Raw genomic sequence first — 71152 nt, 5'->3', positions numbered from 1 at the left:
GATTACACAAAAGTCTGCATGTACCAGTTTATCCTGCATGGGAAACCATTGTTGAAGGGATAGTTCAGGATTTCTGAAATAGGGCTTTGTAAATAGCCTATAAGCAGTTCTTATCATACTGTACTCCCGGTGTCGTCTTTAGTATAAATCCAGATTAGTTGGTTGTAGGAACTGAAGTTACTGTGAAGTCCAAGAGGGGACTGTATACATTTGCTGTCTTAAAACAACTCAAAAACATCATAGTGCTTTTTTCCAACCCTATTTTACAAAGCTTTAAACCATTGTTTTTACATTGGGCAATTATTTGTACTAGTAATGAAGCCATGAAGTGGCACACCACCAATGATCCTCCTGTGTGAAGCATGCACTAAGATTTCAAGTCAGAATAACTCAGTAAAGCAGAGTAAAATGTTGTAATGCTTTAATTCCTTAAATTCTCCAAAGAATTTGCCTTTAATGGTGTCAAATCTAATGCAGCTGAGGTGCCTGTTGATTGGTTATTCCACACACAATGGCGCATTTTTTGCATTGCATTGCTGCCATCATGCAGTCGGTTAACAACCAACATCTGGTTGCGAATTTGCATCATTACAATTAATTAAAAATAATATGATGGAACAACAGTGATGGTACAGAACCATGCTGTAGTTCAGTTTAGTCCTGCTCCAGCAACAGCAGCATATATAAAATAATCCACATACCTAAAACTGAAAAATTTGTATAGTTACCATTATGCCCATTTGTGCCTAATTTCATTGATTTGCTCCATACCTAAATGTAAATATATATCCTGTGGTCTATTTTTAAACAATTTCTTCTGAATTTTGCATCTGCTTGACCGCTAAAACATAATGAATTATTTGTTGTATAATGCTGTAAATAAATTAACGTAGTAAGGAGTTAATTAAAGCTTTCTTTGTTGATGTTTACCAATTATTGGTTGTGACTGCCTCTTGCTTCCATTTCCCTTAAATTTCCCTTAAATAATAATCGGTTTCCATGTGAGTTAAATGAACAATAAAAGCAGAAACAGGGAAGTAACTGATAAGCATGGGGAAAAAAAACTAAAAGTAAATTAAGGGGGAAATACAGAATAACACAAACTCAAAGTCCAGGGACCAGGACAAACTGTGTAAAAGAACAAGCATTTGTAGCGCTTCAGGTAAAATTAATGGTTTTTGAGTTTTCTACAGAATTACTTTCAGATTACTAACCAGATAACGTTGGCATGATAAACTAAACCAATATACTACACAAGTTTTGGGTGTCGTGAGAACCATGGTATTTTACTCAACGCTATCCTACCATAAGAATCTCATACCAGCTCTTTTTTAGGTAACTATAAGAGTCCTTTACAATTTGCTCTTTTCACATGAACAAAGCAACAAATCACAACTCTTCATGCCTTCGTTAGCTCTGTATCAACACATTTTTGAATGAAAAAATTCTTTCTGACTACCCTTCAGCTGCTACATGACATAGACTAGAGATGCTTTTTCATTCCACTAGATGTAGGGAAAATAAGTAGACAAGGACGTGGGAAAGTAGGATGTTGTATGCATTCTGTAGGCTAGGAAGTCCTTGTCTACATTGTTTTAAGGGAAATCCCAAAACCAATTCTGGTTATAAACGAAGGTAAAGAAGGAGCTCAGGGCTAAATCTATGATGCTCAAACTATGCCCTTTTAGGTTTGATGCTATTTACTATTAATAAGGTGTTTCATTAAATGTTACATTTAGAGGTAGAGTTGATTTACATGACTGTAAATATATGAAACCTCCTGACTTACCAGCTACAAGTGCTAAAGTCACATATTCTTTTTCTTCTGTTCCCCTGAGTTGGCCAGAAATGTCATATTACTTGTCAGTCTTGTCACCAATATTTAACATTTAGCACCCAGCCAATCACTGTGTGATTAAGAAGCCGACAAACCTTAGTGTCCACAGAGGAGTCAGAAGCTGTGAAGGCCTCAGTATGAGTCAAAGGAAGTGCTTGCCTGGTCAGAATGACACTTCGCAGCAGTACAATATGGAGGCTTTAGCCAACACAGTCATACAACCAGGTGTGCGCAAGCAAGATTAAAACAACAGGATTTTATTATTTCCAGCCTTCCTGCAACTACTTCAGTCACCTCTTATGTATTCAATTTGGTATAACACTATGAATCAACAATGGACAGTGAAATGAATCAGTCAATTGTAGTAGACACTTGGCTTGTTTGTGGGGGTCTTTGGAACTGGTAATTACACGTCTGCGGTAATACACAGCCAGACCACATCTACAACCACAATCCTGTATATGAAGCAACAGTTGTCAGACTGCAGTAGTGGGGAATTGTCACACATTTACTGCCTTACTGACAAACTCCTCAGAGAGAAACAAAAGAGCTTGGCATGTTTATCCTATCTAATCACATGTGAAATATGTAACATGTGAAAAGCATCTTTTCTTAATGTGGGAACTTTTTCACATGTAAAAGGTTTTCTCGCATGTATTTCACATGTTGCGACACATTACTGTTTCCACATATGAAATATGTGGCCTAACATTTCATATGTGGAAGGGTTTGCCATGTTTGTTTCACATGTTGAAGGTTTTCCCACATGTGTTCGAATGTTATTACACAATATAATTTGCACATATGAAACACATGAAGAAAAGCTTTACGTGTGAAAGGGTTTAAGACATTGTTTCACATGTTACAGCATATTAAATCTTCCAGATGTCAAACACATGTGTTTACATGTTACAACACAATATAAACTTCACGTGTGAAGTGCCTTAAGACAACATGTGTTTTGAATTGGCGCTATATAAATAAAACTGAATTGAATTTAAATGTCAAGCACGTTTTTTTACACATGTAACCTGTTAAGGCACAATATGATTTGCTTAAGTGCAACACGTCCGGGAAAAGGTGCAAGAGTTGCCCCCGTGTTTTCTCTTTCCTATATACAAGCACATATGGTTTATCATTTACGCCTCTGATCGCACATTCTCACATTATGGTTTTGCACATGTGAGAATATGTGTTGTTTTCCCATGAGAGAACTAACTTTTGAAAAAGATCCCAGAGTAAAGATCTCATCTCCTACACAGCCAGCATTTTTAAAAGTCACAGTAGGAAGGGATGAAAATGTTCCCTTATAATGATCAAAATTCATGGAGGGGCCAAAACCTTTTTACTTGCTACCTGATGTTGATTGATAACTATTTGTAAGCAGCTTAGATGAAGCATAATTAGTTTTTACTAGCTAATGAATTTGAATCAATAATATCTTATTACTTAACTTAATGAGAGGTTAGTCATGACTTAATTGTTTGCTGTTACTGGAGAAAGACACCCACATGTGTTGTAAAAGTGAATGATGTGTTTCAAAATAAATAAGAAAAAACTATTGCCACCTCACCAGCCTGATCTTATCTTTGACAGAGCTGAACTGAAGTAGAAAACTGGCATTTTCTAGTTGAGATTCATTCATCTAATTACTAAATCATGTATTGAGTAAGAGTGATACATAACTGTCTCACATATTTGGACCAAAAAGGAATATCAGACATCTGAGACACACTTTCCATAGTGTTCAAAGAGTTTTCAAACACTAAACACATCTTTTCTCAGTTTTGTCATTATCTTATTTTTACTTTTAGTACTTTGTTGTGTTTATAGTTCCATGAATCATTAGTGTTTTACCCCTCTGTCACCATGTATGTTCTTGTCATTTTCCCTCGGTGCCATATATTAATTAACACTTTTAAACATTCACTGCAAATATCTTAAGGTTGGTAAGCAAACAATATTATTAAAACAAGACCTGGAAAAAAACTGGCTTTAACACTCAGAATTCACTTTTTGCCTTTTTTTACATTGTGGAGACTGATTTGATGGTACACCAGTTTAGCCATAGGGTCCATGGCCTTTTAACCTACAACCTGCGCACTGCACAGTGGTGGGAAAGGAGTCGTGCAGAGAGGATGTGCGTATGCAAATATCACTTCTTGTGCTTTTTTGCAACAGTCTGCATAGGATAAATGTTGCATATTAAAAATTTCTACACATATTTCATATCAATATTTCAGACTTCTAGTTTTCAGTTCCTTTTAGACCACTTAAATGCAATTTACCCAGTGGTCAGGATTTAACTATTGAACCTGCAGAAACCAGACTATAAAGAGGGTGGGTGGATGGATGGATGGATGGATGATGGGCAAACACATGGACAGAGGGAAATAAATTCTGGCATGATAGGGAATGAAGTCCAGAAATGCAAATCATTTTCCATACTCTATGGATACAGTGGTGCAAAGAGAACATACTTACACAGCATCAAAAGTGTTAGTGTTGTATAATAAAGACAGACACGGATGGAATTTTTTTTTTTCATTTATTAGCAAGAAGGGTTTAAATATGGAATGATATAAACAAAAACATCAATCTTTCAAAGATAACTGAATGTAGAGGCTTTAAAATGTTTATATTAATTGCCTCCAAATAAAATATTGTTAAAGATTACATCTTAAAATCTTTCTTTACCTTAATGAATGTTAAAGGTTTCAACAAATCTTGAGTGAAGTTTTGTTAAATAGTTCCAAATTTAACAAGACACCTTTCAACAGGTTGAAGATCAATAGAAATGTATGATTTCACACCAAATGACAATTGATTTTAAGTTATTACACCACAAAGTATTTATTAAATGTTGATGGCTATAATCCTATAAGCAGAATAAATACCATGACGCCTCACTCTAGCACAAATGTAACTTAAATCTCATAATCAAAAAATAAGACAGAAAACCATGCAATTTTTCAATACAATAAGTGAAAAATGAGTGCAAAGTCAGAACCTGACTTATTGAGGATACAGCTGTAAAATCTCTTCAATACTTCAGAGGTAAAACATTTCGAGGTATGATGGTCATATATACATTTCTATAGTTTGGACTGAAATATGTAAACAACCTGTCTGATACATATTTAACTATGTTCCAGTTAAGTGAGAAGTACTGTTGCTAGAGCTCATATACAAAACACAAACACCAATGAAATTACAGCCTTTACAAGATTTAACGTCTGTAAGACAGTGAAGGCACAGAGGAGAGGCATTCATCTTCAGGTTTAGTTGAGCAAGTATTTGGTGCAACATTTAATCAGCACTGCATCCTTTATTATAATGATTGAACAATGGTTAGCCTTATCTAGTTTTATGAATATGACCATCCAATCATAAACATCTGTTTTCTCACTATATGAAACAGGCATTCCATCATTAGCCTTTTAAAAACCTTCATTTCTTTAGAAAGACATTAAAATGTTGGAATTAAATTTAAATCCACAGTTTGTCTAAGAAGGCCTTTTAGCAAGATAACCATTATTGAGAAAAAACAAAATGTATTATTTACTACATAAAAACATTAATAAACATATAAGAATAACAGTCACAATTGGTTGAAAGATATGTAACTTTAAAAAAATATATAAAACATACAGGGTGGCATTTCTTCTGTTTCTGTGATATCCTTTGTTGTGAGAAGTTTGATATAAATGAAAAAACAGCAACTCTAATACAACTCATCCTTTTGTACACAGCATATTCACATACATTTACACAGCAGCTCGGGACAAGGAGGAATCTACCATGTATAATCCAAGAAAATGATTATAGAAATACCTTCATACAGAATGTAAATGCTGAGGTGATTTCAGATATTCTGCTCCTGCTTGGCTGTTTCAAAAAAAAGGTTCTGCTGCTGGTAACTGGCTTTCCAAAGACTCGCGAATTTGTTGTTTCCCTCAATGAAGGTTGTAAAGTATCTGCAACAGGGGGTTCTAAATAATATTAACAATATTCCCCTATCCAGTGCATGTGCTTCCATAGTATGGGTAGTCCATGTCCCCACTTTACACTTGGGTCATGGCAAAAGCATCATTGAGCCGGTCGTCAACTTCCTGCAGGCTCTGATTAGAATAAACCTCCACCTCATCTGTTAAACACCACTTACCCCCATACCTGCCTTGCTTTTAAATGGCTCACAAATAAGAACACTCAAGCTTTACCCTTCTCTGCTACTGTTAGTGTAAAATATGTAATTTGATTTCCAGCTATGTCAAAAAGTGTGTGGCCACAGCTTTGAGATGCTTTGAGATGCCACATATGTTGCAGGAAATAATAACGTTACCTCTCTGCACATCTGGATACTTAACATTTTTAGATGTACAGCTAAATTCCACCATCATCTATTGGTCAATCATATCCAGAAAGATTTTATTTAGAATAACATTTTCAAGTCCTTTTGATGAAACCTTAAATTCTGCACTTTTGTTTCCTGTATTTGCTTCAAAGTCCCTGTAGTTCTTATTACTGGACAAACAACTGCTGAACAGATCACTCTAAATCAGTGTTGCTCAGATTGAAAACAAATCATTCATTTTATGAAGATGACTTATATGGCCAGGTGATTTCTTCAGACTTTTTGTATTTAACAGTGTAAAAATAAACTATATCTGTTTTCATTTTTAACTAATATTTGTACATAAGACTTATTTCTTGGCTTATGCAGGGATGTCTTCCAAATAGTTCTGCAATGATCTATGGTAAATGGTAAATGGCCTGAACCTGAATAGTGCTTTATCAAGTCCCCAGAGACCCCAAAGCGCTTGACACTACAATCGGTCATTCACCCATTCATACACACATTCACACACTGACAGTGGTAAGCTACATCTACAATAGAGACATGCTTTTCATAGTCATTTTGTGTAGAAAATTATGATTTTTTTTATTTACACATTTCTCTTGTGTGCTGCCAACCAAGATGGAGCTAATTCCACCTCCTTCTCTTCCTCTTAAGCATCCTAACCTGACACCCAGCTGTGCGTGGTGTTCTTTACCCTCTGGGGAAACCCATGAGGTCCAGCTGCGGGGTCAAAATTGAAGTCTAGAGCCCCACCGTCCATCAGGGTGTCATGGAGGACCGTCTCCAGGTCACATTCCAACTTCTCGATGGACATGTTGTCTAGGTCACTTGGCAACCGTTCCTGATGATGGCTGTGAGGTTGAACTGAGTTTAGTTCCATGTAGCTGTTGGTGTAGCTTGCTGAAAAGTCATTAGTGTGTGCTGGATGTCCTTGAGGAGGCTGCATACATGTCCTCAGCCTGTTCAGTCGTTGAGGGGCCCCTGAGAGACTAGTCAGACTAGTCAGGGGTATCATATTACAAGTATTCAAGTCTCTTGAGGGAGCAGGACCATGGCTTTGTATAGTTTGTGGGTTTACATGTAGTCCTGTGTGACTCTGAGGGGGGATTATCATTTTAATACCAGTATGACCCCCTATGTGGTTGTGACTGCTGTAAGCGGACATGAGACCACTTACCCTGCCAGTGTCAGACATTCTTCTGTCACTGCAAGGCACTATGTCCCTACTGGTGCCTGCATCAGCGGTCAGTAGCTCTTTGAGGAGCCCTGCTGGAGAGATATACTGGTTCTCATAAACTCCGAAGCCAGGCTTGTTCTCTGGAAGTGTTTGCATGGGAACAGGGGACAGGGAGTTCAGCCTAACCTGGCTGTACATTGACTTATTGAAGTCCTGGCTCAAGCCAGAAGAGCTATATGAGGTGCACTGAAGCCTGGCAGTGTTTGAGGAATGTGGAGAGTCCGAGCCTAGCTGGGGGGCTTTGGGAGACAGCAGGTGGAGGTTATCCAGCAAACTCTCCATGACCCGCTCTGACCCATGCTGGCACATGGATCCAGACACCTCTGACAGGCTGGGAAGGGCGGAGGTTATCTTGGTCCCGGACGCTGCGGGAAACAACATGTGTCCGTCAGCCTCCACAAGATCCTCCTGCTCCAAAGGGAATGGTGAACGGCGTCCACTTAGAGTGCTGGCGTCGGAGCTGGTACGTGTTCTGAAGGAGCTCCAGGCTTCAAAGTCCTCATTGTTGTGGGAGTTTGGGCTTCCCAGCCAGTTAGAGTACTGAGAGCCAGGGCTGCTTCCTTCCCCCTCGATGGCTTCCTGTAAAGACATCTAAGGACAGAAAAAGGCATGAAAAGCTCCCACAGGCTGTTATTACTACCAAGGTGTTGTAAACAGGGATACAAGCTGACATGGCACATGGAGTTATATTGTTCTTCGAAGACCTTCTACCTTTTTCTTAGTGGCTCTTCCTCTGCTCTTGACAAACTTGTTGTTGTTGTCCATGGAGACAGCTCTGCGTCGAGGTGACTTTCCATTCTTTCCTCCTTCGGGATTAAGCATCCACCAGGAGCTTTTTCCTGTCCCCTCGTTCTGTAAGCGCACGAAGCGGCTGTGCAGGGACAGGTTGTGCCTGATGGAGTTCTGAATAGAAAAGAAAACAAAGTTTATAGTTTTTTAGAGAAAAATACATGTTAAAGTAAGCTTGGCAGAGTTTGGTATTTAACGTTTGGTCAGAGATTTCTTAAATGCATGGAAAACATGACATTCTTTCTTTTTCTTGTGCTTAAGAACCACAGATTCTTTCAAAAAGAATTCAAAGTTCTCTAGATGCAGTAAAATGGTCCTTCAAAAAATGTTGTACTACTGCATATATTCAACATTAGTACTACTTCATGCCACCATGCTCTTTTTGAAGGAAAGTACCTTGTGGTAATCATTCCAAACAGGCCATGCTTGTTAAATCTTTTTCACTGTACCGCCATGAACTTTAAAATTTTGCATGTTAAATGAAAAGTCTCTGATGTAGCTCTTGGGGATTTTGCACTTGTTCTGACCCTGTGCTGAACTTTGTGTGATAAGGCCGTTGGTGAACATTATGACTGGTTCAACCAAAGTAAGTAGAAGTGCCAAAAAACCTCATTGGCTTTGTAGATACTTATGAAATGCATGATTCCATCTACTGTAAAACAACATATTGCTTGGCACTGGTGCTATAGACTTAAAAAATTTTACCTTCAGGAAAAGGGCTTCATTATTTATGTGTTTATTGAATATTTTGTCTTCCTTCATTTTCTTGTTTTAACTTACCTTTGTTTTGTTTTTTTATAAACCTAGTTTGTTGTTTGTAAAGTACTTATTGCATGTGATAATACTGTTTGTAATACTTGTTTGGTCCAGTCAGATATATAGAACCGTACAAAATATTCTCGCACACCTTTTCACATTTTGTCACACCACAACTGCAAACTTCAGTATATTTTATTGCGATTCTATTGCCTTGCCACAGGTTCTCATTTAGGTTTAGGTCTGGACTGTGACTGAGCCATTCTATATCTAACATGTGAATATGCTTTGATCTAAATCATTCTGTTGTCGCTCTGGATGCAGGTTTAAGCTCGCTGAATCCTGATCCTAGTCTCTAATGTCCAGCCCACAATGTGCAAATTCAAATTGTGCAGGACTTAAAAGACGCCATACTACGCAAGCTCGATATGATAGTAACTACTGTCTCAAAGGAAGATGCCAGACTGCTCAACTTGTGGCTGCAGTAGAATCCCATCAGAAAGGTCAGACACTGATGAGAAGGAGTGGAGGCTGAGGGAAAGGAGACATACTGTAGGTAGAAGCGGCTGGGGAAAAGAGGACCAAAATCAATGTCACACTGCATGACTTTCCCACAGAAATATTAAACATTGGTTGATATTTGTCTTTGGTTGTCAGAGAACTGAAGGATGGGGTGTCTGTGACCACTGACCTCTGATTCAAGGCCACAACCAAAGGTTACCTATCACAACAAACGTTTTAGTCTAAGAGGGCTGATAGCACAGCGTGAACATGGCATTGCAGGTTGTCTATCAGAATCACCCAGTATTTAGCTCCATCCATCTTCCCATCACCTCTGACCAGCTTCCCTGTCCCTGCTAAAGAAAACCCTCCCCTCTGCATGATGCTACCACTTCCATGTTTTATCATGGGAATGGTGTGTTCATACTGTTCTGCTTGTGGGTTTTTATTATTATCTAACTTCAGTATTATTTGACCAAGGCACTTGCTGTGCCTCCTAGTTGGCTTGTGGCAAATTGCAAAAGACACGTCTTAAGACTTGCATTCGACAGTAACTTTCTTCCTATATGACTATGACTAATTAATTTTTAGGAATTCTGAAGGCAATCGGTTGAACTGGATTTTTATTTGGTAGTAAATCGGTTTAATACAAATGCACACCACACACTTCCGATTTTTGATAACAAAACTATTGTTATTTTTCTTCCACTTCACAATTATAAGCTACTTTGGATGGTTTAATCATTTGTTTTATTTGCACAGACATATCACACCTCTCACTTCTATCTTCTGCTATAAACTGCAAGTTTTAGGTTTAAAATACAGAAGACAATGGATCATTTTCATGACAACTGCTGGATAAACTCATAAAGATCATATGTTATATGTGTCAAACTCGTACTCGTCGTCTTCCGCTTATCTGGGACCGGGTCACGAGGGCAGCAGACTCAGCAGAGACGCCCAGACGTCCCTCTCCCCAGACACCTCTTCCAGCTCCTGCGGGTGGAGCCCAAGGCGTTCCCAGGCCAGCCGAGAGACATAGTCCCTCCAGCGTGTCCTGGGCCGTCCCCTGGGCCTCCTCCCGGTGGGACGTGCCTGGAACACCTCCCGAGGAAGGCGTCCAGGAGGCATCCAGTATAGATGCCTGAGCCACCTCAACTGGCTCCTCCCTGCGGAGGAAGCTCATTTCAGCCGCTTGTATCCGGGATCTCGTTCTTTCGGTCATGACCCAAAGTTCATGGCCATAAGTGAGGGTAGGAACGTAGACCGACCGGTAAATTGAGAGCTTTGCTTGTGTCAAACTTTTACAGGTAAAGCAATAATTCAGACTAGTCTGGACCAGCTTAGTCAGTTTCTTTGTATGCGGCCACATTTGTTCTTGTCAAAGCATGTGCACCACGAAAACCAACATTCAAATCATTTCCTTTAATGCTATGTTGTGAGCCCTAAAAATGACCCAGATGATTCTCCTGTGGGAAAACTTTGTCAGGAAGACAAACAGCATGAGTTGAATGAGTGAAAGCCATGCAGCACAGCTCTCTCTAGACAAAATCTGGTCCCGATATGACGCTCTGGACGGTGGGTGTAATGAAAGACTTACATGCAACACAACATGCACCAGCAGGGAATTTCCCCTAAATAACTATGTGAGCTTTTACTAAAGCCAGATGTCCTGAACCACAGGATTCAACAGGGATGCAGAAAGAATTGAGATAAAGGCATTCATAGTTAAACGTATAGGTGGATTATCTGAATCTTGGTCCTACATAATGTTTTAGTCAGCTTAATGACCCACGTCCACTGATTTAATTTAAACAAATTGAATTATGCATTTAGAAAATAGTGAAGCTTTCTTTAAAAATTGCTAGATCCAGACTAATATGGCCACTCCTATAGGAAGGTGTTCAGCCTCAACCTACACATACATGAAAATAGGATTAGGCCCACTGGGAATTTTTACAGAGCAAGGAGAGGTTACCAGGTTCACAGCGAAGATGGGGAGGGTGAGAAACACAGAGTATGTTTTCAGCCTGCAGAGGTGGGGTCACTGAGTTCGCCGTGTGCTAAACTTGAGCTGCTCAACCGTGCGCTGACTGAGACATGCAAACAGGTTGCATCGAAAAGGCGATGAAAGGAGGAGAATAGTCCGATGTGGCAAAGTTAAGGGTTTTGACCTGTTTGGTGACTCACCATAACAGCCCGACGACCCCACTCCTTCTCTTCCACAGACTCCTTTTTAAAAAAAATAAGGCTTCCTGTGTCAGAGGACATCCTGCACATGGAGGCTGAACACACTAAAGGTGGAGTTATCGCTTTCTGCACGGCCACAAAGTGCAGCGTTCATTCTGACATTTATTCATTCTATCTGTGACCTTTTCTCTATTTTTCTCCGTTTTCAGATTATCTCAATCTGTAACTGAAGACAGGAAATGAGTCATTATTGGAGGACCTGAGGTCTCAGCAGTTTGCAGCACAGACTCAATATGAACACCAATTTTTATTCCATCAACCAAGAGACATGCCTTGGGCGGAGATCTGCATCCACAATAGAGGGGCTTTCTCCCCTTGGCCTGAGATAATCCTTGTCCTTGACAGATCTCACCTCAGACCTTTGAGAACAAAAGACATCCTCACTGCTCCACTAATTTAGGAGCTTTACACACATTATTACAGCCTGACCCAAGGTGGCCTGTTTTATTGTTGCTAAATATCTTTCTAATCCTGTGGGCCTCATTTTTAATGGACTTTGAAATATGTGCTCTCAGGATATGGTAATTTTTCTGACTGTAAGCCAAGATTCCCGCACAATTTGTCACAGAATTACCTTACATTCCAACCTGATTTGTTGAGATTTTATGTGATAAACCAACAGGAAGTGAAGGCTAAAAGACTATCTGGTTTAAATATTTTTCTAACAAATACAACTCGGAAAAGTGTGGCCGTCATTTGTATTCTAACCTCCTTTATTCTGTTTACCCCTAAATAAAATCCAGTGCAACAATTCCCTTCAAGGTAAGGAGAGCATTAATCAAATAAGCAGATAAGATGTGTGAGAACTCTGGAGGAGCTGCATAGATCCACTGCTCAGTTGCACTTCCCAACCACAACACATCCTGTTTTCAGTTGGTTTTAAACCATGACAGAGACACAGCTGGAAGGAAGAAGTGGCCATGGTCAGGTGAAACCAAAATCAAAGTTTTTGGCCTTCAAATGCTATGTGAGCCGAAAAAATTGAACCACACATCAGCCTGAAAACCTCAGTCCAACAATGAAACTTGGTGGTGACAGGATCATGCTGTGGGGATGATTTCATTTGGAAGGGACAAGGGAGATGGTCAGAGTTGTTATGAAGATGGATGGAGTCCTGGTTGACAACAATCCTAAACATACTTCCAGAGATACAATGAAATGGTTTGGATCACAGCATTTTCATGTGTTAAAACGGACCAGTCAAAGTCCAGATCTAATTCCAACTGAGTCTCTGTGTCAAGAATTAAAAATGTATGTTATCACATCCTCTCTTTAAAAACTGGCAGAAGCTGAGCTATTATAGCTAAGAATCAGAATCAGAATCAGCTTTATTGCCAAGTTCGTACATACACACAAGGAATTTGCCTCCGGTACACTTTGCTCTTTTGTTCTGTTTTTGCATTACGGAATATACAAATTTACAATTTACAATTTACAATGTACAATATACAATGTACAATGCAATATTCTGCATTACAGAATATACAGAAGGAAGGACAAAAATGTAAATTTCTGGTTGTGCAAAGCTTGTGCATACCTCAAAAGAGTTGCAGTTGTAGCTGCAGCTGCAGCAAAAGATGGATAGAAAATTTTAACCTAGAGGAAAGAAATACTAATTGATTCCACATTTTCATATTTTTATTGGTATAATGTTTTTTAAATTATTTATTATTTTTCTTTCAGTTTCAAATTATGCACTACCTTGTGTTGGTCTATCACATACAGTTCATTGGGGGGGTTCATTGGCTAGTAAACAAAATATTTTCAAGTGCTGCATCTGATGCAAAATGGCAGCGAAATGAACAATACGTAACTACTTGCAGCTACTTAGCTCAGGTTCTTAGTAGAACCTGAGCTTCTTTGCCTCAAAATGACCCGGTGACCTCTGCGTCATCTGTGTCCAGATATCAGCACGAGGAGCTGCGGCTGCTGCTGCATTAAAGGAGTCCTCACGCTGGACTTCAAAACAATGGAAGTGACACAGCTGCTGTTTCTTGTGTAGCGAAGCATGAGGCTTGCTGTAACGGTCGCAGGATAAATACACAAACAAGGCCCAGTTGCAGCAACAGGTGCAACCACAGTGCAAGTGGCCTCACTTGCAATTAATCCAAACATGCTAAACTAAGCACAAGACCCAAACCACAGACAGGACAGCAGAACTCCCAGGAGACACACTGCTGAGGGCTGCAGCCTCTTACATTAAGAAGTTGGCATTGTGTTTATGATTTGGGCTTTTATTTAATTAATCATAACAACAGGAGGATAGATAGATAGATAGATAGATAGATAGATAGATAGATAGATAGATAGATAGATAGATAGATAGATAGATAGATAGATAGATAGATAGATAGATAGATAGATAGATAGATAGATAGATAGATAGATAGATAGATAGATAGATAGATAGATAGATAGATAGATAGATAGATAGATAGATAGATAGATAGATAGATAGATAGATAGATAGATAGATAGATAGATAGATAGATAGATAGATAGATAGATAGATAGATAGATAGATAGATAGATAGATAGATAGATAGATAGATAGATAGATAGATAGATAGATAGATAGATAGATAGATAGATAGATAGATAAATTATTAATCTACATGTAGTTGTCACTTCCTTTTTATTTAAAGTTCTTGTAGCTAATTACCTGTCAAGCCTTCTCTTTAAATACTTCATTGTTTTATGTCAATGATGCATGCCTCATGTGGGTTGCTGCTTTTGTCCAAAAGGCTTTCACCTATCAATTGTAGAAAATGAGGAAATACTGACTAATTATGCATGTTTCAAATACACATTACTGGTCAAATAATGAAGAAGAGAAGCCTGTTTCCTGACATTGTATTTACTTCTCATTTGTTTGCAAAGATGAGAAGAAAATACCATCTATGACTGTTTTCAGAATTATGAGGGGGTAGCGAAAATTGTTATTAAGATGTTATTGATACTGTATGAATTACCCATAGAACCAGTGAAGCTTGATTGAATCTTTATTTTTGCTGAAGGAATCAAGAAATCGCCTAAACAGGACCTGTCTGACAACATGAAGCAGGCCAAACAATCTCAAAAAGCAACACAGAATGCTTATACTTTTGCGACACTCAAAAATGGTGATAGTAGTGTGATGGTCTGGGGCTGCTTTGTAGGGTTCAATACCTGGAACATTTGCTGTAACTGATGGAACCATGAATTCTGCTCTCTACCATCAAAACCCAAGTGAGCCATCAGTTGCTGGCCTGTGCACTTGGGTTATGCAGCAGGAGACTGGTCCAAAGAACACCACAAAGTCCACCTATGAATGGCTAAAATAATGCAAAATAAAGGTTTGGGAGTGGCCTAGTCAAAGTCCCAACTTAAATTTAGAATGAGATGCTGTGGCATGAGCCCTCCTCACTGCATTTTGTATTTACTCAGGTTATCTTTGATATTAAAATTAGTTTATCTGAATATTCAATACTTGTTTTTAGTTGTTGTATAAACAAACTAATTTGTTGTATAAACAAACTAATTTGTTGTATAAGCAAAAGAAAATCAAATTTGCAAAGAATTGAAGTTTGGAGCAAATGATTCTGAGTCAGAACCTTCTTGTATCATGGACCTGCCACTACAAAGCTGTCAGAAATCTAATGTAAATAAAAGGAATAGAAAAGTACAAAACACTTGCTGAGATTACAGAGAAAGGACAAGCCACTTCCTGACAGTGTCTTCCTGTGCACACACACCCCCCCCCCCTCTCCCTCTGACCCCGGATGTGTAAGCGTGGGACCTCAGCTGCCTGTTGCAGGGCGGTAAAATAAAAAAGGCCCGCTGAAGCGAGAGAGCACTGCAGCGTGGTGTGGAGAGCCTGTTCCCTTCTGACGACTCCACAGACAAAGGCAGGCTGCTTTATTAACACCGAGCATTAAAGGAGTGACCTACTTCCAAAGTCGAGTGGCATAAAGGAACGGGTAGCTTGTGTTATGGGTTCAACTTCAGATAAACAAAGAAGAGTCACACGTAGCAGATATTCTGACTTGAGACAACCACAAGCTTAGCAACAGTAGGGAAAAAACAACAACAACTTAGTTATATTTTCATTTCTAAACTTGATTTCCTGGCCTTCTGTTGACCCCTGTTTTTTTCTGCCCAGTATATTTAGGGTCAAGTTTGTTTGGATGAAGAATAAAAAATACAGTAGGGGATTATTATCCCATGTAAGCTGGAGGACAATGCAGAGATCCACATACCACAGATTCCTCTGACTCGCATGTGTAGACAACAGACTGTACACAGACTGCTGCCCCCTAACCAACCAGTCAGCTGACTGTTCTTTTCTTTATCTCAAGCCAAATTCACACCTCCTTAAGTCCCTGTCCCAAACTCCCAATTCTCTGGGTGAGTACTAGAAGTGTTTGGTGCCCCTCTTAAAATCAGACACTAGGCAAGGTTTAGATAGGATACCAGCTTGCAGCTCTTCTTTTCTTTAATCATACTTAGTTGATTTGCTCCTCAGCATTAAGTTAAAATGGAAAGAGTAAGGCTAGCCTACCAAAACATGGCTGTCCAATTAAACTGGCAAAGAGAGCACTAATCAGGGCAGCAGCCAAAAGACCATTGTTTGCCCTGGAGGAGCAGCAGAGAGCCACCGCTCAGGTGGGAGAATCTGTTGACTGGACAACTATTTGTCATGCAGGGGCAAGAAGCAGGCCATTATTGAAAGAAAACTATAAGAAGTCGTGTTTCCAGTTTTCCTTGAGCCATGTAGGGGAAAGAGCAACCATGTGGACAAAGGTGCTCTGGTCAGATGAGACCAAAAACAATATGTGTAGCAGCAACCAGCACTGCACATCACCCAACTACAACATTACTTCTTATAATGGCAGCATCATGCTGTGGGGATGCATTTTTCAACAGGGACGGGGAAGCTGGTCAGAGTTAATTGAACGCCGGAGGGGCAATCCTAAAAGAAAATCTGTTAATCACAAGTATTACTGTTTCTGTTTTTTTAATGGATTGAACAGTGCTCCATGAAAGTTTAGGATATTATTTTATAACCTAACCCTACTTTAAACCTTCCTGGCTTTTCTGTTGTGTTCCTTGGTTAGTTAACCAATGTTTTCTAACAAACCTCAGAGTTCTTGGAGGAACTGCTGTTTACTAGCTTTACTTACTAGCTGACTGCTTAATATTTCTAGATATCAGACAAAAAGGTGCTGAATCCAAACATACACAATTGTCAGGTTTTTATTTGTAAAACATTTGTCACCCGCTATCATTGTCCTTCCACTTCATGTCTATCATATAAAATCCAAATAAAACAAATTGAAGCCTGTGGTTGTAACAGGATTAAAAAGGCACAAAAGTTGAAGGCAGATAAATATTATTTAAATGTATTGTATATTCATAGAGTATACTTGATATGAAGGGGAAATTAAATATACAAATATTTACCATTCAAGCCCTCCATTAGCTTTTCCTAAAACTGAAAGTGCAGTTTGGGTTTTGCTAACTTCACAGAGCCAGTAATGGCTGCTTTCATCAGTTGCTGTTTGTTGATCTGAGGGGTGTTGTTAAAAAGAGGAGCTTTTCCAATGGGCAACTCGCCCCTGCCTGAATAAATACTTTCAGCCTTATCTGCCATTAGTTTCCACAGCGAGTGTACGCAAATATTTGGCACCAGACAGTGCAGAACTGTACCACAGGGGCCCTCTTGACGCCCATGCTAGATGATAGATAAAACCATTTCACAGCAAAACTGCCACCAGATCCATGAAGGGATGCATCCTCATAGCACTGCTACTGATCCAAGATGGCATACAAAAGTAGAAAAATATGCTTAGAAAAAAACCAAAAAACAAAAGCCTGCAAGATGAGCTCAAGGGTTCCACTTCCCTTTCCATCAACGTCACAGTTCGTTGAGAAAAACAGTAGCAGTAAAACACTCAACGTCTGATGCATGCTGAACCCAGGCGCTTTACAAAGCCACCGATATCCCAGGGGAAGCAACCCCCCGCCCCCAGCTCCCTGGGGTCGTCTCTTGTGGCAAAGGTATCACGATCTGTGAGCTGCTCTGACAATTTTTAGAAGGAAAACAAAGAAATCTCCATGATATGGGGGTAGCAGGAAGCTCTAAAGGCACCGGCATCGCCCTCGTCCTGTGCTCCACCCATCACCAGTTTGGAGTGGGTTAATCACAGAGGCTAAAAGTCGACGCCCTCCACCCACCCTGAGGTCAATGGCTTTTCTTCATCTGCCACCACAGGGATTCATGAGGAGACTTACCAGTCCAGACATTTCTTTCAGTATGTGTAAAGAAATGGGACAGGGAATAAGTTAAGGTAAAATAATAGCACATATGTTGTATAAATACATGTACAAAAGTATTCACACCCCTTCAAGTCCAATTTATATAAAATTTCAAATGGATTTCAGCTGCGTTTAATATAATCTCTAGATAAAGATCAAGGAACACAGCAGACAGATAAGGGATAAAGTTGTGGAGAAGTTTAAAGCAGAATTTGGTTATAAAACAATATGGAGGTCCACCTAAACTAAAAGGGAGACCAAGCGCATTAATCAGAGAAGCAAAAAGAGGGACCCATATTAACTTTGATAGAGCTGCAGAGCTCTTTTAAAGATTCCCACCTGATCCACAGCTCAGGTGGGAGAATCCATCAACTGGACAACTACTAACCACGGAAAGAACAGGAAGAAGTTAGCCATTATTAGAAGAAAACCCATAAGATGTCCTATTTTCTGTTTGCAACAAGTCATACAGAGGGCACAGCAAACATTTAGAAGAAGATACTATTGTCAGATGACACCAAAAATGAAATTTCTGGCCAACATGCAAAATGCTGTGTTGCAGCAATAAACATAAAATCCCAATAAAATACATGGAAGCTTATGGATGTAATGTGGCAATGCGTGAAAAACTTTAACGCGTATAGGGCACTATACACTCCCTCTGATCCCTCCAGTTTTTTCCAGCACCACCGCTCATTTTTTGCCGGCTTGGAGATGTTAACACATGGCCCTGTTTTCCATCCACTTGCCAGGAAATGCATCACAGTTCATTGTGGGGGGACTTTAGTGTTTTTTTAACAGGGAAGTGCAAAAATAACTATCAGCCTGTGGTTCCTAAGCCTGGCAGGAGTACCAAGAGTCAGGAATGCAGAGACTGAAGGAAAGATGTGCTGATTTGATATATAACAGACGGTCAGGAGCTTTTGTTCTTGACAAATATCTTTTTTTAGATTTCTTTTTTAATTGGTTCTTCATGGAAGAACTAATTCTTTGTGGTTCTCCATGGAAGAACCATTTTAAGAACAAAATTTTGTGAAAAGTTTAGAAGAGTACATTTTCTGATTCTCTGATGAAAATTGTTAGTTGTTAGACAAAAGTAAAAAAAAAAAAAAAACATGCGTTGGGTGTTAAAGAATTATTAAGAAGCCCTAACTTTGTCCTTACTATAGAGAGTCAACAACACCTCCAAAAGGCCAGAGAAAGGAAACAAAAGGAAGTGATGGGATTAAGAGCAGGGATTCCTTTTTCCAAGCTTTAACATCCGCTGAGGAAACTCTAGAAGACACGGACACAGAGATATGAGCACACAACTCAGGAATGGAGGATGTTTGACGTCGTTCCAGCATCCCCCCATTTTCCCTGCCCCTTCCCCTCCGACACACTCCACAACTCTGATTGAGCTGTTTGCATCGCCTCCAGTTATTGCCGAGGGAGCTTCTACAAAACAACAAAAGAAAAGAAACGAGTGCACAGCGAGTGCACCTTTACATGTACAAAGGTGTGGATTAAGAAAACGAGGGGAAAGGAGTTGTAAGAGAGCCATAAGTCATAGCATGAGATGTGATCAAGCTTTTCACATGAGTGTGTTAAACAATGGGGACTATATTTGCTTGAGGTTCCCCAAAGGCATTTCCTGGCAGCTTTGAAATTACATCTCACGAGAATGCAAGAAGGTTGCAGAAAGCGCAGTGAGGCCAAAATGTACATTTGACTCACGCTTTCTTTGCAAGCTTTAACTTGCCTCATCTTTTTGCCCACTTTTGACTTTTGTCTGCTGGTTAATTTCTATCATTGCTGAGTAATTTCCTCGCCAGGTGGGACAATATAAAACAATGGATGTTTGTGCAGACATGACAACTTGTCTCCCTTCCAGGTTTTAGGAGGGCAGCAGGTTTGACATACCAGTGGAAAGTCAGATTTCATCAAGTCCTACCCTCTCTTACATTCAGTTAACAGACACATCAAAAAGCTGGTTTGACTTTAAAGCTGTAGGAAAGTAGTTATAGTGCTTTTAAAACCCGAAAGTATTTTACTGGGAATTTATTTGATGGGGAGTACCTGCAGAATGAAACTAAGGATTTAGGTCTGGACTTTGACTGGGCCACTCTTACACGTGAATTTGTTTTTATCTAAGCCTTTCCATTGTAGCTCTGATTGTTTAGAGCTGTTGACCTCCTGGAAGGTGAACCTGTGTCAGGTTTTGCAGTTATGTTTTTGACACATTGTTTTACTAGTGGACCAGAAAGCAACATTTCTGCATCATCTGACAAGAGCACCTTATTCCAGGTATTTGCATGTGTCCCATGCATGGCTAGTGGCAACCCCCGACAAGAAGTCTTTTAGATTTTTTTAAACAATTTAAACAGTTCTTACACATATCCATAAAGGCTAGATTTACGGAATACATAACTATTAGATGTGTCGTCCTCCTACCTGAGCTATGGCTCGCTGCAGCTTCTCCAGAGTTGCAATGGGCCTCTTGACTGCGTCTGTATACTGTTTGTTAACTATTTTTTTCTAACAAACCTCTGACAAACCAAGCCTTCACAGAACAGATATTAAACTAAACAATCAGATGAAATCTAATTGCCAATTTTGAGTCCTTTAGGTTTTAGAGGTCCCAGAATAAAGAGGGTGAATGCAAATGCATTTCTGATTTTTATTTATTAAAAGTTTTATAACTTTTTTTCACCATACATGTATGCCCTACTTTGAGTTCTAACAACATAAAATGCCAAATGTATAAATAAATACATTAAAGTTTGTAGTGGTAAAGCAATGACAAAAAGCAGAAGTGAAAAAGTGAATGGGGTGTGAATATTTTTGCAAGGCACCATTTATAACAGGAGGATAAAAACACTCCTTGAATTCTGTTCTGGCTTTTGGTTTGTGGATTATCAGGAGCCCCGTCTGGCCACCTCTGTCCAACCTTTCTGGAAACACCCCTGTTAAAACCTCTCTAGGTTGCACCACAATCATTAAAGCTTGTTATTGTGATTACTAATTCTCACTTTTCGCAAGATTTCGTGCACACTGATAATCTCACCTTCCAGCCCGCAGAGCTGTTGCTGTCTCCCTTATCCTTGAAGTAGGGCACACTTTTGACCATCCAGTCGTAAATCTGGGACAGGGTCAGCCTCTTCTCAGGTGAGCTGTCAATCGCTTTGGTGATGAGGTCCGCGTAGGACATGTTGCCCCAGGCGTTGCGACGGGACGAGCTGATCTTCCTCTGGCCGGAAGCGCCCAAGGATGGGACCCCTGAAGGAGACACCTGTTGCTGAGGCGGCAGCTGCGGACATGGCAGCTGCTGCTGCTGGAGTTGATGATGATGATGATGGTGGTGATGATGAAAAACATTGCAATGGGGTTTCTCCTCGGCGTATTCTTTAAAGTTCTCTTCCAGCAAGCCGAGGTTGCTGACAAACTCTGCGTTTCCTCCCGACTCCTGCTGCACTGACGGCGCCGGGGAGGATGTGTTGGACCCGGCGGGGTCGACGAGATCCGGCCGGGGTAGCGGCCAGGTGCAGGACCGCGGGCGGGTGAGGGGCTCAAAGTCCGGGTCAGTATCGACAGGCTGTACCTGTGGTTGGGGTGCCTCAGCCATGTCTGGGTCACACCGGCGCTGCCCTTTACATCAACGCTCACATACAAATAATTATTGAAACACCAAAAAGTAAAGGCTTACAGATGTAAAAAGGATGCTGCATCCACAGATGGAATCGCAGAAGTTTCCCGTTTATGTGATACAGATTTTCCTCAGGGTTTTGATTGAAGATCACACCTTCCTGCATCCGTAACTGAACTCTGCCGCTCTGTCACGATTAACAAGTAGCCCTGCAGAAGAGTTTGGTGCTGCCTTCACGGTCCGATCGCAGGCTCAATCTTCAGAGCTCCGCAACTTGAGATGCGTTCAATAGCTTGTTGTTGTTGAATCCTGTCTCTGTCAACCCTTTCTTTCAGACTTATACCTATAGGTTACAGTAAAACATTATTTGAACCATGTATTATAGTAGAGTTTAGTTAATTAATTTGAATAATTTTAAGTTGGTACACAAAATACTTTATTAATCCCTTTGGGATTAATAAAGTATTGTTGAATTGAATTGAATTTACAGATCGACCACTGTTTAAAACTTGTGGAATTTGAAAGTTTTCAGAAGCTTTACAGGTGCCTAATCGTTATTGTTACACTTATCAAAAAAAAAAACACAGATATGATTAAAACTTAAATATATATTTTGGAAGTAAAAATCATTGGAAAGGCTGATATGGCACACATACACCGTTGTACAGCTGCTGTACATTGCAAAGTATTCCTATTCCATGCAGTTTTTCCCATTTTGTCACATTACAGCCACAAACATTAATGCATGTGACAAACTTACACAAAGTACCCAAAATTGTGAAGTGGAAGGAAATTGGTTTTCACCTTATTTTAACAAATGAAAATGTGAAAAAATCAGCATGCAGAAGTGGAATTCATCTAATAAAAAATAGTGATTGAATCTTAGTACAAATGCAGCTGGTTTATAAAGGCTGCAAATGTTTGCCAGAGAACATTGGTGAACAAACAGCATTATGAAGACCAAGGAAAAGAGCAGACAAGTCAGGGATAAAGTTGTGGCTGAGCTTAAAGTAAAGTTAGGTTAAAAAACGAAACCATCTCATGGAACACCGTTCAATTCACCATCTGAAAATGAAAAAAGTATGACAGAAATGCAACCCTACCAAGACATGGCTGTCCACCTTAAACTTACATTCTGGGCAAGGAGATCGTTAATCGGTGAAGCAATCTAGAGGCCCATTATAACTGTAGGAGATGCAGAGTTCCACAGCTCAGGTGGTAGCATGTTTCAATAACTATTTGTCATATGCCACAAATCTTTCTTTATAGCCATAAAAGGACAGCTGCTAACAAAAAACTAACACCATCACCCTGAACCCACCATCCACACTGTGAAACATGGTGGTGACAGGAACATGCTGTGGGGGATACTTTTCTTTTCCAAAGACAGGGACGTTGGTCAAAATTGATGGGAAGTGTCAAGAGCTAAATGCAGGCCAGGACAATGCTGGACGAAAACCCATAAGAGCCTGCAAAAAACTGAGACTGTTTGAAAGTTTACCTTCCAACAGGACCAATATAAACACACAAGCTTTTCTGTCCATTTCAGTTGATTGTGGAAAGACTCTTAACAGTTGTGCTACTTTTTGAAGAGGTAGCCAAATATTCTTCACAAATATCTTTTTTCAAAGAGTACAAAGAAGTACAAAGTAACAGTTGAGGTTTTGGTTTTCTGCAAATATCAATATCCAAAACTAATTTGACCAAATAAAAAAAAAAAACGACTAACCTCAAACAATCTTTGTTGGATGTAATTTCTCATCTAGACTACAGCTCTTATTTTAAAATATAATATATTTACAGAGCCTAGTTTGTAAGAGAGTTTGTGTCAGTAGCGCCATCTAGGGCCCAACCTCTAAGATCTTTTAACCAAACTTCTCTTGCACTATACAACACACACAAATAGAAAAAAAGTCAGTGGTGCCAACATCTTATCATGCTTATCACGCTGTTTGAGGAAACGTGAACAAAAAGTGGAAATGGGGTACTTTTAAACATCAACCTGTCATGCACCACTTTTTCAGACAATAGATTGAGTAAAGTGTTTTTAGAGCAGAAGGAATCTGTGTGCCACATTGTTAAGAGCTTGTTTAACTCTAAAAGCACTTCCCGTGCAAAGAATACAAGGTTCAAGGTCTAATGTTTTTACTGTAAACTGAGGCCTGGAGTATGGCACACAGGTTTCAGGTTCTGGATCGTGCGTCTGGGAAAACATTATTAATCACGCTGGTAGGTGTTTGTGAGAACTCAGACACTTACAAAATACAAAAATATTTTCCTCAGCCTATTATTTCCTTTAAAGATCTCTATCCATTAAGAGTATCAGTCATATTGCTGATACATACTACGCATTGCTGAATACTAAGTTCAAAACAAATTTTTCAAAATCTGTTTTCTCCCAATTGTGTCAGTAGATTACTCAAATGATTGGTAAATAGCTCCACACAAGTTCATTTCACTCCATGTGCTACAATTCAGGGATGGCGTTCCGTTTTTTTGACGAAGATTAGGATAATTTTCAGTGAGGTACTGTTGATATAGAACAACGTATTGTGGAGAGGAAGTCGAGGAGACAGCCTGAGAAACAAATCGACTGAGCGAGGACGCAAGGAACGTGGTGTGCATAAGTCGCAAGCTGTGCCGCAGAGCTGTGAGCTGCGCACGGCCCAGAGCTGACAACATATACAACTAAGATACTGCTGTGTTTTGACTATCTAGAAAATCTTAAAACAGCTAAAGATAGACATCGATTAGAACATTTAGTCTGGTGTATTCCTTATATTTGAAATGACAGTAAATATCATGGTGACATCAAAAGAACTCTGAGGCCTTTAGAAAGTATGTTGGAACATTATATGAGTCTGGGGGTTCACAGAGGTCTCAAAAGAACTTTAAATCATTAATTCCATTGTACAGAAGATAGTTTTGAGTGAGAGAACATCCAAAACAATTGTCAACATGCCTAGGTCAGAATGTCTTAGGAACTGCATCCGGCAACATGGCAATGACCCAAAATATACCAGTGAATCCACCAAGGACTGGATGAGAAAAACAAACTGAAGAGTGCTGGGCAGTCAACTTCTGGCTCTTTATCTTATTGAGATGCTCAGGGATGATATGCAAGCAGCCCCACAAACATCTCAGAGCTGAATGTGGGACAAAATGTTCCTCAGACTAACATCAGCCTGGTAGATGGTTACAGCCATCTAGGTCATTTCAGCCAAACCGTTTCCTCAGTCAGAATACACGTTCTTCTTATTCTTTGTTTAATGTGTAAAAGAAAGTTAAGAACCATATTTTCCATCGCCATTATAAATCAATGTGAAATTTTTTGGGCATGTCCAATTTTTTTCATATTACATCCTGATGGTGTGGTGCAGATCCGAGTTAAAATCTGAAGCTGTTGTGGAGCCCACCACCAACAATCAGCCAGTGTAAAAGTTAGTTACCATGGAAACCAAAAAGAGTCTGGTAGAGATACAGGTCCTTCTCAAAAAATTAGCATATTGTGATAAAGTTCATTATTTTCCATAATGTAATGATGAAAATTTGACATTCATATATTTTAGATTCATTGCACACTAACTGAAATATTTCAGGTCTTTTATTGTCTTAATACGGATGATTTTGGCATACAGCTCATGTAAACCCAAAATTCCTATCTCACAAAATTAGCATATTATTAAAAGGGTCTCTAAACGAGCTATGAACCTAATCATCTGAATCAACGAGTTAACTCTAAACACCTGCAAAAGATTCCTGAGGCCTTTAAAACTCCCAGCCTGGTTCATCACTCAAAACCCCAATCATGGGTAAGACTGCCGACCTGACTGCTGTCCAGAAGGCCACTATTGACACCCTCAAGCATGAGGGTAAGACACAGAAAGAAACTTCTGAACGAATAGGCTGTTCCCAGAGTGCTGTATCAAGGCACCTCAGTGGGAAGTCTGTGGGAAGGAAAAAGTGTGGCAGAAAACGCTGCACAACGAGAAGAGGTGACCGGACCCTGAGGAAGATTGTGGAGAAGGGCCGATTCCAGACCTTGGGGGACCTGCGGAACCAGTGGACTGAGTCTGGAGTAGAAACATCCAGAGCCACCGTGCACAGGCGTGTGCAGGAAATGGGCTACAGGTGCCGCATTCCCCAGACCTGGGCTACAGAGAAGCAGCACTGGACTGTTGCTCAGTGGTCCAAAGTACTTTTTTCGGATGAAAGCAAATTCTGCATGTCATTCAGAAATCAAGGTGCCAGAGTCTGGAGGAAGACTGGGGAGAAGGAAAATGCCAGAAACCCAGTGTCAAGTACCCACAGTCAGTGATGGTCTGGGGTGCCGTGTCAGCTGCTGGTGTTGGTCCACTGTGTTTTATCAAGGGCAGGGTCAATGCAGCTAGCTATCAGGAGATTTTGGAGCACTTCATGCTTCCATCTGCTGAAAAGCTTTATGGAGATGAAGGTTTCATTTTTCAGCACGACCTGGTACCTGCTCACAGTGCCAAAACCACTGGTAAATGGTTTACTGACCATGGTATCACTGTGCTCAATTGGCCTGCCAACTCTCCTGACCTGAACTCCATAGAGAATCTGTGGGATATTGTGAAGAGAACATTGAGAGACTCAAGACCCAACACTCTGGATGAGCTAAAGGCCGCTATTGAAGCATCCTGGGCCTCCTTAAGACCTCAGCAGTGCCACAGGCTGATTGCCTCCATGCCACGCCGCATTGAAGCAGTCATTTCTGCAAAAGGATTCCCGACCAAGTATTGAGTGCATAACTGTACATGATTATTTGAAGGTTGACGTTGTTTGTATTAAAAACACTTTTCTTTTATTGGTCGGATGAAATATGCTAATTTTGTGAGATAGGAATTTTGGGTTTTCATGAGCTGTATGCCAAAATCATCCGTATTAAGACAATAAAAGACCTGAAATATTTCAGTTAGTGTGCAATGAATCTAAAATATATGAATGTTAAATTTTCATCATTACATTATAGAAAATAATGAACTTTGTCACAATATGCTAATTTTTTGAGAAGGACCTGTACATTACTGACTGCTAGCTTCCCAAATTCTGTCTAACCTCCTACATCTAAAGAAAGACTACAACAAAGAAAACACAGTGGTTTCATTATATATTTTAATACATATGAAATGACAAATAAAAAATCAGAGAAAGAGGTGTACAAATATATTTCAAAAGAAGTTGTACCAGTCCCTTCTAACTACGCTCCAGAGGAACAGCTAAAACAGTTTTTGTTAAGAACCTGTGAATGTATACATGTGCAAGGGTGAACAGGACAGTAAAGCCCTGCTGAGCAAAATATGTCCCGTTTCTGTTTGTTTACATCCAGAAAATATAAGAAACACTTTTAACCCTATTAGGTTTAGTTTAGGTACACATCAGCTTCGTTAAGAACTTCTTCCTTTTGATGAAAGTAGTCCCTAAACCAGGAAATGTGCTCCTTCTTCTGCTGAACAGTCAAGTAGGGGTTTCTGGACAGACCAGCCACCACCAGCTCCATGAAGTGACGCACTGGTCCCTGACGGGGGAAGCCCTCCTCTAAGTGTTTCTCTAAGAAGACGTGCTCATTGAATGGGACACTGGCTTCATTTTCAAGGCCTAACACAGATAGACAATACAACATCATAGTATTAATGAGACAAATTCGTATCCATTAGGTTTTGTAAAAGTTCTCATACTTCTAGAAGTTTGTTTTTATGATTTTGCCACTTAACAACCACAAACTGCAATTTGACATGTTAACCAGACAGGGCTGTACAGGTAGATTAAGTTTCTGCTGTCATAATTTCCAACTAGGGTGCCTTGCCACATGATTTGTCCAAATAACACACAAATAAAATGTGACAAGTGTGAATTGTAATCACCCTCCCTCCAAAATAAGGGGCTGTTGAATCTCTCCACCAACCCATTATTTGCAAAATAGGACTGTCCCTGAATTCGCTCCATTTATTTTCCCATCAAATTTTACCAGCATGATGCTAGCACCACCATGAGTCACTGTGGGCATGGTGCAGTCAGGGCAATTAGCAGTTTGCATGTAGGCCAAAAAATTATGTTTGTAACCTCATCCAACTATTTTCAAAAGATGGATTAGATAGCAATCTGTGAAATGTTCAATACTCTGGATATTGGTTCATGTACTAACCCTGCTTTAAACTTGGATTCGATTCTTTTAGGGATATCACAGTAAAGGGATTTGGAAACAAATGCACAAAACATTTTTTTAGATTTCTATTAGAAATACATTTTGACAACCAGATATCAATTTCCTTCCAACTCAAAAGTTGTGCCCTTCTTTGTGTTAGTCTGTCACATACATTTCATATAAAATTTGCATTTGTAATGTGACAAAACAAGTTCAAGAGGTATAAATTATTTTTCAAGGACCTGCTTGTAAGGAAATGTTAAAACAAAATCTATCACTCACCAGCTTCATTGTTGATCGGATACTGCCACAGTTTCCCCTCTTTGGTCCACTGGATCATTTCTTCAAACCCGTTGCGGGGCATCTGGTTGGTTGTCAGTGATAACTCATAGGCAAAATCCATGTCCCACAGGGTTGGCTTAGCTGAAGATATTTCACCAGTATTATGAGCAGTATCCCATAAAATCAGAAACTATTGATTTCATTAAAAAACTAATTTATTACCACAGCATGGCTCTCACTGTTACACATTCGGCTGCAACAGGACATGCAATAGACCTGTCCAGCTAAACTCTCTCACATCACTTCTATACTAGATGCATGATTAATGTAAGAGAAACATTTGTTCAAATGTATAAGGAAAGTTCTTATTACCAAGTGCTGAGTCACCTCTCTGTTCATCAGTAGTAGGGGAAAAGATGTTAAGTCTTTTTGTAGGGAAAATATTCCTCCTAGGAATAATAATTAAAAAAAGATTAAAACACATATTTATTTTGTTCCTATTATTTTATCACCGACAACATCATAAATGTACTCACCTTTTCCGGACATTGGCCAGCTCACTGGTAATTCCTCTATCACGTGTGTATCCTTGTCCGTCATCGTCAAACCGGATCTGATCAGCGGGCCAAGCATTCTGGCGACCAGGAGTTTTTCCTACTTTCATGTCAGCTATAAGAACTCTGAGGAAATATAAGAATATAATGCTTAATAAATAGGAATAAATTATCTGTGCTTCCATCCTTTAAAATGCAAAAGCAAAGAAATTCTTATTAATAGAAGCCATTGTTGTGCATGAATGCATTCATGACTCCCTCATTGAGAGGTCAGTGTTGCTCTGTGCAACATTCTGACCTACTTAAAGGATGTGATTACGAATATCAAATCAAACTTAGGGGAAGATAAGAAGCAGTCATCTTGTGGTATTCTGATGCTATCTGAAATTTTATTGTTGTTGAAGTGTTTTTTCAGGTTCGTCAGGCGACCATTTATCCAAATACAGTCGAAATCAGCTCAGCACAGATGCCGTCGTTAATTTACAGGTCCTTCTCAAAATATTCGCATATTGTGATAAAGTTCATTATTTTCCATAATGTCATGATGAAAATTTAACATTCATATATTTTAGATTCATTGCACACTAACTGAAATATTTCAGGTCTTTTATTGTCTTAATACGGATGATTTTGGCATACAGCTCATGAAAACCCAAAATTCCTATCTCACAAAATTAGCATATCATTAAAAGGGTCTCTAAACGAGCTATGAACCTAATCATCTGAATCAACGAGTTAACTCTAAACACCTGCAAAAGATTCCTGAGGCCTTTAAAACTCCCAGCCTGGTTCATCACTCAAAACCCCAATCATGGGTAAGACTGCCGACCTGACTGCTGTCCAGAAGGCCACTATTGACACCCTCAAGCAAGAGGGTAAGACACAGAAAGACATTTCTGAACAAATAGGCTGTTCCCAGAGTGCTGTATCAAGGCACCTCAGTGGGAAGTCTGTGGGAAGGAAAAAGTGTGGCAGAAAACGCTGCACAACGAGAAGAGGTGACCGGACCCTGAGGAAGATTGTGGAGAAGGGCCGATTCCAGACCTTGGGGGACCTGCGGAAGCAGTGGACTGAGTCTGGAGTAGAAACATCCAGAGCCACCGTGCACAGGCGTGTGCAGGAAATGGGCTACAGGTGCCGCATTCCCCAGGTCAAGCCACTTTTGAACCAGAAACAGCGGCAGAAGCGCCTGACCTGGGCTACAGAGAAGCAGCACTGGACTGTTGCTCAGTGGTCCAAAGTACTTTTTTCGGATGAAAGCAAATTCTGCATGTCATTCAGAAATCAAGGTGCCAGAGTCTGGAGGAAGACTGGGGAGAAGGAAATGCCAAAATGCCAGAAGTCCAGTGTCAAGTACCCACAGTCAGTGATGGTCTGGGGTGCCGTGTCAGCTGCTGGTGTTGGTCCACTGTGTTTTATCAAGGGCAGGGTCAATGCAGCTAGCTATCAGGAGGTTTTGGAGCACTTCATGCTTCCATCTGCTGAAAAGCTTTATGGAGATGAAGATTTCATTTTTCAGCACGACCTGGCACCTGCTCACATTTCCAAAACCACTGGTAAATGGTTTACTGACCATGGTATCACTGTGCTCAATTGGCCTGTCAACTCTCCTGACCTGAACCCCATAGAGAATCTGTGGGATATTGTGAAGAGAACGTTGAGAGACTCAAGACCCAACACTCTGGATGAGCTAAAGGCCGTTATCGAAGCATCCTGGGCCTCCATAAGACCTCAGCAGTGCCACAGGCTGATTGCCTCCATGCCACGCCGCATTGAAGCAGTCATTTCTGTAAAAGGATTCCCGACCAAGTATTGAGTGCATAACTTTACATGATTATTTGAAGGTTGACATTTTTTGTATTAAAAACACTTTTCTTTTATTGGTCGGATGAAATATGCTAATTTTGTGAGATAGTAATTTTGGGTTTTCATGAGCTGTATGCCAAAATCATCCGTATTAAGACAATAAAAGACCTGAAATATTTCAGTTAGTGTGCAATGAATCTAAAATATATGAATGTAAAATTTTCATCATGACATTATGGAAAATAATGAACTTTATCACAATATGCTAATATTTTGAGAAGGACCTGTACATGAGTGATCATTTAGCCGCCTTATACAATAATAATAAAAATAAGTTTTACTAAGGTGTGGCCACAATTACGGTCACAGTCTTAATGGATCCTCCTTTAGCCAAAATGTTAAAGTTAAACATATAACATAAAAATCTGTGAAGAGCAGCAAGTTTTGGAGATTTGGTCATAATAAAATACAGTTAATGTGACCAAAGAAAACAAAGAATTTTACCAGACAGCAAGTACTGTGTGATGATATAATCAGTTAATCAGAATTTGAACTATGATCAAAATGAATTAATTTTAAGATCATTGAAGTGAATTTAGAACTAGTTCTTGTTGAGGGTGAACAGACGCAATACTGTTTAAAGCGTACATCATTACCATGTGTATATCCTATATGTAGGATGCATACCCAAGATTGTTCATGTCGCCTTTTTTCTGAGCTTCAGTGAGAGTTTTGCGTTGCCTCAGCTGCTTTAGCAGCTCCGATTCTGCCCGGCTGCGATTAGGAAGGGTGGAGGCAGCAGCAGATGCTGCTGCAACCAGATCAGGATCCAATACTTCACTAAAAATATAAAATGGAAACAAAGACCTCAGATTATTTCCAAACACCGCAGGTAAGTTTCCATAAATTAACTGAAGTCGCTGTGTATTTACATCACTCTGTGAGGGCAACTGGGAATGAAAATGACCCAACATTGAAGTAAAAAAAAACCTTAGCCATGTGATAAAATCTATTAATGCTAGGACCTTTTCACATTTTTGCACTTTACAACCTCACACTTCAATCTATTTTATTTGAATTGTATGTGATAGACCAACAAAAAGTAGTGTGTAATTGTGAAGTCTCATTTATTTTTTTGCCATAAATCATGTAGTGAAAACAGTAAACATGTGGAAAAGGGTGGTCAGAGACCACACTTGACCTTTCCGACCTACACCCAAAAAGCCATGTCTAGCAGAAGCTAACATTTCTGTTTACTTTGAAAACACTATCCGCACAGTGAAACATGTAGGTGGCAGCATCATGCTGCGGGGATGTATGTCTGGGGAAGCTGGTTAGAGCTGATGAGGAGATGAATGGAGCTAAACAAAATGTCCTGCATTTTTCAGTGCTGGTATACACATGTCTTGCGCCTGTAATGGCAGCAAAGGGTGGTTCTACATAGTATCCACTCAGGAGGGTGCTGAATACAGTTAAATGCTACATTTGTGATTTTTATGTGTAAAATGTTTGGAAAACCACATATTTTTCTTCCACCTCACAAATAAACAGCACTGGTGTTGATCTCTCACATAAAACCCAACACAATACATAAGAATTTGTAGTTGTAATGTGACAAAAACTTAAAAAAGTTCACAGAACATGAATACAAGACACTAAAAAATAACTCATAGGTTTCCTACCTTTGTGCTGAAGCCTGTACGTTTGCCTTTTGAAACATACTGATTGTGCTCTCCATATCTCCTGACTTGGATTTATATTGTACAGCCGATTCAAAACTTTGCTTCGTGTTCAGGTTTTTGAGCTTTCTTTTGCTGGTAACTTCAACCTTCATGGCTCCAAGGAGGTCCAAAAGACTCTTCTTCCCACTTTTAGCTCCATCAGTCTTGACTTGAGATGGCTTTGACAAAACCTGTTCAGCTTTAACATTTCTCTGCTGTTGTGTGCTACCACCATCATTTGCCTCCAGCAACTCCTCCTGTAGTTGGGTAGTCTTTGTTTCAGTATCTACATTTGTTGCCTCACCTTGATTGGAGGGGATTGCATCGTCTTTCTTTTCACAGCGTCTGACTGTACATGTGCTAATAGTGTTTGCTCCAACTCCAGTGAATGGCCTGTGTGAGATGGAAAACAAAATTACAGGTAATGCATAGTAGTTTTGTTATGTTTAAAGCCATAGTAATGATACTGCATGTAAATGTCTGAATTTGAGATTTATAACAAAACAAAATCTCTAAAAACTCTCACTTTCCTTCTGGTATTTAAGAAATATAAAATATGTTGATATTCCCAGCTGCCCAGAAACTATTAAAGTTTAGTCTGATTTAATATCCATCAGACAGTGGGAAAGAGAGGTTGTGTATTGTTATACAGTGCATGTGAATATTTGGTTTAAACTGTATATTCTGACCACTGGAAAAGATAAAACATTCATAAAAACTATTTTGTTGAATATTTGATAGTAATATTTAAAGAATTTTGTAAATAATGCAATTTATGTGATTTTGGACCACAGCCTTTTACAGGTTTCAATTTAAACGGAGGAACATCACTTGCACCAGTAACTAGGCTTATAAAAATCTGTAACTCTTAATTTCCACCCTACATTCATGATCTTGAAGCCATTCGCTTCTTTAAATGCAAGTTGCCATGGATGAAATGTCAATCAAAATGTCCCGCCCCATCCGCGCAGGTTAACCATGCTAACGGCCTACGCTCTCCACTTTATTCAAAAGAGATGGAAACTGAGTGTGTTGCGAGAATGTTGCGAATGTAACACTTCAGGTCGTTCGGGGATAACAGCACATTACAGCGAAGACTTGTAGTTTTTTTTTTTACGGGCATACGTTGCTCTCATATGTCCTCTTAGGCGTTAGTGCACAGTCACCGAGTAAACTCACCTAGACACGTTGTCGATTTTAGCTGGAAGCACACAGCACTCGTAGACACAGAGCGAGCGGTTTCGTACCCCAACGACAGTCCGGGATAAGAGTCTGTGCATGTTTGTTTCTTGCAATGTCCTTCCACGCTCCTTACGTTCTCCTCCGTGGCTACACAATAACGCTCCCCAATAAACTTAGTAACGACAAAGGTTCCGTTTGGAGAACGGGTTGTTATGTAACGCTTTAGCGAGGATTTTCACTGTAAAACGTATTACTAACAATATAAAACTCATTAAACAATACATTTTTTATATTTTTCTTGAATTTCCTATTCAAATTTTAAATTCATCCATGTTTGTTTCTGTATTTACTTCTAAACGGTATCAGCCAGTTGCTGTAGCTGTCAGTTGTAATCTCGCGATCCCACAACTGGAACGTGACTCAAAATGGCGATAGAACATAGCGCTAATTCATGAGCGGATGTCCCAGCTTACAGTCTGTGGTCAAGTTAGCTGTTAACAATCAGAGATGGATATTAGACAAGAGGAGATAGCTTCGCGCCAACGTGATTTTTATAAATTTTGATATAATTTGTTTGTTTAAAATCCCGGGTGAACTCGAAGGGAGAGCAAAACTTCACAGGTAAAAATATCAACGGGAGCTACGCTATTAGCATGGAAGCTAACAGTCATATTCTTAGCGCAAGTATTAGTTAATTATAAAATAGCCTGGAGCTTTAATGCTTGGACAATTCGTTTTCTTATAATAAACTTAAAGGGTTTTACTTCACGCTTATATTTGGCGCCACTTGTCTGTTACTACTTGTTCGGTCAGAGTGCCTAACCCGCTCACTGTGAAGCACACCGGTGTTTACATATTCGAATAATTTTTATTTAACCATCAAAAGCAAATTAGCCTTTTGTTTTTTTCTCATTTTATCTGCTGTTAAAAGGCCTTCAAATGTGTTAAAAGGTGTGGGTGGCTTTGAATATAAAAAGACTTGTGAAATTGCTTTAAATTTGTGATCCTGCAGAGTTGTAAGTGTCATCCAGCTTTGTAATAGCGCGGATATCTTTTGGAAATTCCTGTTTTCTGGTTCTAAGGTCCCTTAGGTTTTTATTATTTGGGCACCATGCAAGGTTACAGGTGTGGCACTCTTCTTGTATAGCCGCATTGTAAAAACATCTCAAGAGACACTAATTAATAAAAATCACAAATTAAAAATATAAATTTTATTAAATATTTATTTGTTAAGTTTTCTTGTGGAATTCATGTTACCATCAACAGGCGGATTCTATAAATTAGATTATCATCAAAAAGTTTCTTTCAATTAAAAAAGTGAAAATGTAGATTTATTACACAATGTGATAAAATTCAAAATCCAGTTTCACCAGAAAATTAGAAGAAAAAAACAATATTAAAATGTTATATTGTAATTTAGGCTTTTTTCTTACCTAGAAGTCCTAAATTGACAGAAACAAATAAATTAAATAATTTTCTGTGGGTATAACAAACAGTTTGAGTTGAATTATTGACATAAAGGATATTCTGAATCCTTGAGCTGTATCTTATATACAGACCAGATTGTTGTTAAAATTGGTCCTACATCAGTTGGCCTCTTTGCCATGTTGTGTTTCCCTACTTCTGTTTCATAATTGTAAAAAAAAAAAAAAATCATTTCCATGTATCTAAACCTTTGCGTTTCATTTGTCTTTGTAGTTAAGTATGTTAATGAGTTATGGATAATGCTCATATAATTAAATTTAACTGTATATTTTTTTCAGAAACTTTGCCTTACACTTTCCATCTGTTTTGGTTTTTATTCTGATTTGGGCTGATTAAATTACAGAATATGATTAGGACGCCTGTTCAAACCATTATAGCTATGAATGCCTCCTGCTGGTAGATATTATTTGAGTTGCATAGCAACAGTATCTCACAATATTCAAGGAGTAGAATAAAAAAAATGAAATTGTTAATTGTCAAAGCGGGTGTGAATCGTGATCCTGGTGGGTAAGAACTGACACTTGGTCGCCATAATGCTGATGACTCCATTTCGTACCAGAGTTGGGTACTAAATGATGAAGGGACGAAATTACCTGCATCCGTTAAGACCACTTTACAACACTGTGTTGTTTCAAAGTTTCAGTGTTGAATTGTTGTGCTTTTCTATGCTGTGGTATTGAACAGGTTCTATTAACGCCTTTTAAAGGGTAATTCTGCACCTTTCCAAACTTCATGGTTGTATTTAGTTGTTTCTTACCTCTGCTAGCACGAGACGAGCTGTCAGTGTTGTTTCAGTTTGTCTTTTGGTTTGTCTTTCTCAAGACAAACTGAGAACAGGTACATCCACTGTATTTATCAACAGAAATACAGTGGATGTACCTGTTCTTGAGTCTCCCATCTCTGCCGTTGAAATGGACATTCATATTATTTATCATTGTATTGAATTTCATACACCCATACAAATTGACCTTAGGGCTCATTGTATGGCTATAGCATTTTTTGACACACCGTGAGTGCTGTGGGACATTTTGTACCTGCTTTGATGATTGACAGTCATTTTTCTGTCCTCTACTCAGTGCACTGTTAGCAAATATTACTACTGTGTATCTACTAGCAAAAGGTCGATGAGTCATTTTGGGTTGATTAGGGTTCAAAATCTGTCAAATTGCATTTGTGTCAGTTGGCCCTCACAGGAATCAGAACCACAATAAATGAAAATAGGCTGTTTTCACAAAGTCTAAACAGAAAAATACATTAAAATCATATGTTAGATTTGTTTTTCACATTATACAGTGATTGTTTTCATTTCTTCAAAAACATTCATGATGTTATACCAAGAAACCTCTATTATTAATAAATAATGCGCTGAAGTCCTGCTTTGTTTCCCAGTTATGGCGGAGGAACGTCGGCAGAAGCAATGTTCGGTCAGCCTGCCCACAGAGTCCATGAAGGCTATGGCAGAGTCGGTAGGAGTGGGGCAGTTACAAGAGGAAAGCTGTGTGGCCCTTAGTGAAGAGGTCAGCTACAGAATCAAAGAAATTGCACAGGTAAATTATTAAAGCTATGTCTGTTTCTTAATTTAGTCTAAAAAACAAAAATAAATATCTTGGTCATTTATGTAAAATACGTTCATTTATCATCAAGCCATTTTCTTTTTCTTCTTCGGGTTCTTCTCCGTAGGATGCTCTTAAATTCATGCATCACGGGAAGAGACGTAAACTAACCACCAGTGACATAGACAATGCTCTGAAACTTAAAAATGTAGAGGTAAGGGATATTTTAGGAGTGAAACAGGACAGTTTTGTTGTTGCGTTCTCATGGATTTCACTGATGTTTTTTATGTCACTCTCTGTTTTGTTAGCCCTTGTATGGGTTTCAGTCGCAGGAGTTTATCCCTTTCCGCTTTGCAAGTGGTGGGGGAAGAGAGCTTCATTTCTACGAGGAAAAGGAGGTCGACCTCAGCGACATTATAAACACACCTCTTCCAAGGGTTCCTTTAGATGTTTCTCTCAAAGGTGCTCAAATGATCAAGATTACGTGCTGCTTCGTTCTGCTATATTCTTAGGTGTTTTAAATAGCCTATGAATGAGTTTATGATTGATCTTGGTTTCTTGACACAGCACACTGGTTAAGCATTGAAGGAGTTGAGCCGTCAATTCCAGAAAACCCACCACCAGGTTAGCTTGGTCTAACATTTATTTTCATTATCTTAAAACTGGAAATGGTGATTTTTGTCTTAAAAGAGAATTAGGTGTAACTTTTGTTCCCTTCGTTTCAGCATCTAAAGAGCAACAGAAGGCTGAATCGACTGAACCCCTCAAAGTGGTCAAGCCTGGTCAGGAGGAGAAAGGTGCTATTCAAGGAAAAGGTCAAAGCACACCGGCTCCTGATAACAAAGGTCAGAACTTGGGTAATATTTTTGAATGCTTGATCGTTTTATATTATTATTTCACACACAACACACACTTGTTTAAGTACCATTCCTACACTCTTCTGTCTGTGATTTTTACCAACAGCACTGAGCAAAAACAACAGTTTTCTCCATAGTTTTTTCCACAAACTTTACTTCATCATTTGGACTTTAAAGTTGGACTTAAACCTGATGTTTGTGTCGTTTATACAGGAAAGGAGAAGGGTCTAATCAGGTTGAAACCACGCAGCACCCATGAGCTTTCTGTAGAACAGCAACTTTACTATAAGGAAATCACGGAAGCATGTGTTGGCTCCTGTGAAGCTAAACGAGCTGTAAGTTTAGCTGGTTTTTCTATATGAATGGACCATAAATTCTAAATAATTATTTTGATATTTAATGTCGACACAAATCTTTCACACTATAAAAACATTTTGTTGTGGCTAAACCTTTTTTTTCCCCCCTTCACACAGGAAGCGTTACAGAGTATTGCTACAGATCCCGGGCTGTATCAGATGCTTCCAAGATTCAGCACCTTCATTTCTGAAGGAGTAAGCATAACTCTCAACTATTTCTAATGTTCTGAATAGAGATGCACCAGTAAGGCTTTCCCTGCGGATACCAGTTTCCGTTTTGCTTTGATGTTTGATTTGCTGATTCTGAGTTTGACCAAGTCTGTTTTTATTTTTTAACACACAATAGCGGAAATAGCGTTTTTTTTCGATAGAGGCGGGAGTCTTAAATCCAACAGAAATAAAGGAATTACAAGATTCTCCCCGTCTAACCCGTGTGCTTCAAAGCAAATGTCTCGGATTATTCTATTTACCTCTAAAAAGTACACCAAAGTGCATGATGGTTGATGTGTTTGTAGAACAAATATCAGTGGATTTCTTTGCTTTGACGTCTTTAATGAAAAGGGGGGAAAATGTAATTTTTCCGAATTTGACCGGCTGATCGCTGTTTTTGTTTATTATTTTGCCAGTTTGATTGTTACACCTCCAGTTCCATAACATATTTCACATCAGATGCGACACCTACACTTACCTTAATGGTGCTGGCTTTATGCTCTTTCCAAAGGTCCGTGTAAATGTGGTGCAAAACAACTTGGCTCTGCTGATTTATCTCATGCGGATGGTCAAAGCTCTAATGGACAACCCCACTCTGTATTTGGAAAAATATGTGAGTATAGAAAACAAATGGCATATACCAACTATAAGAGAAATGGTTAGTCTTCATACAGAGCGATGCTTTGTGTCTTATTTTTAGTTGCATGAGCTGATCCCAGCGGTGGTCACCTGCATTGTGAGTAAGCAGCTCTGTTTACGGCCAGATGTCGACAACCACTGGGCTTTACGGGACTTTGCAGCTCGCCTGATGGCCCAAAGTTGTAAAACATTCAGCACAACCACCAATAATATCCAGTCCCGTATTACCAAAACTCTCACCAAGGTGGGCTTTCTGTTCAACTCCATTTCTTTTTACTTTGGCAGAAGTTATTTTTGGAATTATTTTATGAAGAGTAGAATTGAAATTCAAACACTCCTATATTGGAGTGTTTAGATGTATTATGACTGATATGTTTATATACATTCTAAACGTTTCTCATATTAAACCAAACTGATGATTTTACTTCCCCCAGAGTTTGTTGGATGACAAAACCCAGTGGACGACCCGATACGGCTCCATCGCAGGGCTCGCTGAACTGGGACCTGATGTAAGTGAGATCTTATTGCCTCAGTTTTATTTTTGCTTGTCAATCAATTGCATTTCATAGAAATTTCCAAAAAAAAAACTTCAATTGAAATATTCATGAAAAATATTTATTTTGTGATCAATTTTAAATCGTTTTTCAAGAAATTAATTTTGTTTACTTTACTGTCTTTTCTGCTGCTTTTATTTTTGTCTTATGCAAATTTTGTATTCTTGTTTTTGAGAATATAAAGATTATCCATCTCATAAATAACCATAAAAAGATATGTGCCTGCTTGGGGTTGACTTTTTGTCTGTCTAAATAAAGCTTGAGCTGGTTTTTTTTTCTGGTTTCTGTCACGACACTAACTTCTATTGTTTGTCATAGGTAATAAAGACGCTGATCCTTCCTCGGCTCGCTGTAGAGGGTGCTCGCATCAAAGCCGTGATGGAAGGGCCTGTAGTCTCCAATATCGATAAGATAGGAGCTGAACATGTTCAAAGCCTCCTGCTGGTAATGAATGTTTTCCTTTTCTGTTTATGTTTCTTAAAGTACTCATATGCACTAAAGTTGTGCTCATTAATTTCTTCTATTTTCAAAGAAACATTGTGCTAGTGTTATTGCCAAGATACGACCTCAGCCAGACAACGTGGAGCAATATCGGACGGACTATGGCTACCTCGGGCCCATGCTGTGTTCACATGTAATGAAGGCCAGAACTCAAGCAGCACTGCAAGCTCAGCAAGTCAACCGGACTACCTTAACAATCACACAGGTAAGAACAATTCCAAAAAAAGCTAAATGAATTTCTGTAGTGATGGCATATTAGTAAATAAAGCTGATTGCAATGATCCAATTTAGGTTTACTCTCAAAATCTATTAATGAGAGATATCTGCAAGCTGTTTATTAATATGTAATGACATGTTCTTGCAGCCTCGTTCCACCCTTTCCGTCTCACAGAGTGGGTTAAGTGGATCAGGAGGGCCTCGCACTCCCAGCATCATTAAGGTCCCAAGCTCCCTCACCCTCATGTCCCCGAGACCCGGTACTCCGTCACAACCATCGCCACCGGCGACAAAATATATTGTAATGGGAACCAGTGCAGGAGCTGCCTCAACCCAGCAGGTAACCATTTTCTCAGTTTTAGTTTTGGGATATTACCAATAATTGGGAAATCTGTTTAAGGGAATCTGTAGAAACTGAGTTTTCCTTTTTTCTGGTCTCGTGTTAATGGTAAATAAGATTTCTCTAATCATCCGTCCATCAATTTGTGCATTTGTCTATCCATCTGTCCATCAATACATTTCTTCATTCATGAATTCTTCCACCCATCCATTCATCTTGCCTTCAGTCCATCCCTCCGTCTGGTCACTGATCCTTTCAGACATCTGTTCATCTGTCCATTCATCTGAGGCTCTGTCCATCCATTCCTCTTTCGTACAGTTTGTAGTTTTTCAGGTTCCATATTTAAAGCCTGACCACTGAGAAATACCTGCTACAAATCTATTTTTGTGTTCTAAAATAGGAACACAAATTGACAGGAATTAACTTCATTTCAGGGGTTCTTTACATTGATTTTTTTGGACATCTCTGTATTAAAATCCACTGTACTGCCATGAACTTACTTTTCTTACCGTCTTTCCTTTAGGTCATCACCCTTAGCTCTTCCCACTCAGCCTCACCAGTAACCAGCACCGTTCCCAGTGCGACTTCAACACTGCAGTCCTTGGTAAAACTGGAGCCTGGCAGCGGTCCCGGACTCACGGCTTCACGGCCATTGCAGAAGTATATAGTTGTATCTCTTCCCTCGTCTGCCTCCTCTTTAGAAGGCAAGAGCTCTGTGCTACCGACCTCAATTTCCTCAGCCACAGTCGACGGAGGTATAAAGCTGGAGCGCTCCGATTCCCCTGCAGCAAGCACACAGTCCCCACACTGATAGGTGTGTTAGTAAAGAAGATTTTTCAAATGTTTGGGTTTTTCTTTACTGAACCGAAATGGGTTGACTTTGGAGCGGTATGAAGAGAATTATGTGAACTCTTGACTGATTAGAGCAAACTTGGCCAGACTTTGTAAATATCTAAATGCTCAGTGAAAGCTGATCAGTCTGTGAAATCATCAGCGTTTCAGCTTATATTCTAACTGATTTCATCTTTTTTTTTACCCTAAAATAAATCTGATTTTGTATAAAATCCAGAATGTTGTTGTGTTTGTGAAATTCCTGTTAGATATTAAATTGTAGTATTCATCATAGAACAGAAGATCTTAGTGGCTATCCAACAGAGAAATTGGCATTGTGGAAGCTAAAATAAATCATCAAAAGAATAAAGTGCCGAAAGAAAAAAAAAATCAATATAGGCTACATTGTTGAGCAGCTGAAGAGATTTTTTTATGCGAAGGAATACCACTATGCCTAAATCTGACGTATTCAAAGCATGTAGAAAGCATTATTAGGGGTAAATAAATTGAGATTTTGGTTGAAACTTAAATGAGACTAAATGTTTTTGGTTTTAGGTCGCTATGGGTTAGCATAATTATTTACTAAATGCCAAGTTAATGTGAGTTTTTTCATAATTTTTTTAAACCCATACATACGATTACTATGCTTTTAAACAAACTAGGAGAGATGAATGAATGTAGGTTTAAAATATATGAATCATCCCCAGAACAAAAGAAAAATACCTTGTGAAGATGTTGAATGAGGCTGTATAGTGAGTGTCATCAACAGTGAAATGACTCCTAGGCTGGAGTACTGTTTGCAAACGCATTCAGGGTCAAAAAACATATTTTTTTGGAGACATGTTCTCATCTGATGAAACTAGAATTAAACAGTTTGACCATTTTCACTGCGTTACATTTGGAGGAATAATAGAGAAAGCTTACAAGCTTGAGAGCACCATCCCAGCTGTGAAGTGTGGAGGTGGCAGCTTCCTGCCTTGTAGCTGTTTTGTTGCAGGAGGGACTGGTGCACTTTATAGGTGGTATTATGATCGACTAAGTTTTAAGAAAATGTATCCAAATTTCTGAATTTGTTTCAAAAAATGTCTTCTATTTTTTTGGCATTTAGTAAATTTAAATAATTTTGTTAATCCTGACTGACCTAATACAGGAAGCTTTTAGTCTGGTTTAATGTTAGAGATATAAAATAAATGTTATGTCTTTTCACAGGCGAATATCTGGATTCAACTAGAGGTTTAACAGATATTTTATTTTGAAGAGACAGTCTTACGGATCGGAGCTATTTCCTGTTTCCGTTTCGAGAATGTGAGGTAGCTTTTGTAGTCAAAGAAGAGATTGTATCTGCTGCTGTAGTCATGAATTTTAGAGTAAGAGCTGCAACAAAAGAAGACTGCAAAGACATATCGAGGATGATAATGGTGAGTCGCTGTTACAGCTAGCTCTGAAACTTTTGAAACGCTTGCAAGGTTAAACGTTATGTCAATATATTTAGTGTTGCAGAAAGTTGTGGGTGGTTGTTCTGTGTTCGTTCATTTGTTGTAGTTGGTATATGTTTTACGATTATATTTGTAAAATTCCCAGGAGCTGGCGGTTTATGAAAAAATGCCTGACCAAGTGGAGATCTCTTATAAAGGTGATTAACTGTAACCTACTGACATGGGGAAGTATGGTGTAAAATAAATTATGTGACTTGTGTATTTGCGAGTTTCATAGACAAGTTTATTTATTTTGACCCTATTAAAGAGTTAAAGTTCAGATTTACTTATCAAACATAAATTAAGCTGCAGTTGCATACATTCGCCAGTAGGTGTCACCATCGCCTATGTGCAGCGATTGAATAGAGTCAGAAAATAGAAAATAAATCACCTTTATTGTGCCTCGGTGGAGGAAATTCGGTTATGAAATCAAATATAACGAGACAAAGAACTTACAATAAAGTTTTAATGGCATTATTTTTAAGGAAAACTAGGTTATTATATTTTCCATGTGAGTATTGTGGTCATCTCTTCAACCTCCTATCATTCTTCATGTTGAAATATGCATATTTAAGAAATCATTTATGTAAATCCATTAAAATGTGGTCCACTATCTGCAAAGTTTTGTAGAGTGTTATGAGGTGTCGCCATTTTTGCAGCTGCATGGGTGGAAAATAAATATGCACCCTGTGGAGTTAGACATTATAGAAAGTGTAACCAAACATTGGTAATTATACAGAGATTGTTGCTTCAATACAGCAGCAGTGCTGTGTTGGGTAAAGTAATTAAACTAATTAAATATCAATGTGTAAGCACCCTTTTCCTTCAAAGGTTGGAATGAATACAAACTCAAATTATGAGAAAAATGCATACATCAGGTTGCAAACCTCACAGATTACGAAATGAATCCATGTTGAAGCAAGAGATTCTTTGTCCTTTATTTACAAGTTGACCAATTTTTTAAACATCATAATTAATTATGACACCGTCAGCCAATATAATTAAAATAAAGTATAAAATAAGTCACTTTTTTAAACCATGCATCAGTATAGTGGTAGTTTTAGGAGATGATATATTTATTGCCATCCACCCCTCTCTGTTACTTATATGTCTCAACTGAGATCAGTTCTCCTACTTAAAGCTGCTAATCAAATGTTTTTCAAACAAAGTAGCCAGCCTAAGGGCTCACATGGGTTTATACCACAATAAAAGAAAAATATTTGAGTCCCACCTTGATTCTCAGGAAACTCCAGTTTTCCCCATGTGTAGATTGGCCACATTCAGTGGAGACAGACACTTCCTTCAGGCACAATCCCATTGCTAGTCATGCCTCGCACTTTATATACACCAAGTAGTGAGTACAGACTGTGACAAGATTAGCATTGGGAATAAAAAGCGTGCATTTGCTAATTTGTCTTTGTGTGAGTTTAGAATTGGAGCGCGATGGTTTCTGCCAGAATCCCTTTTTTGAATGCCTGGTTGCAGAAGTTCCCGAGGAGCACAAATCTAACGAAGGTAAATCTGCTAGGTCCTAGCAGTTGTTTTCCTACCTTAGTAATAAATACAATGCACGCAGAGCGTATTGCCTGCTATTTCCACTTTTGGTCATATTTAAATGGTCATGGGGATTTTTTGTTCATTTTTCTTTTTTTTTTTTTTGTAACAATTGGCAATTTGAATGTTTGTTTTGCGTTCTCCTGTTAGGATTTACAGTCGTGGGATATGCGCTGTACTTTTACACCTACAGTACGTGGAGAGGACGATCAGTATATCTGGAAGACCTGTATGTGATGCCAGAATTCAGAGGTATAAAATGTGTTAGTGAGCTTACTGAAGCCTTAAAAAGTTGTTTTTATATTATGTCCTAAATATCATTTTTAGTTGTCTTCTTTATAAAATGCCTTTTATGTTTTTGATTTTCTTTTGGTAATAGGAAATGGCATTGGCAAGGGTTTATTGTGCAAAGTTGCTGAGGTATGTTTTACTTCACCACTTAACCTCACATCTGATTCATACATGACACTGGTCATGCTGTTGCAGGAGTGCAGAGCCAGCTGTTGTAATGTGATCTATTGCATGATTAATCAGAGGAGTGTTGTGTTTTAATTAGGTGGGAAAAAAGGAGGAGTGCGTGCGGCTGCAGCTGTCGGTGCTCGACTGGAACACTCCTTCTCGAGACTTCTACGCTGCTAAAGGAGCTCAGGATCTCACTGTCAGCGAAGGCTGGCACTTCATACGCTTTGATGGACAAAACCTGGACAATTTAGCAAATGAGGCTCCTAAAGATTAGATGTATAAAAAGAAACACTTAGCTGTTTCCTACTATAATTTTGTACCTATGAATAAGTTAATGTAATCCACCTTTAATTTATCCATGTCTTCAACAACAGATTGTTGTAATATAAAACATTAAGTAGCTGATTTAATGAGGACAGCCATTATTAACATAACATTGTATTCAAAAATCTTTGCTGTTATCATTTTGCTGCCTTGGATTTAAATGTGTTGACTTGATTTCCTTATAGTATATATGTGTATACAGTCGGGGAGAATCAGACACCAACAAGCAGCACTGATTTTTATTGATGGTCCATTAGAAACTGAAGCTCCAGCGCATGTGTTAAAAAAAAAGCAATTTCTTTAGAAGCACTGTGTTTAAAGATGTTATAGGAGTGAGACTTACTGATTATTTAATTTTTGTTTGGGATAAATAAAGTATTTTTGAATTTAAATTTAACTGAATAGACAAACATACCCACAATATATAATTTTGTTTTTACTCAAATACAAGTAGAAAGGGAGAAATTCTCAGTAGAGCTCATTTGAACTTTTAGATTCAATTAGCTCCTTTGGCTGCTAGATATCACCAATTCAATTCAGTTTATTTATAGAGCGCCAATTCACAACACATGTTGTCTCAAGGCACTTCACAAAAGTCAGGTACATAGATTCCAATTAATCCTAATCACTGAACAGTGCAGTCGGAGTTAGTTATTTATTCAAATTGGATAAAAAGTTTTTCTGTCTCAGGAAACCCAGCAGATTGCATCCAGTCAGTGACATGTAGCATTCACTCCTCCTGGATGAGCATGTAGAGACAGTGGACAGTCACTGGCGTTGACTTTGCAGCAATCCCTCATACTGAGCATGCATGTAGTGACAGTGGAGAGGAAAAACTCCCTTTTAACAGAAAGAAACCTCCAGCAGAACCAGGCTCAGTGTGTGCGGCCATCTGCCACGACCGACTGGGGGTTTGAGAGAACAGAGCAGAGACACAAAGAGAACAAAGAAGCACTGATCCAGGAGTCCTTTCTATAGGAAGGAAAAGTAAATGTTAATGGATGTAGCTCCTTTAGTTGTTTCATCTAGAAAGAAAGAACAGATAAACTCTGAGCCAGTTTTCAAGGATAGTCTGAAAGAGAGCACATATAGTTAGTCATAGTAAAAGCTCAGTCAATCGCCATGTCTAGGAGAGAGAAAGGGTTAAACACTAAAAGACAGGGCCATGTGGGTCATCGGTAGAGGGTGAGCATTAAGTTGTTGCCAGCAGAAGCTCGGACGATTCCCCTCTCCAGAAAGGTGTCACAGGTAAACACAGAGCCAGGCCAGGTGTAGCTTCTAGGAAGAGAAAAGGAAGAGAACATAAAGTTAGAAGTTGAAATAACAGGAAATAATGCAAAATTGGAGAGTAGTGTGAGAATGGAGTGAAGAGGGTGAAAGTGGTCATTATGTCCTCCAGCAGCCTAAGCCTATAGCAGCATAACTGCAGAGATGGTTCAGGATAACCTAAGCCACTCTAACTATAAGCTTTATCAAAAAGGAAAGTTTTAAGCCTAGCCTTAAAAGTAGAGTTTGTCCATCTAGAGCCCACTGATGGCCATTGTTATACTAAAAACCACAACGATTGTTGAGATGATTTTTGAAAAACTTCCCAATAATTGTTTCTTTCGATACAAGCTTCAAATGCTTCCAAAAGCCACCATTTATTTAGTTTTATTTGTCACATCCAACCCCGCAAAATGTTACACCATTTGTGTCCAGTAGGGGGATTCAAGCAGCAACCAAAAATATTTCTTTGTAAATTATTATTTTCTTTTGTTAGCAGTACATAGTTTAAGCTTATACATATATCAGATTTTTAATTCATGAATTCACTTATGCACAGGTTGGTGTTATCGGTCTATGCAAGGCAGTCTGTATCTGTGTGTGAAAAGTGTGATGTTTAAGGAAAAAAATCTTATACATCCAAAAAATTAATATGCACAGTATTCTCTTTGTTACTGGTTTCAATTGCAAGTGATATTTCTGTCATGGGTTTTTCTCCTAAAGATGGCATAGAATTACACATATTCCTTAAAACCATGCAAAAACAAAAATGCTTCGTTAGAGTTTTACCTTCAATGAACCCAGTCAGATTATTTGTTATGCAGACTGCAGATACGAAGGGGATTTTAACGTCTTATCCCATAGAGAAAATAACTTTTTTTTTTTTTACCTTTTCAATGTGGCTGCACAAAACTGTAAGATTATACGTGTCTCCAAGCGATGTGTGTAAATGTATGCACATATGGAAACCTTTGCACAACTAAGATTGTTCTCAGTAGAAATAAAGCATAAACGGCAACAAAAATCAAAACAAGCATTCAAAGGTTTAAGCAATTTTTCTAAAAGATTGATTGGCTTGACTTTTGAGATTGTGGGGCCTGACACTGCATACAAAGGTTTGTGTTGAAAAAACACAGCAGACACCTAAAGTAGCCAGTGAAATTATGAGCACAAAGAAATACAGTTTTCCATTTGTTCCTAGGAATCTTCTGCCATCATCTGGAAAAAAAGACAACTACAGGAAGTTTTTTTTATGTTTCCTGGAACACGAAACTAATTTTCTCTTGTTTCAAATGTTAAGTAGCACTTTTCTAGAGTTTCTACAAACATCAAATATTGTTATCTGTCACAGATACCAATTTAAAAAAGTGAAGAAGGTTCAGTTTTGGTCTCACCTGACCAACGCTCTTTCGGAACTTCTTATGGCTAATATGTTGTCATGTTGGCAGATTCTCCCACCTGAGCTGTAGATCTCTGCAGCTCCTCCAGAGCGTCGAATGGGCTTTTAGGATGCTTCTCTGAGTAATGGTCTCAATGTCCGACCTCGAGGTTTTTCGTCCAGGTGGACGCTATTTAATAATTAGGTTTTTTCTTAAGTCAGTTGTTTGCCCTGGATTTTATTGAGTGGTACTGGAGTAATGGGTTGGGCTAAATACAATAAGATTTCACACTCTTCAGGTTTTTATTAGTAAATAATTTTGAAAGCCATGTATAGTTTTCTTTCCACTTGACAATTTTCTGGTACTTTGTGATGGAGCACATCTCGATCTTGTTGTGCACTGACAAAATGTGAAAAGGTTCAAAGGGGTATGGAGCTAAATTGGGGCCATAAAGTTTGTTCAAACAAAAAAAATTTAAACCTGAAAAATAAAAGTTTGTTCAGAAGAAAACAATTTGAACCTAAAAAATAAGTTTTTTCAAAAGAAAAAAATTTGAACCTGAAAAATTATTTTGAACCTCCCCCCCCAAAAAATTTGAAAACCGGAAAAAACGTTTTGCAACTGAAAAAAAAAACCAGATGTGAAACTGGAAAAAAAACAAGTTCAAAACTACTTTTCAGATTAAAGTTTTTTTTTTCGAACTTGCTGAACAACATTCCCAGCTGTTGCATTCAGGGACTGTGGGAACTGGAATTATCTGTAATACATCATCAATATTCTATATATACAGGTCCTTCTCAAAATATTAGCATATTGTGATAAAGTTCATTATTTTCCATAATGTCATGATGAAAATTTAACATTCATATATTTTAGATTCATTGCACACTAACTGAAATATTTCAGGTCTTTTATTGTCTTAATACAGATGATTTTGGCATACAGCTCATGAAAACCCAAAATTCCTATCTCACAAAATTAGCATATTTCATCCGCCCAATAAAAGAAAAGTGTTTTTAATACAAAAAACGTCAACCTTCAAATAATCATGTACAGTTATGCACTCAATACTTGGTCGGGAATCCTTTTGCAGAAATGACTGCTTCAATGCGGCGTGGCATGGAGGCAATCAACCTGTGGCACTGCTGAGGTCTTATGGAGGCCCAGGATGCTTCAATAGCGGCCTTTAGCTCATCCAGAGTGTTGGGTCTTGAGTTTCTCAACGTTCTCTTCACAATATCCCACAGATGCTCTATGGGGTTCAGGTCAGGAGAGTTGACAGGCCAATTGAGCACAGTGATACCATGGTCAGTAAACCATTTACCAGTGGTTTTGGCACTGTGAGCAGGTGCCAGGTCGTGCTGAAAAATGAAATCTTCATCTCCATAAAGCTTTTCAGCAGATGGAAGCATGAAGTGCTCCAAAATCTCCTGATAGCTAGCTGCATTGACCCTGCCCTTGATAAAACACAGTGGACCAACACCAGCAGCTGACATGGCACCCCAGACCATCACTGACTGTGGGTACTTGACACTGGACTTCTGGCATTTTGGCATTTCCTTCTCCCCAGTCTTCCTCCAGACTCTGGCACCTTGATTTCTGAATGACATGCAGAATTTGCTTTCATCCGAAAAAAGTACTTTGGACCACTGAGCAACAGTCCAGTGCTGCTTCTCTGTAGCCCAGGTCAGGCGCTTCTGCCGCTGTTTCTGGTTCAAAAGTGGCTTGACCTGGGGAATGCGGCACCTGTAGCCCATTTCCTGCACACGTCTGTGCACGGTGGCTCTGGATGTTTCTACTCCAGACTCAGTCCACTGCTTCCGCAGGTCCCCCAAGGTCTAGAATCGGCCCTTCTCCACAATCTTCCTCAGGGTCCGGTCACCTCTTCTCGTTGTGCAGCGTTTTCTGCCACACTTTTTCCTTCCCACAGACTTCCCACTGAGGTGCCTTGATACAGCACTCTGGGAACAGCCTATTTGTTCAGAAATTTCTTTCTGTGTCTTACCCTCTTGCTTGAGGGTGTCAATAGTGGCCTTCTGGACAGCAGTCAGGTCGGCAGTCTTACCCATGATTGGGGTTTTGAGTGATGAACCAGGCTGGGAGTTTTAAAGGCCTCAGGAATCTTTTGCAGGTGTTTAGAGTTAACTCGTTGATTCAGATGATTAGGTTCATAGCTCGTTTAGAGACCCTTTTAATGATATGCTAATTTTGTGAGATAGGAATTTTGGGTTTTCATGAGCTGTATGCCAAAATCATCCGTATTAAGACAATAAAAGACCTGAAATATTTCAGTTAGTGTGCAATGAATCTAAAATATATGAATGTTAAATTTTCATCATGACATTATGGAAAATAATGAACTTTATCACAATATGCTAATATTTTGAGAAGGACCTGTATGTGATTGGTTTTGAAAGATAACATGCTTCCCCGATAGAAGCAGCTTACATGAATACACGACGCGCATCTCAGAGGAGAAAATATGATCTTGACAGATTTACACAGCATTTTAAGTCCGTGTTGGAGATTTTCCATGCTCTAAGCATAAAGCAAAAGAACGGCCAGACTAAGCGGCGGTAATGAAACCAGATGCAAAACGAGCCAGTATCTTCCAAATATCCTTGCATAATTAAGCCTGGACTTGTTTTCACATGGACTGGACTCGGGTTTCGGTTTCTGGTGGATTTTTGATTAAAACGTGTTTGGTCTTTATTTAGTGAAGTGACTCACAGCCAGGGGCAAACTGTTGCCCTGGCTTTTTTTTCTGATCTCTGCTCTTCATTGTCAGCTCAGCGCATGTTTATGTGTTACAGATCAGCTGTTCGCCAGCGCACAGCAGAGCTGATCTGCCTAACTGGAGCAGAGGAGAGATTTGTCCGAGCTACCGCACCCTGTTGGCGGTCAGACCTCTCGGAGCTCCTCCGGTCCTTGGTCCCCAGAAGTGATCACACACTCTAACACTGACTCTTAAATGAAAGACTCTCAAACAGTTTCTAACTTTCAACTCCTTTAATCTAAATTAGGCAGAGGAATGATTACACAGATCAGCGCCGAGGCTCCCTCTCGGACCGTCACCATCTGTGAAAGGATGACGAAGAGCTCCGAAAGAAGGTCACATGTAGTTTATATCTGGCACTCCAATGCAATAGATGTTCCCTCCCTCAGTGTTTATCAGTAGACTGGTGTGTCACCATTGTGGTGTCTATCTGGTACGTTTTATAGTAGCTGGTGTCCATCCTTACTCTAAGTGTGCTGCTGCATTCTAATCAAACCAGTTACAACCTGCATCACCATCAAACCCAGTGCCCCAGCCACAGGTCATTTATGACAAACCTTGGGCCATTTATCCTTGTAATGTGTGTCGATGAGCATTCTTTTCTAACAAAAAGGAAACATTAGAACTTATGCTTTATATCATTATGGTATAAGTGGGAAAAACTGCTAGGAGTCATATAAATAAAGGTTATTCTTAACAGGTTGATATGGCATAGTTTAGGGCACAATGGTCCAGAAAAATATCAGCGCCCCAGAAACTGTGGCCTCTTGCGTACTTGGTGTCATGCTCGCCCTGCGTCTGTGCAGGGCGGTGGGCCGGTGGTTCACAGGCTGAAGTGAACCACCGGCCCACGAGCTGAATCACTGGCCCAGCGCCCTGCGTCTGTGAAAGGCGGTTCTTAAAAACTAAACATTCACAAAATAAGAAATGCCTAAGCCAGCGGTCCACCGGGGATTTTCCCGTTGCCCCGTATGCCAGTTTGCCCCTGGCTGTGAGTTACTTCATTAAATGAAGACCAAACACGTTTTAATCAAAAATGCACCAGAAACCGAAACCCGAGTCCAGTCCATGTGAAAACAAGTCCAGGCTTAATTATGCAAGGATATTCGGAAAATACCGACTCGTTTTGCATTTGGTTTCATTACCGCCGCTTAGTCTGGTGGTTCTTTTGCTTTATGGAATTAAATTGCTGTGCAAATATGTCAAGATCATATTTTCTCCTCTGAGATGAGCGTCATGTATTCATGTAAGCTGCTTCTATTGGTGAAGCATGTTATCTTTCAAAACCAATCACAAATATATAGAATATCTATGATGCATTACAGATAATTCCAGTTCCCACGGTCCCTGAATGCAACAGCTGGGAATATGTTGTCCAGCGGCTGTGTTGAGCTGTCAGTCATGATTCCGCGCCCGTGATCTGAGGCCCCGCCCCCCACGCCAAAACAGGGCCAAAAGTTTGAAGCTGAAAAAAAAAATCAGCAAGTTCGAAAAAAAAACTTGAATCTGAAAAGTAGTTTTGAACTTTTTTTTCCAGTTTCACATCTGTTTTTTTTTTTTTTCAGTTGCAAAATTTTTTTTCCAGTTTTAAATTTTTTTTGGGGGGAGGTTCAAAATAATTTTTCAGGTTAAATTTTTTTTCTTTTGAACAAACTTATTTTTTAGGTTCAAATTGTTTTCTTCTGAACAAACTTTTATTTTTCAGGATCAAATTTGTTTCATTTGAACAAACTTTATGGCCCCAATTTAGCTCCATATTAAGGGTTTTAATTATTTAGCAAGGCACCGTAATTCTGGGTCCGTATTCTCAATGAGTCTCAGAGAGCTCATAACTTACCCTAAAAATTCCTGCCAAGGACTCCTTAAGATTTGTTCAACTAGCTGCTGAGAGCGACTCTGAGTGAGGAGATCTAACAGCTGTGATTGATTGTTGCAAAAGACAAAAAACCAACAACAAAAATACACGTGCTCTCCTAGTAATCAGTGGAGAGAAATTAGCCTATTATAAAATTTAGACTTGATTAAGAAATGTGTGATGAACCTTAGCAAAATTAATTGTCACACAGCGTCAAAATGTTTGAACGTAGCTTATTTACATGCTCGTCATTATTTTGATTTGCTTATTGTTTAGTTTACTCGCTATGCATGTAATTTTACCACTTCATACACACACACACCAACACATATAGATATTTACTCGTACTCGTCGTCTTCCGCTTTATCCGGGACCGGGTCGCGGAGGCAGCAGACTCAGCACAGACGCCCAGACGTCTCTCTCCCCATACACTTCCTCCAGCTCCTCCAGGGGGAGCCCAAGGCGTTCCCAGGCCAGCTGAGAGACATAGTCCCTCTAGCATGTCCTGGGCCTCCTCCTGGTGGAACGTACCTGGAACACCTCCTGAGGAAGGCGTCCAGGAGGCATCCGGTATAGATGCCTGAGCCACCTCAACTGGCTCCTCTCGATGTGGAGAAGCAGCGGCTCTACTCCGAGCCCCTCCCAGATGGCTGAGCTCCTCACCCTATCTCTAAGGGAGTGCCTGGCCACCCTACGGAGGAAGCTCATTTCAGCCGCTTGTATCCGGGATCTCGTTCTTTTGGTCATGACCCAAAGTTCATGGCCATATATATATATATATATATATATATATATATATATATATATATATATATAGATTCTCACCAGAGAAAATAAACCTGTGAATGAACACACATGGAATCATGTAGAGTGAAATAACTCTAACCATTTTTGTATTTTAGATTATTACAAAATAGCCACCCTTTGCTTTGATTACTGCTTTGCTCTCTTGGCGTTCTCTCTCTTGAGCTCCATGAGGTGGTCATCTGAAATGGTTTTCCGAAGAGTCTTGAAAGAGCTTCCCAGATGTTCATTGAGAGATGGCCAGAGGTTAATATTTCAATCATTACAGCAAAGAGCGGCTACTTTAAGGATTCTAAAATATACCATATTTAAAGATATTTTACAATTTCTGGTTTGCTACATAATTGCATATGTGTTCATTCACTGTTTTGATGCCTTCATTGAGCATTTACATTCAACGTAAATAGTCATAAACATAAAGAAAACCATTAAATAAGAAAGGCGTTCTAAAACATTTGACCGGTAGTGTGTGTGTGTATATATATATATATATAAATATATATACATGTTGGACCATTTGTTCGCTACTGTACCTCCCAGTGTCATCTGCTACTATATACCCCAGTATGGTCTGCTACCACAACTCCCAGCAGGAATTGCAGCTCATAGGAAGGGGCGTTGCAGGTCTGATGTCACAGTGGACTATATAAGGATACCGGAGACGCCCACCATTGCTTTTCCCCACTGGAAACTGAGACCGGTTACCACGCAACGGAGGCACGCATCCTTCTGGAGAAGAAACCACACGTGGGTTTTCATTAATTCTCCCCACTGCCCAAAACTCATGAGAAAACGTTTCTGGTGTAAGAAGACCAGTAGAGTTTACTTTACCGATTGAAGACGTGTATTTAACACGTAACCCAAGAAAAACCCAGGGAGGTTTTCCAAGGAGATGAAAATTTCCTCTTTGTTTTTGTTCCAATCGACTGCTGTAGGTCGTCATATTTTTCTCCTTTTATGACTGCAGCCTGGTGGAGGCCGCTCCCAAAGCTTTGCTCAGTACCATATTTTCTCTTGTTTTTGCCATATCTGCTGGTTTGACTTTCATACAAACTCAATGTTGTTTTATCTTGTTTAGTTAGTTATTTTACCCCTTTTGTTTAGAATGTTTGCATGTTTGACTAGGTGAAAATTATTGAATCAGAATAGTGAGGTGTATCAGGGCTGTTGATTTAATAAATATTCATGTAGATAAAGAGAAAGCGTTTGTGTTTATTTTGAGCAAGAGGGATTTTTCTATCAAAATAAGGTCAAAGTTCCCCCACCTTCGGTGAAGCGATTGATTAAACAGTGACATCTAGTAATAGTAACAATTATTACTGAGAATTTACTAATTGTAATTATCAAGGGCTTTGAGCCATAATTACAACACCAGAGGACATCTCTGATTTCGATTCATAAATAAGGATTTTTGGGTAAGAAATTAATCTTTTTCAAATTATGATTTTAAATTATAATTCTTGCTAAATATTAATGAATCAATAATTATAATTCTTACATGTATATCTATCTATCTATGTATCTATCTATGTATCTATCTATCTATCTATCTATCTATCTATCTATCTATCTATCTATCTATCTATCTATCTATCTATCTATCTATCTATCTATCTATCTATCTATCTATCTATCTATCTATCTATCTATCTATCTATCTATCTATCTATCTATCTATCTATCTATCTATCTATCTATCTATCTATCTATCTATCTATCTATCTATCTATCTATCTATCTATCTATCTATCTATCTATCTATCTATCTATCTATCTATCTATCTATCTATATATATATACACACTCTTGTTCATTTGTTCATTGTAAAGAGAACATTCTTTCTTTCATTGTGCCATCTTCTCTGGTTAGCACACTCTTGGGCTCACTAAAAGTCCTCCTCACTTTAGGTACTCCCTTAAGGTCAAAGATACTTTTTGAATAACTTTTATCTTATTAAGGGGAGATTCTAAAAGAAATTGTGGAATTCGAGAAATTCTAAGATTGTTCTTGAAATGACACCACTAAGAGCTACTTTTAGTCTTAGGATTTTTTGTTAATATGGCCCCTGGATATTTACTGTTATTAGCTTACAGCTTTAGTTATCAGCTAGACTCTGTTAATTAAAAGAATATGATGGAAATCATAGCCACCAGACTGAGCTATTGAAGAATCCTTTTTTTGTTTTGTACCATTAAAAATGAGACAGGTTTGAGAAAACAGGTATGACAAATGTGTTTTATACTAAAAAGGACATTAAAAGCTTGGTGCATATACATTACAGTTCCAATTAAAATGATCACATATTCTTAGTTCAGTCTTAGCTACTGTAGTTGTACAAAAAATATGGGATTCTGAAACTTTAAGCAGATTGATTGTGATTCATTGCAAATAATTTAAACACACAGAAAGAAAGGAACCTGGCTGTAGCAGTTTATACATTACAAGTCTCACATTGCATTGGTTGAGTTAAAATATCTGATACAGTTGATAGCAAATTCAGAAAATAAAATGCCATTAATTATTAGCATGTCATTTCTTAGTATATATACATTTATACATTTAAACATTCATTAGTTAAGGAACAAAAAGGATCTGCACAAGTCACTTTTGCTTGGAGGCCTCTTAGACATAAGCGCACCTGCCATAGTTGCCTGGTGCAGACTGAGACGTTGCCACAGTTGACAGCACATGTCCTCTGGAGGCTGTCTGGTATGGGTAGGCGCTAAAAGAGAAAAACACATTTCAGGAAAAATAATAGACACTGGGTTTTTCAATTAACTGAATGATGTAACGACAGATACTTACCTCTTTTTATCAGAAGAGTTTTGCTTGCAAGCACGCAACAGGCAGGAGCCTGCACAGAGGGCAAGTAAAGCAGACGACCAGCCGATATAGAGGCCCTGTCCAATCTCATACCTGTAACATGACAAAGTTTATCTCATATTCTCTTATCTATAGCTTATTCCAAGCTCTACAAAACTATTGTTCTGTTGTGTAACATTCATGTTAACTTACTTTGTTCCTACATAAAGCTGGTCAAAGAACTGCCGAGTGATGTTGGCTGCATACCAAGACACAGCAATCATGGTGCAAAGCCCTTGGAGAACACAATACCTCAAGCATGTTAAACATAATTAAATATACAAACATCTCACTTATGCTAAATAAATGTTTTTTTGTGTATGTACAGTTAACTCTAGATCAAACTGCACTCAAACTGCACCTCTGCCAATTTATACCCACCATCCTTCCAATTCGCACTCATAAACAAATAATTTTGTTGCAATTTATTTAAATATTGCATTCCTTTGGTAGCTTTTGCGTGTGTGTAATTTATTATTATTCATATGTAGGTACGATATTTATATTACACCTTTTTCCAGTGACTGTTGTTCTGATCCCCGTTTGGACCAGTTGGCTCTAATGGGAGATTATGACCCCTGATCAAATCAAATACCCAAGTGACCTTCTGCTTGAAGACATTATTTACTGGAGTTGCATAACCACATTTCAAAACTATATTAGGGCTATTCTACGGTGGCAAAAGTTGAGTAGATTATAGAAAATTTGTTCTGCCAAAGCCAGTATAAAAAAATCTTCAATGCGGGTACAAACTGATGCATGGTTGGTACCAGAGGCAATTTATGCATGAATGATCCCCTTGGTGAGCCCACAATATTTTTGTTTCAGAATTCCTAAACCTTGCTTTAAAAAATCTATTTTCAGTGTAAAATAATCAAGTTCAAGTTTGACCAACCTTTTAATTTGTCATCGAATTGGAAATCAGATAACAACTTCATTGACTTTAGCGAGCCGCAGTCTATGGTTACTGCTGACAGTGCTTAAACTGTGCTCAGCACAGGGCGGCAACCATTCACATGGACTGGATACACAAATTAACAATATACTTTTTTTTCCATTGTCAAGCACTTGTGCTGGCCCTCTTACACAGTGGTAGCCTGGGGTACGAGCTACATTGTCCATATCAAAAATCACTACAGGACATAATCATAATCTGTGAATCAGATGCCAACTTAAGTTATCAGACATCTACTGTGTACAGCAGTAATTCTGGGCTCTGTTAACCTAGGCAGAGAGCCATATCACTATCCTACTTGTAAAAGTCAGGCATTAAATGGCCAAAACTGAAAGAGAACAAAACGTCGAAGGGATGAAATGACCAAATGTCAAGTCATTGTTCTCCAACAATGATGAGGTTTGTTCAAAGCTTGTTTTGGACTTTTTATTAACACTTCACTCTGACCTTGAATTGTACACGATGTAGCCTTTCTTTCCACAGCTCACAGACCTTTGTTAATATAGGATCCCATATGACAGACAGTTTTCTCATGTACTGGGTAACCTTTTTAACAGATCAGCCATTTACTGATAGCTTGTCTTCTGTACAAAGGTTGGAGTGCAAAGTTGTGGCAGCTGACATGTTTACTTAACAAGGTGTTCAATGTGATAATGAGGTTAGGGTAAGTTCTCTTAACACAGTTCTGTGATTATTCCGCTCTGGGGGGCCGAACCTTTTATTTTTTTTATAACGTCTGAGTAATTTGAGTTCAGTATCTTGATTCAGGTAGGTTTTTTATTTTTGTACCTTGTGTCCCAGCCCTTTACCTTGAAGTAAAAAGAACACCCCTCCGATCACTGCGATCCTGCCTTTCAAAACGTAGTTTTCTCCCAACACTTTGCTGCACTGCATCCCCACAAGAGTCGCCACAAGGCCAAACGTCCCAAACACAATGGAGGCAATCATCAGTGCTCGGGAGGCCTGGATGTACCCTTTGTGAAACATTAAGTCATTACTGATTTTCTTAGAAAACTGCTTTCTGTGTGTAAAATGATACATGTGTCAAAAGTGTTCGGACACACAATAAACTGGAACTAATAGGTGTGTTCAAAGGTTTTACTTTTTTTGCTTATGAAACTGTATCATTTGGGTGTAAGCTATTTTACACGTAACAATTATTTTGTCGATTTTTCTTGCATATTCTGATTTAGACACCACCAGAACTCATTTATTTTTAGAAGTTAGTTTCCATTAGTAACAGTAATGCCAATTTACATAGTTGTGGTTTTAGCCACATCATTCACTGCTGCAAGCTCTGTCAATGTTATTGTGTCCAGTGCCTTTGTTTCTTGAGCAGAGCTGTGGAACAGCATAACTGCTTTTAATTGAATTTAAAGGAAACTTAATATGTTTTAATCTCACTGTTAAAACACTGTAGTGTGTGATATGCACATTTTGCCATACAGCCAAAGAGAAGACTGAGTAATGCCCACAAATGCTTAACTTCCACGTGTTATCAGAGTGAATGCAGATGCTGTAAAATCTTTTTTTCAACTCATACATCTCATAGCTTATTACCATGTAGAATCAAGTAAACAGACAGTACAGTAAACAATGTCATTTACCTTTTGTAATTCCTGGAAGTCAGTCTTAATGTACAGTTTATGAAGCTATATTGGAAGATGTAAAGCCAGTTGTAACTAAATGGATGTCTTCAAAAGCATTGTAATATTTTATGACTATTGATTTTTTTATTATTATTATTATCGCAGCACTTTTTACTGAGTTCTTTCACCTTATCATATCTTATACTCCTTGTGTTTACAACATATTGTAGCCACTACTGTAGAAAGCTTCTGACTCTAAAATGAAATACTCCACACTCCCACCTACGTCAAGTCAAAATAGACCACAGTCGCTTACATGGATATGTACAGTCCAGAAATGATGGCTATTTCCTCCTTAGTCCTCTATTATTTTTAAATGTCTTTCCTTATATGGTGGTTAGATTAATGTCTCACCATTGCCTTATTACCATCTTCAAGCTCTTGATTTCTTGGTCAGGTTAGCAGTAACATATGAATACAGTTTTGTGCAGACCACATACCATTAAGTTCGAGCAAAGATGGAAAATTGCGACAGTTGTGCACCCCCATGGAGTCCGTTGCACAGGACATCCACAGATTTTTGCAGATGGTCGAGGTGGTAATAACGTCACCATCCACTGTAGACTCCCTCCATCTTCGGTTCGGAAGGGCTATAGCAACCATAATTAAGCCTGAAAACCCCAAAAAGCAAGCAAAAGCTTCCACGATTGGATTCATTTTGTCCTCTTTCTTTTTTGTCTAAAATGGTCCGGTCAGAGGAAGACGAATTACTAATTAACTGTCAAAGCTATGTTGTTGCCCAAAGATCTGTTGGCCACAGGTTCCCAGCAAACCTTCGCTAAAGTGCTACAAAACCCTACAAATCATGGATGAATTCCCAAATACCCCACTTGTGATTTTCTCTACTATAGTTTTCTATTAAAACTTTTGAAAGGCCAAATGTCTACCTAACTTACAGGATAACAAAGAGCCCGAGCCTTTCAAACCTCCTCACCACTGTCTATAGACCTAATGCCATGTATCACCAATGGTCATTTGCTTTTAAACACTATGACACTATTGCAATATAAAGTAAATTCTTAATGGTATTCAAGTCAAGCTCTTATTCCTTAATACTCCCTGTGTGGAATGGAATGATGGGAAAACGTGCAGCTCCTACAGGTGGGGGTTGGCAGGAAGATTTCGAAGTTGGGGGTCTAACAAATCAGGACGTTTGCTTGTATAACATCCAAAAAGCATTATCACAGCTTAAAAAACAGGTACACCTATTTATTTTTTCTTACAAATGCCAAGTTTATTAAAGAGACTAATCCTGTCTAGCTAATCCAGATCAGATAACCTGGCAATATCCATTTTATATTGAACATTTCACTCTGTTCCAAAGGATTTTGACTTAAACATAAGGATTATAAATTGTTTGACTTCAGTGCTTTATTTCTATAGATACCTAATTCTACAGATGCAATAGTTCACCATATATTAATACTTTAAAATGATCCAGATTTCAGTAAATCCAAAAACAATATCCATGGACAGCTTTAACCTGATGTTAAAAGTGTTATTGCAGCTACATTGTGCAGCAGTAACAAATATTGCATTACATTCATGACAATTTTTTGTATGATGATACAGTAGAAATTGTTGCACCAAAACAATGGGGCTTTTTAACAAGAGGGACTAGTTTGAAAGAGGCACTTTAAATGCTGTCAACACCTAAGAAGTTCATTTAACCTCATACCAGTCAGTGCTTCCTAAAATCTTCTAATTGATCTGAGCTTTGTATTAAAATAATAAGCCACACAAAGTTTATGGAGGTAATTGGTTGAATTGGTCACCACATTATAATGTTGCACATGCATACAGTGCATACAATATGAATACTCAGTTTTAGTGTAAAAAAATATGACAACATACATACATCAGTTTGGGTTTAAAAAATAAGTCAATGTCTCTATGAGGTATAAAAATTAGAAAATAAATTTGCCTTTTCTCAATATCAGAAGTAGGCTGGAAAAAAAGACAGTCAGCTATTTTATTGTGGAGAATCATCAGAATAAAAGGTGGCAAATATCATAGTTTAATAAAAAAAAATACTGATGAAAACTAAGACTTTGTTTCTTATTTAACAAATTATTTACCAGAATACACGCCACAATTTTAAGTTTGCAAATTCTTACACACCTGTGCCTTTTCTTGTTTTTTGCTGTGTAAATTTAGTTAAAAGATTAACCATTTAGTCAATGTCTTTTTTTACTTACCTGGGAGAACAAAGAGGGATGGAAAATTCCAACAGTCATAGACCCCCATAGAATCGGTTGCACAAGACATCCATAGGTTCTCATAGACACCAGAGGTTGAAATTACGCTCCCATCTTGGGTCGCTTCTTTCCAATAATGATTCTCTAGTGAAACATAAGCCAGTATCCAGCCCCCAAAACCTAGGAAAAGTGCTAAAACCTCTCTAAACTGCTGCATTTTGGAAGTAATCTTCTAAGAATGTTTTTAAGAAATAGATCCTGCCTCTGCCAAGAGCTCTATTCGCTACATCTGTGCCTGATATACGTTTTGGGAGTGTGGGAACTGACTCAGGAATTTTTTTTTCTTCCACGTGTAGCCAAGCCTGGATATTTGAACATTGATTTGTTGCTGTGGTTACATTTTAAGTATGCTATTCCTGCCCAAAATTGATTGCTTTTTACACAGAGGCACCTACCTGAGAGCGTAACATTTACCACCTTTAAATTAAAGCAACTAACTTTTGAAGTGTTGGTGCATTTTTTTTACGATATATCTTTCTTACATTACCTTCTTAACTCTATTTTTTAGAAGGAACTCTGAGTTTATTATTGAAAATGAGCTACAGATAGATTAAAGCTAGGTCTATAGACTTTTGACTTGTCAGTCATTGACTTGGAAATATTACATGTAGGGGACAGCCTCATATTGTAATGAAAGTTTCATCTAAGGATTCCCGTTTTGTTTGATCAAATCATCCTTTCCTTCTGCCCTTTTGAGGAATTATTTGGTAGCTTAACTTTTAAAAGAGGTTTTTTTCAAGATCCAAAGGTAAATACAAATGTGGAAATACTTTAGGAGCAGACGGTCTGATCACTGACCTAAGATTATGAAAACAGAACTCAGAGACATAACTCATCCAATAGCCCTCAGGGGAGGGAACTTTTATTCTTCAAAAAGCGCACAGAATCATCTTCATCAAAAATTCCAAAAGTCTCCCTCCCTTTCAGTCTTTACGGGACAATTTTTATACAGATACAAAGCATTAGTGTGTATTTGGGCCCTCTTAACCAATTGAAATCATTCATTTACGTAATACTTCTGGCATCCACAACAATGCTTTCTCTACGTTTCCAGGAATACACATTCAGCCAAACATCTAACATCAGATTGGGCTACGTGATATTTTATAATAACATTCTCATGATTTATCTGGATGCAAACTCTCAGGTCAAATTGACCTGACAGGGGCCAGCATATCACAAGATTTCCTGCAATAAGAAGCCCATTAGTTTTTTCCTCTTGCCAAGAACGTTTCCCTAATGTAATCTGTTTCCAGACAGGCTTATTTCCTTATGCACAGAAAGAAGAATTCACAGAATTCATCTTATAATGGTAAACACAATAATAACACTTTTAATCTATTCAAACACAGCTTTATGCCTCCACAATACCAAATTCAGGAATGAGCAAACAGTGAGAGATCAAGTGGTTTGTTGGAGGCAGAAAGACACTTTTTTGTCAACACTGGTTAAGCATTAACTAGTTCTGCTGCAAGACAATAGATGCATTTAAGTCTTTTCTAAATCCTTTTGGGTTTTTTTACTTCGGTGCAACATGTGTCTTTTCAGTTAAAACATGAACGGGATCCAGCTGTTCTGAAGCCCTCTCGTTATTAATCTTTCATGGATATCAAACAAATGGACAAATGCAACAATCAAAATTTAGATGTTTACCTGTTGGATCGGCTTAGACAAATCTTGGTTTTGGATAAACATAAAACTCTTACAGTCTGCATCTTATTGCATGTGAATTCTCTCCTTTTAAAGGGCGGTTGAAATCTCTATCTTGTACAGTACTTCCAGCATTAAACAGGTATTCAGTTTAGCTCCTAATCTTTAATGTTTTTATTATTTTATGATTCCCCTTTGTCATCAGAATTATTTATGCACTCATGTCTGCATTGACTTCCTCACGTTTAAAGCCTGGCTTTAAAAGCTTCACTTTTAAAGCCTTCTCGGTTTGCTCCAACCTCTGTGCATGGACAGCATTTAACTTAAGTGGAAGTCCTTGATCACCTCCTAATTTTTATTTCTGATAACTTTCTTCCTACTGTGTCAGTAAGATCAGTTATTGCACAGCTTTAGTTCAAATGTATCAGATAAAGATGTGTCTATATGTGATCTGTTAGGTTCGATAAATAAAACAGTCATGAGTGGTATTTGCTGAAGAAAACATGGGGTGTGTCAGCAGCTGCTTCTAGCTGCAGTAGTTCAGCTGTAATTACAGATGGCTAATGAGTGTAATAAATTTCCTGTATGTGACACTATCTTGATTTGCAATTGACATATCAGTAACATGATGAGTCAGTCTCTGATAATCTAATCTGATAAAGGCCATCAACTGATTTCCAGGTGGTTTTGTTATTGATTCGTATGAAACAACACAGTGATATGTTTAAAAGTGTCTCCCTTTTAAACAAACCATCTGTCTTTGACAGGAAACATTAACTAATCAAACAAATGCAGAGTGAAACGAGCCTCCTGCTGAAACCAGCATTTTCAGTGTGGTTTATCAGTTCTTTTATGCTGAAGTAGCATTTTCTTATTATGGTCGTTGAAAATAGAGTTAGAATCCTCCATACTCATGGTACAATTAAAGGATAAGGCAAAATTATATTTATCCAACATTCTTTGGGAAACAATGAAAAATTTCAGTGTGGCATATATCCTTTACATTTCAACTTAAAAAAAGCAAGCAAATCCAGTAGAAAAATGTGGAACATAAAAAGAATGTGGTTGAATGAGTGTGCACACAACTATTACTTTGTTGAAGGACATTTGATTTAATTTCAGCATTTATTCTTCGCTTGGCGTTTATTAGCACATCCCACATTTTGACTTTGTAATATTTGCCCACTGTGGCCTGCAAAACTTCTCCAACTTGATCAGTTTGTGAGGATATCTCCAGTCCGCTTTCCTCTTCGGATTTCCTGTCAGATATAGTTCTGGACTCAGACTCAGCTCTTCTGAAACCTAAATGTTCTTGCTTAATTGATCTAGATATCTGCTTGGACTCACTACGATGGTGAAAAATAAAATCCTTCCTCATCTTCAGCTTTCCACCATACACTTAAAAGTGTTGTGTCAAAACAGAGTGGTATTTGGAACCATTCATAATTTCATCTACCTTGAGGAAAACCCAAGAGCCAATTGAAGAGAAACAATTCCAGAAAAGGGTACAGCCTCCACAACGTTTTTTCATTGTGGATAAGGTGTTCTTTTGGTGATGGAAAGTGCTGGGACAGTTTGGCAAATGTTTGTTTTAAAAATGTGTTCCCAAACTTCATGTTTGGTTTCATTAGATTTAACACATTTTCAACATAGATTTGGTAGATTTTGCTCAGGCTTGGGTGTTTTCCTTGGAAGATTTCTCCCTTAAAAACCTTTGCCATATTCACTTTAAATGGCAGCTAACCTAAGGACTGGTTCCTGAAACTTACCATAGTCTAAGGGAGTGTACAGTTATGCAGCCAGGTTATTGAAGTGTTTTACTTCTTCTTAACAACTGTGTTTCTTTTTTAGCTGAATTTTAATGTGCATGTTTGGATTAAAATGGAAGAAAGTGTTGAAAATATTTCAATATAATGTTCTCTTGATTTTACATCAAAACCTGAGATTTTAACAGGGGTGTGTGTTTCAAGTAAAACTCCCACTATTACAACAAAAGACACTTAGTTTATGATAGATAATAGGACTGCTTATCAAGAGACACGAAAAACACAAACATGCAATAAACATCCATTTAAACATCCATCCTTTTACCATTTAGCAATGGGTTCTATGTGTCAGGTTTAAACAACGTAAAATACTTATAACTTCACAAAAAAAAGAGAAAGACAAAGAATTAGTTATTTCATTTGCTGCGAGGAGAACGGACAGAGATGTGCTTCCAGTTACAAATTTCCTACCGCTCTGAAAACCATCTCTTTTTATTATCTTTCAGGGGTCCCTAGTTACAAAAAACGTTGCTCTCTAAGGATGGGAAAAATAGCTGCATCATAAACAGGTCATAAACACCATTATCTTTTCACAACACACTTCCACAGTCTCCCCCATCTTAGGATCAGTGTGTCTTCTGTTCAGCGCAATCAGCCTTCATCTTTATGACCTCCTCATCTGTGACTGCTTCCTTCTCAGCTCCACCTCTGATCTTTGCCTGCAGACAAACTCATCACATCCTTTACTCACACAAACATCATGAAAGGTTATAAAGATCAAATAGTCAAGTTAAAGAATAGGAAAATATATAAGATAAATCTATATTCAATTATTCCAACATTTCCTCCCTGTTTATCGAATATTTGCTCATATTCTCATATCACTTAACAGCCACTTTTTTCGGATTTTTTAACTGTAAGATTATTTTCATGAGTACAAAGACAATTATACTCAGGGGTTCTTACTGACATTTAAATCACAGATTCATATAGAGATGGATCTGGGTACAGGTCAGAAAAGTGGTCAGTAGCATCCTCGTCATCTTCATCATCCTGCTGTTTAAGTAACGGATAGAGTTGGGTAACTCTGTCTTCCAAAGGAGAAATAGCTGTGGTGATGAGACGGTTAAGCAGAGAACGAAGACAGGGAATACAACAACATCCACACAATGTCAAAAATTGCAGCAAACACTGCAAAGGAAATTATTACTGATAATACTAAAATTTTATACTTCCCAAACACATCCAGCCAGGAGTCCCACATCGAGGTGTCTACTCCAGAATGCTCCTTCATTTTGCCATTTAGAGATCTCAAACCTTCTATGGCTTTAGTTAGGCTGCCATCTGCAGCAGTGTTGTTAGGTATAAATGTGCAACATTTTTCTCCAAAAATTGCACAATCTCCTCCTTTTTCAGCTAACAACGTGTCCAAAGCAATTCTATTCTGGAATGCCATCAGGAAAGTTGAAGCCAATTAGTCATGGACAGCTTCAAACCCGCTTTGTGTCCAATTTCCTAGTTTTTGCACATTGCAGTGAATATAGTTGATCCTGTCTACGTTTTTGTTCATTGTACACCACCAACAGATACTTGATTCAAATCCTGCAGCTACTTGATCAATTAATTTATCTTCATCTATAGCATCTATGTATGTAGAGACTCCCTGATGAAGACTGCCAAGCTACTGCTCTGCACTTTCTATCACCCCAATCATGTGGGTTTACACTAGATAGTCCATCTGTTACTTCATCTACATAGAATATACTGAAACTGGTAACAATAAAGTAATTAGAGCACAGAGTCCCGTTACTTTTGAAGGTAATCGATCAAACAACCTGTCGTCACCACACCACCACTAAATGTCTCCTCTAGAGACTGGTTTAAAATACTTATTTACTTTTACAATTGCAGCACACCATACTGCAGTGAGATTTCCCAATTTATTGCCTCTCTCTCTGTCATATTTATTATATATGTGTAGTTTCCAGTGGTGACCCACTTATGGAATACTGATTTATCCTTATCTGCTGTAATTACAGGAAAAACAGAATCCCAGTGCTGACATGTTTCATTAGGATTAGTTTGATTCATTACTTCCATCACACAGGGTTGTGGTATCACAGCTGGAATTATTTGTAACAAAAACCTTGAACCCAAACACACAACACAATCTCTTTTAGTCATGTTAGCCCTTGCTCTACCATCAATAACCAGTTATTATTTGTTCCTGATATTCCAGTAATAACCTGGAACTAGTCATCTGTGGTTAAGTTTCCTAACATAATTTTTACTCTCTTCGCTTTGTTACCTGGATTGCATTATCAGCTTTATGGAGCTTAAACAACTTCTTTTGATGACTAGCATAAGCAGTGGTGCCCCACTCTGATGTCCAATTGTTTCCTTCATCAGTTACCATCGTGGACCATGAGGTGTCTCTTCTGTCATTAGTTAACTTCTATAATCCTGCCCTTTCCTTCCTCATTTGGTCAAGCTAATGAGTGGGATCAGCACCACAGCTATGGTTTTAGATTTCACACACACTTGAATGCCATTAGTATAAAAAGTTTGTTTAGTGCACATAGTTAGGTTATCTTGCCTTCCTTGATTTAGCGCTACTTGTTTCATATGACTCACAACAGGTGTTATTACATTCTTATTTATCTTGACTGGTTCCCAGAAGTACCAGAAAAATAAAATCAATATGAGAAAAAATATAGATACCCAGCAACGGAAAGCATTGCTCATCTATCTAAAAGTCATTTTGGCTGAAATTTTGACTCCTCTAAGTGGTTCCAGTGTCTTAATTTTCTTCACTGACTTTCGGGTCTCTTCAGCCTCTAAATGTCTGGGTCCACCCTATTATCAGTCTGTAAATCATTTCCCCTGGCGGAGCTTTCAACCGAAATGACCTTTTTACAATGTGTAAGGTGAATCCAGGTTGATCTCTCAGCTATTTTTACTGCTGTGGGAGTAATTTTATCTCCATGTTGTTGAACTAGAACTGAAGTCATAAAATGTCCCTTGCAATCTACCATCTGAACAAACGGTTTACTATAATCTGGTAATGCTAAAGCAGTACTGGCTACACTCCATTGCAGTTCAGACGTCATTTTCAGCTCTTCCTCATACATTAGTTTGTTTAATGGAGTTACTATTTCTGCATAATTTGGGACCCAATTTCTACAATAATTAGTTAGTCCAAGGAAGGACATCATTTGCTTTTTTTGTTACTGGTTTTGGAACTTGTAATATTGCAGTCTTTCTTTCTTCTATAATTGTGCGTCCCCCTGCGCTAAGATTGTGGCCTAGGTATTTAACCTCATTTTTACACAACTGAAGTTTATTTTACTGACTTGGTGTCCCTCTTCTGCTAAATGTTTTAATAATGCTATTGTGTCATTTTTACAGGTCTCCTCATCAGGAGAGGCTAATAGCACATCATCAACATATAGTAAAACCTGACTACCTCCTGGAGGGTCAAACATGGCCATACTTGCACACATTACCTGAGAGTATCTGTATCTTTGTCCCTCAAAGGTGAATGCAAACCAGAACTAACTATTTTTATCTATAGGTACAGAGAAAAATGCATTGCTAATATCAACTACAATAACTATTCTAGAATCTGGTCTTAGGGAATTTAATAATGTATAAGGATCAGGAACACACAGTGCTCTCTGAACAACTGCATTATTAACTGCCTGTAAGTCTTGTACCATGTGCCATCCTGTTGATGGAGCTCGTTTTTTAACTGGAAAAATGGGGGTGTTACATGGTGAGTCCTCGCATTTTATTATCACCCCTGCAGTTATTAAATTCTTTATTACTGGTTTTATTCCTTCACGAGCATCATATTTCAAAATGTATTGTTTTACACTGGGCCTGTATTCTGTTTTTGCTCTAATTTGGACAGGTAACACTCCTTTTACTAAACCCACATCAGTAGGGTCTTTTGACCATAACTTATTTGGGACTTCATTTAAGAACAGTTCCTCCTGTTCAGTAAGTAATATTTCTCATTGTTGCTTTGTATGCAAATGTACAGGGGTTGGACAATGAAACTGAAACACCTGTCATTTTAGTGTGGGAGGTTTCATGGCTAAATTGGACCAGCCTGGTAGCCAGTCTTCATTGATTGCACATTGCACCAGTAAGAGCAGAGTGTGAAGGTTCAATTAGCAGGGTAAGAGCACAGTTTTGCTCAAAATATTGAAATGCACACAACATTATGGGTGACATACCAGAGTTAAAAAAAGAACAAATTGTTGGTGCACGTCTTGCTGGCGCATGTGTGACCAAGACAGCAAGTCTTTGTGATGTATCAAGAGTCACGGTATCCAGGGTAATGTCAGCATACCACCAAGAAGGACGAACCACGTCCAACAGGATTAACTGTGGACGCAAAAGGAAGCTGTCTGAAAGGGATGTTCGGGTGCTAACCCGGACTGTATCCAAAAAACATAAAACCACGGCTGCCCAAATCACGTCAGAATTAAATGTGCATCTCAACTCTCCTGTTTCCACCAGAACTGTCCGTCGGGACCTCCACAGGGTCAATATACACGGCCGGGCTGCTATAGCCAAACCTTTGGTCACTCATGCCAATGCCAAACGTCGGTTTCAATGGTGCAAGGAGCGCAAATCTTGGGCTGTGGACAATGTGAAACATGTATTGTTCTCTGATGAGTCCACCTTTACTGTTTTCCCCATATTCAGGAGAGTTACGGTGTGGAGAAGCCCCAAAGAAGCGTACCACCCAGACTGTTGCATGCCCAGAGTGAAGCATGGGGGTGGATCAGTGATGGATTGGGCTGCCATATCATGGCATTCTCTTGGCCCAATACCTGTGCTAGATGGGCACGTCACTGCCAAGGACTACCGAACCATTCTTGAGGACCATGTGCATACAATGGTTCAAACATTGTATCCTGAAGGCGGTGCCGTGTATCAGGATGACAATGCACCAATACACATAGCAAGACTGGTGAAAGATTGGTTTGATGAACATGAAAGTGAAGTTGAACATCTCCCATGGCCTGCACAGTCACCAGATCTAAATATTATTGAGCCACTTTGGGGTGTTTTGGAGGAGCGAGTCAGGAAACGTTTTCCTCCACCAGTATCACGTATTGACCTGGCCACTATCCTGCAAGAGGAATTGCTTAAAATCCCTCTGACCACTGTGCAGGACTTGTGTATGTCATTCCCAAGACGAATTGATGCTTTATTTGCCATAAAAGGAGGCCCTACACCATACTAATAAATTATTGTGGTCTAAAACCAGGTGTTTCAGTTTCATTGTCCGACCCCTGTATCTCTTCCTGCACTATTCTTCCCATCTGTATAAACATAAGTTACCATAACTTTGGTAGGGGTTACTTTAGTTAATGCTTCTTCATAAGTTTTATCTGGTCCAGGAATATTTTTATACCACATGGTAATATGTAGATCATCTGGTGTCATCTGATCTTGTAGTCGAGTAATGACATTTCTTCCTTCTTTTAATAAAGCTGTCCCTATGTCTAGGGGTGGCTTATTCGGAACATCCAGTGAGTAGTGGTAATAAGGTGGTCTCACTCCTCGTTGTCTTCCGCTTTATCAGGGACCGGGTCGCGGGGGCAGCAGACTCAGAAGAGACGCCCAGACGTCGCTCTCCCCAGACACCTCTTCCAGCTCCTCCGGGGGAAGCCCAAGGCGTTCCCAGGCCAGCCAAGAGACATAGTCCCTCCAGCGTGTCCTGGGCCGTCCCCTGGGCCTCCTCCCGGTGGGACGTGCCTGGAACACCTCCCGAGGAAGGCGCCCAGGAGGCATCCGGTATAGATGCCCAAGCGACCTCAACTGGCTCCTCTCAATGTGGAGGAGCAGCGGCTCTACTCCGAGGCCCTCCCGGATTGCCAAGCTCCTCACCCTATCTCTAAGGGAGTGCCCGGCCACCCTTTGGAAGAAGATCATTTCAGCCGCTTGTATCCGGGATCTCGTTCTTTCGGTCACGACCCAAAGTTCAAGGTCATAGGTGAGGGTAGGACCATAGACCGACCGGTAAATCGAGAGCTTCGCTTTTCGGCTCAGCTCTCTCTTCATTACAACGGACCGGCAGAGCGCCCCCATTACTGTGGCAGCCGCACCGATCTGTCTGTCGATCTCCCGCTCCATTCTTCCCTCACTCGTGAACAAGACCCCGAGATACTTAAACACCTCCACTTGAGGCAGGAACTCCCCTCCAACCTGAAGAGGACAAGCCACCCTTTTCCGGTCGAGAACCATGGCCTCGGACTTGGAGGAGCTGACCTTCATCCCAGCCGCTTCACACTCGGCTGCGAACCGCCCCAGTGCATGCTGTAGGTCTTGGCTAGAGGGGGCCAGCAGGACCACGTCATCTGCAAAAAGAAGAGACGAAATCCTCTGGTCCCCTAACCAGACCCCCTCCGGCCCTTGGCTGCGCCTAGAAATCCTGTCCATAAAAGTTATGAACAGGACCGGTGACAAAGGGCAGCCCTGCCGGAGTCCAACATGCACCGGGAACAGGTCCGACTTAGTGCCGGCAATGCGAACCAAACTCCTGCTCCACTTGTACAGAGACCGGATGGCCCCTAATAAAGGGCCCTCGATTCCATACTCCTGGAGCACCCCCACAGGGCATCATGACGGACACAGTCGAATGCTTTCTCCAGGTCCACAGAACACATATGGACCGGTTGGGATTGCCACCGCGACAGGAACCGCAGACCTTACGGCCGCAGCTACGGGTAGCAGCATCGACAATAGATGTGGAGAACATGGTCCATTCGGACTCTATGTCTCCAACATCCCCCGGGATCTGGTCGAAGCTCTCCCGGAGGTGAGAGTTGAATACATCCCTGGCCAAGGGGTCCGCCAGACGTTCCCAGCAGACCCTCACTATGCGCTTGGGCCTGCCAAGTCTGTCCGGTTTCTCCTCCTCCAGCGGATCCAACTCACCACCAGGTGGTGATCAGTGGACAGCTCAGCCCCTCTCTTCACCCGAGTGTCCAAAACATGCGGCCGAAGGTCTGATGATACGACAACAAAGTCGATCATTGACCTCCTGCCTAGGGTCTCCTGGTGCCAAGTGCACTGATGGACACCCTTATGTTTGAACATGGTGTTCATTATGGACAATCCGTGACTAGCACAGAAGTCCAATAACAAAACACCGCTTGGATTCAGATCGGGGAGGCCATTCCACCCGATCAC

The 71152-nt window shown here is 39.2% G+C and overlaps 5 protein-coding genes across 5 annotated transcripts; 2 read left to right on the top strand and 3 right to left on the bottom strand.

Moving 5' to 3' along the window:
• Window positions 1–4368: 4368 nt before the first annotated feature.
• Window positions 4369–21969, bottom strand: LOC124875925 (forkhead box protein O1-A-like). The gene is made up of 3 exons (XM_047378355.1): window positions 21074–21969; window positions 8146–8337; window positions 4369–8025 (listed from the first exon to the last, which is right to left on the bottom strand). The coding sequence occupies exons 1-3, from the start codon at window positions 21629–21631 to the stop codon at window positions 6856–6858; spliced, it is 1920 nt and encodes a 639-aa protein (XP_047234311.1). The 5' UTR covers window positions 21632–21969; the 3' UTR covers window positions 4369–6855.
• Window positions 21970–26770: 4801 nt separating this feature from the next.
• On the bottom strand, window positions 26771–33686 carry mrps31 (mitochondrial ribosomal protein S31). The gene is made up of 7 exons (XM_047379908.1): window positions 33361–33686; window positions 32143–32574; window positions 31148–31300; window positions 28637–28780; window positions 28473–28549; window positions 28101–28241; window positions 26771–27271 (listed from the first exon to the last, which is right to left on the bottom strand). The coding sequence occupies exons 1-7, from the start codon at window positions 33459–33461 to the stop codon at window positions 27036–27038; spliced, it is 1284 nt and encodes a 427-aa protein (XP_047235864.1). The 5' UTR covers window positions 33462–33686; the 3' UTR covers window positions 26771–27035.
• Window positions 33687–33799: 113 nt separating this feature from the next.
• Window positions 33800–41142, top strand: taf6 (TAF6 RNA polymerase II, TATA box binding protein (TBP)-associated factor). The gene is made up of 15 exons (XM_047379907.1): window positions 33800–33984; window positions 36238–36395; window positions 36529–36615; window positions 36710–36863; window positions 36969–37025; window positions 37127–37246; window positions 37472–37593; window positions 37732–37809; window positions 38336–38437; window positions 38525–38707; window positions 38898–38972; window positions 39336–39461; window positions 39550–39723; window positions 39883–40074; window positions 40598–41142. The coding sequence occupies exons 2-15, from the start codon at window positions 36240–36242 to the stop codon at window positions 40883–40885; spliced, it is 1914 nt and encodes a 637-aa protein (XP_047235863.1). The 5' UTR covers window positions 33800–33984; window positions 36238–36239; the 3' UTR covers window positions 40886–41142.
• A 1019-nt stretch (window positions 41143–42161) lies between these two features.
• Window positions 42162–45112, top strand: sat2b (spermidine/spermine N1-acetyltransferase family member 2b). The gene is made up of 6 exons (XM_047379527.1): window positions 42162–42323; window positions 42487–42538; window positions 43812–43895; window positions 44085–44186; window positions 44314–44354; window positions 44491–45112. The coding sequence occupies exons 1-6, from the start codon at window positions 42261–42263 to the stop codon at window positions 44668–44670; spliced, it is 522 nt and encodes a 173-aa protein (XP_047235483.1). The 5' UTR covers window positions 42162–42260; the 3' UTR covers window positions 44671–45112.
• A 9909-nt stretch (window positions 45113–55021) lies between these two features.
• LOC124876707 (claudin-15-like) lies at window positions 55022–60763 on the bottom strand. The gene is made up of 5 exons (XM_047379682.1): window positions 60465–60763; window positions 57427–57591; window positions 55816–55897; window positions 55606–55716; window positions 55022–55522 (listed from the first exon to the last, which is right to left on the bottom strand). The coding sequence occupies exons 1-5, from the start codon at window positions 60679–60681 to the stop codon at window positions 55423–55425; spliced, it is 675 nt and encodes a 224-aa protein (XP_047235638.1). The 5' UTR covers window positions 60682–60763; the 3' UTR covers window positions 55022–55422.
• Window positions 60764–71152: the final 10389 nt, after the last annotated feature.

The sequence above is a fragment of the Girardinichthys multiradiatus genome, chromosome 11 (assembly GCF_021462225.1).
Source record: "Girardinichthys multiradiatus isolate DD_20200921_A chromosome 11, DD_fGirMul_XY1, whole genome shotgun sequence".
Taxonomy (NCBI): domain Eukaryota; kingdom Metazoa; phylum Chordata; class Actinopteri; order Cyprinodontiformes; family Goodeidae; genus Girardinichthys; species Girardinichthys multiradiatus.
Note: the sequence above shows the minus strand (reverse complement) of the source record. Positions and strands in the feature narration are given on the sequence as shown.

Coding starts and splice junctions, on each gene's coding strand:
- LOC124875925 (XM_047378355.1), bottom strand. CDS start 21,631: ATGGCTGAGGCACCCCAACCACAGGTACAGCCTGTCGATACTGACCCG. Junction 8,338..21,073: donor ACAGCTCTGCGGGCTGGAAG/GTGAGATTATCA, acceptor TTTTCTATTCAG/AACTCCATCAGGCACAACCT. Junction 8,026..8,145: donor GAAGAGCCACTAAGAAAAAG/GTAGAAGGTCTT, acceptor TTCTGTCCTTAG/ATGTCTTTACAGGAAGCCAT.
- mrps31 (XM_047379908.1), bottom strand. CDS start 33,461: ATGCACAGACTCTTATCCCGGACTGTCGTTGGGGTACGAAACCGCTCG. Junction 32,575..33,360: donor AAAATCGACAACGTGTCTAG/GTGAGTTTACTC, acceptor CATCTCACACAG/GCCATTCACTGGAGTTGGAG. Junction 28,550..28,636: donor CTGGCCAATGTCCGGAAAAG/GTGAGTACATTT, acceptor TATTATTCCTAG/GAGGAATATTTTCCCTACAA.
- taf6 (XM_047379907.1), top strand. CDS start 36,240: ATGGCGGAGGAACGTCGGCAGAAGCAATGTTCGGTCAGCCTGCCCACA. Junction 37,594..37,731: donor CCTGTGAAGCTAAACGAGCT/GTAAGTTTAGCT, acceptor CCCTTCACACAG/GAAGCGTTACAGAGTATTGC. Junction 39,462..39,549: donor ATGTTCAAAGCCTCCTGCTG/GTAATGAATGTT, acceptor CTATTTTCAAAG/AAACATTGTGCTAGTGTTAT.
- sat2b (XM_047379527.1), top strand. CDS start 42,261: ATGAATTTTAGAGTAAGAGCTGCAACAAAAGAAGACTGCAAAGACATA. Junction 42,324..42,486: donor ACATATCGAGGATGATAATG/GTGAGTCGCTGT, acceptor TAAAATTCCCAG/GAGCTGGCGGTTTATGAAAA. Junction 44,187..44,313: donor TGTGATGCCAGAATTCAGAG/GTATAAAATGTG, acceptor TTTTGGTAATAG/GAAATGGCATTGGCAAGGGT.
- LOC124876707 (XM_047379682.1), bottom strand. CDS start 60,681: ATGCAGCAGTTTAGAGAGGTTTTAGCACTTTTCCTAGGTTTTGGGGGC. Junction 55,898..57,426: donor GGTGTTCTTTTTACTTCAAG/GTAAAGGGCTGG, acceptor GTGTTCTCCAAG/GGCTTTGCACCATGATTGCT. Junction 55,717..55,815: donor CAGCTTTATGTAGGAACAAA/GTAAGTTAACAT, acceptor GTCATGTTACAG/GTATGAGATTGGACAGGGCC.